We start from the raw sequence: 72,089 nt of genomic DNA, 5'->3' as shown, positions 1-72,089 counted from the left end.
ATGAGGTTTTGTGCATGATGCATTTCTGCCATACATGGAGGCCTGACATAGGCCTCAGATTTCTGTAACTGGAATCAAGGTGGTTGTGTGTTACTATGTGGGAAGTGGGAATCAAACCTAGATCCTTCAGAAAAGAGGCCATTTTTCTTTGCCAGCCCAGGGGCACACTTTTGGGCTTATATTGTACATGATTTGCTATTTTGCATTAGAATTTTTAGACAAAGAACAAAAGTTTTCTTTTAATTGTTGTTATTTTTAATATTATTCTTGAGATAGGACAATACCATGTAGTGTAGGCTGGCCCAGAACCCACAGTTTTTCTATCTCCACCTCGTAATTGATGGTGTTGTAGGCCTGTGCTACCAAACTTATCAAGAGAATAAAATCCAAGCAGAAATTCAATGATAAGTCTTCTCATTTTAATTCATTATTGTTTTCTTACTTCTTTTGTAATAAACTATGAAAGCCATAATGCTTTATGTGTATTGCTTTTGAGTCTGCATTCCCTTTACAGGCTTTAAATGTCAAATGAGTCTTGTGAGGTGAAGATAAAGACACTCCTGGTGCTTCTTCTGCAACTTTTGGTCCCCAGTTTTGTCCCTGTATCCTGTTCAATCATTTTTCTAGGCTTACCTGAAACTCTACCATCCTGCTTTACTGGGACAAACGCTCCATCTCTAACTTCTTAATTGTATCTGAAAATTTGTTTTGGGTGGTTTCCATGGTCATGAAATTCAAAGCTAGATTACAGCCATATTTTGTGATCTATTTTTTTTTTTTTTTTTTGGACCAGCATGTATATAGCAATAGTACATAATCTTTGAGGCAGAAGCAGGTTTGAAAAAAGGGTAATGAAGGATTCATCTACTTTTTTTTTTTAAAGACAGACAGGAGGAAGGAAGGAAGGAAGGAAGGAAGGAGGAAGGGAGGGAGGGGGGAGGAAGGAAAACAAACAACCATGTCAGAATCTTCATAACAAATATGAGCACAATACAAACGAAATGTCAAGTTTTAAGTTTCTTCCAAAAGTAGATGCTCTTGCCAACTCAGCCAGTTTCTAATTTGTTTGGTCAAGGATAAGCAAGTGAGTTCACTACATGATGAAACTGTTTAATATGCACGCAGAGGAGAAGCCTTTGGAAAACACACTATCTGCCAAAATAATATTGAAATTTGAACCTATGAGCATAGCATTATATACACATTTCAATATAAATTAGAACTATGAACTATGAAGGAGTATAGCAACATAGTGCCCTAAATGTGCAAGGCAGATGGTCATTAGTCCCTTAGGTCAATGTCCAAATATATTCTATATGTCATCAAGTAGGACAGTGGGGAGAATATTAGGTATGAATGTATTAGCATAAAAGGTGGAAATAAGATGCAATAAAGGGTCACTGAAGGAAATTAAAAAGTAAAGGAGAGGAAAACAAAGAGAAATGGGGCATGAGAAGGAGGAGGAGGGCTATCAGCAACACCAATTATATTCAGAGACAATTACTATGAAGGAAAAACAAAAGGCATTTATGGACATCTTTATTTATGTTTCTACCATGTATTTGACCCTCATGTATTATTTAGTCCAATTCTTTGGAGTGCCTATGAAATAAACACATTCATACCTATTTTTGTAAATGAGGGCCCTGGAGATAAAGATAAAACATGACTAGTAGATAAAGAATATTAAATTGTTTTTCTGCTTCTAGTTATGGTATTTTATTGTATTACTTCACTTGAATTTAAATTTTCTGGGATAAAATCTCTGATAAACTTCCTTTTCATTAAAAATTACAGATAACTTACAGTGCCTTTCTCAAGTTAACTTCAGGTTTCTTCTAATATCAAAGATAATATGATGAAAGATAAATATGGCACAGAATATATGATGTCAGGAACAATGTTTTCTATCAGCCTAACTCTTGCTTCACACTCAAAATAATAACAAAATCTATTTACCAATTGTTGGGTACTGTCCTAAAAGTTAGGTGTCCAGGGACAAGCTTCTCTGATGATGGTTGAACAAAGCAGGGTAACATTAGAAGTCATCTTAACATTATGGCTTTACTTTATTTTATTCTATTCTATTTTATTTTTAGAGGTGTAGTATTTGGTTTTTTTAAAATTAATTAATTAATTAATATTACATCTCAATTGTTATCCCATTCCTTCTATCTTCCCATTCTTCCCTCCCTCCCACTTTCACCCTATTCCCCTCCCCTATGACTGTGACTGAGGGGGACCTCCTCCCCCGTATATGATCATAGGGTATCAAGTCTCTTCTTGGTAGCCTGCTATCCTTCCCCTGAGTGCCACCGAGCATCCCATGAAGGAGATGTGGTCAAATACGGGGCACCAGAGTTCATGTGAAAGTCAGTCCCCACTCTCCACTCATCTGTGGAGAATGTCCTGTCAATTGGCTACATCTGGGTAGGGGTTCGATGTTTACTGCACGTATTGTCCTTGGTTGGTGCCATAGTTTAAGCAGAACCCCATGTAGTATTTGGTTTTACCCTTGGTCTCTCAGCTATCCAGTCACTGGTTCTTAGTCATCCAAGCAGTGCAAAGTATGAGTTTCTTCTCCTGGAGTAGGCTTTAAATATATTCAGTTATTTGTTGGCTACTCCTATGAGCTTTATGCCCTAGCATATCTGACATGCAGGACAGCACTGTAGATCAAAGGATTTGTCGCTGGATTGATGAGAAGGAACCTGAGGAGTAGAGGAAAGCGAAACAATGCTATTCAGGATGTTATGTGAGGGGGAAATCTGTTTTCAATAAAAGGAGCAAATAAAATAAAACCAGACACTCTAACCTCCAAAACATACAGAGATATAGGATAGATGATAGATAGATAGATAGATAGACAGATAAATGGATGGATAGATGGATAGATGGATAGCAGATAAATAAAACAATAATAAAGTCATGGAAGAAGGAGGGGGAAAGAACGTAAGAGCAAGGGGCTGGGAAAGGTGCTATGAAAGGCTGTCTTATAGATATGGCATGGCTGGAATTCCAGCATCTGCGGTTCTATACAATACTTGCACAAGACCAAGCTGTTAAAGGGGAGGAGCTTCCAAGACCCATTCATAGTGGAGGCACTACTGGCTATTGATAGCCGCTAAGGGAATGGAGTCACTTTCTTGGGAAATGTGATCTATGCCCCAACAGATAGCCTCAGATGTATGTGTGATCAGCTCTAATTGGATCATGTAATAATAAAGATAATGATGATGATGATGATAAAGAACAAAGAGGGACGGGAAGTTTGATGGTAGGTATGGTAGGGGCACCTGGAGGGTAGGACTAGATGGGATACTGGTGGTATGTCTGATCAAAAGCACTGTATATGTGTAAGAAAATCCAGGGTTGTCAAAACATGTAGACTTTCTCAGCAGCTCATGTTAATTTGGAGAAAAAAAGCTTTTGAATATTAAAATTAATAACTGATTAGCGTGATTATGCAGTGAAATGAGTGTGAGTTAAAAGGGATTCTTAAGAACAGGGAGTCATCCTTACTGTTAGAAAACCAACTGTGACTTTCTACAAGACCTGGTATTGTATTGCCATTCAAAGGAAGACTACATATCATTCCTCAGTGACTAGTGGCTCACTAAGCATCAGTGATTAGCACGAGTGAGCTGATGAGTTATAGAGGCTTTCAAGTAACTGGATATGTGTCTTTAGCATCACACATAGCCCTCTTTTGCACACGTACTGGACTACATGTGGTGTACACAACTAGGAATGGGAGTGCACGGGGACAGCTTGCTGAGAAAATGGCTGTGCACACTCTGAGTGACATGACCTTCAGCCAGTGTGATATGTTAAAAAAGATGGCCAGTTGGTGTTGCCTAACAGCTAATACATTATTTCTAATAAAGTAAATGTTGTTGAGGGACGTTGCCAGATAATCTTGGTATTTCATAGACTGCTAATAAAGTGCTTGATCCACTTAGGTTGCAGTTAAATAATTGATTTTATTTGAAGGAGTAAATGTATAATGATGAAGACCATTAATGGTGACATTCAAAAGGCTGTGGCATAAAATTCAGGTGATGGAATGTGTGGTGTGTGTGTGTGTGTGGGTGTGTGTGCGTGTGCGTGTGCGTGTGTGTAGACATATATATTCATATTTATCACATATGTATAATGTATAAGTATATATTATCCACCACAGGCTTATGCGTTGAATGTTTCACCCAATTGACAGTGTTATTTTTTGAAGTGGTGGAAAATTTAAATGCTAGGTTGTAGCTGAAATAGATCATTGAAGGCTATCTCTGATCTCCTCTCTCTCTCTCTCTCTCTCTTCTCTCTCTCTCTCTCTATCATCTCTCTGTCTGTCTGTCTCTAACTCACTCTTGCTCTCTCCTCTGCGTTCTCTAACCCCAGTGAGGTTAATAGCCTATGTCACATGCACATGCTACTGTGATTTTTGCCTCACCATGGGCTGAGAATACACAGATCCAAGAATATTTCATTGAATGTGAGACCATAGCTTCAAATCTTCCAATCTTTAAAATGTTTGTTGTTTGTGTTGTTCTTATTATTATTCCAGTGATGAAAAGTCTGCTACCATGGCAAAGGAAAATATTTATTTCTCTGTATCCTTTTATAAACTAAGTAAGAGTTAATTATATGAAAAGAAATGCAAAAGAGAGCTTAAGTATTAACTTGATATCAACTGATTAATAGCATGAAGGAGATCTAAACTTTGATTTCTTAGGTACATTGAAACATAGTTGAGTCCATTTCACCTTTCCAAAGCATAGCTCAGATATTATTCAGTGATCAGCTAGAGACCTTGTGGTTCTGTGGCTCTGTGCTCTGTGGGCTCTGCGACTCTGTGGCTTTGTGGCTCTGTGGCTATGCTGTCTGATAGGGCATACTGTGAGGCAGGGACTGATCTCCATATCTGTTTTTTGTAAATATGGGTCTTGTGTGGCTGTTAAAACATTAGTCATTAGTATGACTGTACTGATGAATTGAATGTATAGAAACAACAGGGCCCTCTTCTGAAGTTCAGTGTGACCTAGACCTACTATATTGTCCAGGCTAGCCTTGAACTCATGACAATCTTCCTGCCTCAGTCCTCAAGGTACTAAGATTATAGGCATGAGCCACCACATTGAAAAAGTTTAAGCAACTTAAACATAAAAACCTCAGTGACTGACAATGATCCAGGATATGAAGGGTTTAAAAAATAAAAATGTTGAAGTGGACATGTTACTTTATTCTTTACTTATTTGATGTGGAGTTTGAAGAAAACTATCATGTTCTACTGTAATAGATTTCAGGATGAAGAGGAAAAAAAATGTCCTAGGAGACAAAAGAATGTAGATGATAGTTGTGGCAATTCATGATCTTCCCTAAATAAAATCCATATGTAATCACCTTGGATCAGGCAACCTGCTGATCATGTACTTAGCATCTATGACCACGTCATGGGTCTTTCAGCACTGTATTATGCCTTCATCTGGAACAAGAGAATCTTAACACCACAACAGAGTGTTACTGAGTAGTTAAATAGCTGCCTTGCATTAAGTCATTAAGACACAGGAGCCAATTATCTCTTCAAGAAGAAGCTGATTCATTTGAATAAAAGTAACTTGACCTGCTTGACCTGAGTGCCTCATTACCCATAGTGGATTCATTTACAGGAATGTCTGACAAATCAGTGGAGCACAAGCAGGCATGACTGTAAGATAGGCGTGTGAGCCAGTTCCAGGAAAGAGTAAGACAACTGGGTAATTTCACACCATCTCCAAGAGCCCAGATTGAACAATAACTACATTATCTATCAAAAAACATTACTGAAGCTAAGACACTGCTAATCCCTGGAACTACCCAGACTGCTCAAGGCAGAGATGGTGGGGGTGGATGAAGAAATAGCTCTAGGTAAAATTTTGCAACTGTTTACAAGACAAAGAAGGGCTCTATAGAAACTGATTATAAACAGCATATGTTATAAACTCAAAACACATGAAAGAAGAAAGGAAAGTCATATATATTTTCTCAGTGTGGCAGGGTCTGAGTCAAGTTCTGGGGGAAGTTGAATAAGGCCACAAAAAAAAGAGCTTGGCATCCTTCATAGATCATTAAAAATGCCCCCTCACCCCCCAAATAAAAGCATTTGCCTCTTTAATATGGATGAAAGCCTGTAGAATACATTAAATGCTGTGCACACAGATCCACTCCCGTGTCCTGGAAACAGCTATAGCTCCATAATGTAAACTTATGATTGAGTAACAAAGCTCTTCGCCGCTGAACCCCTCAAAACCCGTGGGGATGGTTTCTCAAGCACTTCCTTCTAATGGTTTCAATACACTTTTACTTTTTTAAAAAAGGGTATTGAATATCATTTGTTTTAGAATTAGTCTTCAATAGTTTTTTCCCCATGGGTGTTGGTCTTTTATTGTTATGGAGCAAATTATCCTATACTCAATATCAGTGCACAACTGTGCAGTTGAGAAGCCTGGCACAGTGTGGTTGTTTTTTTTTAACTTTATTCATTTAGTTGTTCACTTTACATTCTAATCATAGTCCCCATCCTCCTCTCTTCCTGGTGCCTCCTACTTCCCTCCTCTCAGGAAAGGGGGGGGGGGCAGCCACTAACCCACCCAGCACTACAAGTCGCATCAGGACTGACATATCGTCTTCCACAGTGGCCTGGCAAGGCCAGCCCCTCCAGGGGGAAGTGACTGAAAAGCATATGCAACAGAGTCCCATCTCAGAAATAGCCCTGTTCCTTACTAGGGGACCCACAAGAAGACCAAGTTGTTCGTTGGATATATTGTGTATGTCTTAAAGATCTAGTCCATGCATGTCCTTGTTTGGTGCATCAGTCTTCACAGTCCCCCCCATGGGCCCAGATTAGTTGGCTCTGTTCATCTTCTTGGAAGCTCCTGCCTCCTCTGGATCCTTCTATCCTTTTGGCAACTTTTCCACAGGCTCTCTACATGCTTTGCTTAATCTTAGGCAGTAAGTCTCAGCATCTGTTTCAATCCTTTGCTGGGTGGGAACCTCTCAGGAGTTAGCTATGCTAGGCTCCTGTCTACCAAGCATAACTGAGTGTCCTTGTTAAGTTTGAGGGGTTGGCTCTCTCCCATGGAAAGTTTCTCAGGTTAGGCCAGCCATTGGTTAGATAGTGCCTCATCTCTCCTCTATCTTTATCGCTGCACATCTTATAGTCAGGGTACATTTTGGGTCTAAGTTTGTAGGCAGGTTGGTGTTCTACCCCCATCCACTAGAGGTCTGTCTAGTTAGAAGGTGTCCTCTTCAGTCTCCACGACACCCATTACTAGGGTCTCAGCTAGAGTAATCCCTATATCCTACCCTGTTGGAAGTCTCCAATTTGTCTCAGAAAAATGCCCCTGGCCACAGTTTCTCTCCTCTCTGTAAGCCCTCTTTCCTCCTGCCCTTGCTCTCCCCACATCTGCTCCTGCCCTTATTTCCTTCCTTTACCCTCGCTCTTATCCTTAGCTGTCCTTCAACATGTTTTGATGCCTATTCTATTTTCCCTTCTGAGTGAAATTCAACCATTCTTCCTTAGGCCTTCCTTGTTAATTAGCTTCTTTGGTTCTTTGAATTGTTGTATAATTATCCTGTACTATATAGCTAATAGCTACTTACAAGTGAGTGCAACCATGTGTGGTCCTTTCAAGGTCTGGGTTAACTCACTCAGGATGGTCTTTTCCAGTGCCATCCATTGCCTGCAAATCTCATGATTTCCCTATTTTTAATAGTTGAGTAGTATTCTAGTGTATAAATGTATCATAGTTTTTTTATCCATATTCAGTTGAGGGACATCTGGATTGTTCCAGTTTCTGGATATAAAAATAAAGCTGCTATGAACAGAGTTGAGCATATGTCCTTATTGTATGGTGGGACATCTTTTAGGTATATGTCCAGGAGTGGTATGGCTGGGTCTTACGGTAGAGATATTCCTAATTTTCTGAGGAAGTGCAAGACTGATTTCCAAAGTGGGTGTACAAGTTTGCACTCTCACCAGTAATGGAGGAGTTTTCTTCTTTCTCTGTATCTTTACCAGTATGTTCTGTCACTTGAGGTTTTTTGTTTGTCTTAGCTATTCGTAGGGGTGTAAGATGGAATCTCAAAGTTGTATTTATTTACATTTCCCTGATGACTAAAGACATTGAGCATTTCTTTAAGTGCTTCTCTGCCTTTCAAGAGTCTGCTGTTGAAAATTCTATTAAACTCTGTATCTTATTTTTGAATTGGATTATTTGGTTTATTACTGTTTAATATTTTAGATTTTTATTTATTTTAGATATTGTCTCTGTCAGATGTAGGATTGGTAAAGATCTTTTCCCAGGCTGTAGGCTGCCATGACAGTGTCCTTTGCATTACACAAGCTTTTCTGTTTCATGAAGTCCTATGTATTAAATGTTGATCTTATAGCCTGAGCTATTGGTTTACCTTCAGGAATTTGTCTCCTGTGTCCATGAGTTCAAGACGATTCTCAATTTCTCTTCTTACAGATTTACTGTTTCTAGCTCTGTGTTGATGTCTTGTATACACTTGGACTTAAGTTTTGTGCAGGATGACAAATATGGATCTAGTTACATTTTCCTACAGGTAGACTTCCAGTTAGACCAGAACCACTTATTGAAGATGTTAGCTTATTTTCATTGTAAGGTTTTGGCTCCTTTGTCAAAAATCAGGTGTCCATGGGTATGTGGGTTACTTCTGCATCTTCAATTTGATCCCATTATATTTATGTCTGTTTTTATGCCAGTACCATGCAGTGCTTATTGCTATTGCTCTGCAGGACAGTGTGAGGTCAGGGATGGTTATACCTTCAGAAGTTTTTGTTTGTTTTTGTTTCATTTTGTTTAGGATTGTTTCTAGCTATTCTGGTTTCTTGTTTGTTTGTTTGTTTTTTCAAATGAAGTTGAGAATTATTCATTCAAGGTCTGTAAAGAATTGTGCTGATATTATTTTTCCTGTTGGGAGTATTTTATTAGCACTTTGATTTATTAAGTTCATACTTTCCAAGGTATAAAATATATGTTTTGACAAACTTTTAAATTAATGTAATTATTGGGGCCATCAGTAAAGATACAGAACATTTCCTTTCCAACAGAAGTCTCCTCCTCTTTGTGGTTGGTCTCCTCACCTGATGCCTGCAGAGCTGATAATCATTGAGCTGATTGCTATTTTCAGGGTTTCTGGTTTACAGAATGAGTGGAATTGTACACTGTGTGGTCTGGTTCCTTTCAGCTAATTCACTTGAGAGTCACCTGCATTTTTATGTGTAACAACAATACATCTTTTTAGATTGGAATAAAGTATTATTTTGGGGAGACAGATCACTGTTTACCCATTAATTACTGGGTGGACATTTTGTGTCCTTCCAGCTATTGATTATTATGGACAAGGATTCTATAGACATTTGTGTGCAGATATTATATAAAGATAATTTTTCATTTTGGAATAAATGTGTAGAGGTGTGACTATGAGTTTCTAGTATGTGTGTGTATCTAATGTTATAAGAAGCTGCCGAGTTCAAACTATTTCACTAACCAAGGACAATACAAGTAGTAAATGTTGAACCCCTACCCTGATCTACCCAATGGACAGGACATTCTCCACAGTTATGTGGAGAGTGGGGACTGACTCTGACATGAACTCTGGTGTCCATATTTGACCACCTCCCCTTGGTGGGGAGGCCTGGTGGCACTCAGAGGAAGAATAAGCAGGCTACCAAGATGAGACTTGATAGCCTATGACTATATAGTGGGGGAGGAGATTCCCCTCAGTCTTAGACCTAGGAAAGGGGAATAGCGTGAAAGCAGGAGGGAGGGAGGAAGGTGAGGATACAAGTGATGGAATAAAACTTGAGTTGTAATCTTAATAAATTAATTAAAAAAAAAAGAAGCTGCTGATCTGTCTAACAGAGCTATTAGCTATTCAACATTCTAGCAGCAGTGTATGTAAACAGTTTTTAAGTGCAACAACAGTCTTTTATTTTTTAACATATACATTTATATTATTACACACATATACAATAAGCTACCTACAGCAAGAAGAGCCGTGACCCAATCAGGAATCATGCAGATATTACATTCCTAGTGTTTTGGCTTTTAGTATTTGGCAGCCTTGAAGAAAACATCATTCCTATCTTGCTGGGCCTAAAATCCTGGATGTAAATCAATCTCCATCACATCTTGTCATTATCAATTTAAAACATGTAACTAGACCTAAAAACAGCTTAACCCCTAAACAACTAAGGTTCATTGTAAAACTAAAGTATCTGGTCTGCAACCTCATCAGAGACTTGAGAAGGAATAAAATTGGTTACATGAGTAAACCGGGAATTCAGGTTAGTAGCTTTCCAAATGAGAAGACAACAGAGACAGTTTGCTACTTGAGCAGTCACCCAAAACTCTCTATAACGTTAGGGCATCATCTTCAGCCTTCTGTCCCAATACATCTGACAGACATATTTTTGAGGCAGAAATCATTGAGCACTTGCTTATCCTGTCTTGGCAGAGTTTGGAAGTCAACTTTACCTGTGTCCAAGCTTGCCTTTTCCTAGGCAGAACTCTGTGGTAGAATTGAGGGCATTTTGCCCAGTGGCTTGTTTGCCACATTTGAAGGCATTTCCATAAGGAGATGCTCATCATCCTCTTTGACGTAGGCTGGGTGTTGCCAGGAGTTAACCTGTCTCATTGTCTATGAATCTTTAAAATAGTAAAAAAACATTTTAAATGCCATGATCTGTATGTCTCTGAGTTTTCGAAGGCCTTATCTATTTTTCCTTATCTTTCTATAGACTCATATCTATCTGTTGTACCTAAGATGTATATTCTTGTGATAAAAATAGACTAGTAATTGATATGACCATGATTTGATAAACTGACAATTAACATGTATAACTTTTTTATCCTAAGCATTCTGCAGTAACACTTTCAAAGTATTGGAAGTAAACCTTGTATTATAATTGAGTTATATGGGTACAATACCTCATATTAGAGTAGAAATATGTATAATGTGTATGAAGAATAATCTTACATTTGAATTCTATACTACTGTATCTAAAATTAAACTTATTTTGTATTTATATACAGAATAATAACCTTGTGAGTGACAATTGGTCCAGCAATCCAGACTGTCCCACACAGGACTCTAATTAAACCTACAATTTCTCAACATTTAGAAACAGGACCACAAATGCTATTCCTAACTTATTTAGCCATTTCCCCAATTTTACTTGGGCCTGTACAAAAGTATAATTTGTCCCAAATATGCAAGAAGAACCCTTAAGAGAATGATACTCCATTTCCTTTAAAGGTGGTTGGCTAGGTTTTTAGTTGCTTTCTTGGACTATACAGGTTTATTTTCAATGGGAGTTGGTTATAAGTTATTATTGGTCTTATTTAGAGAGAAAACAAGATTGAACTCAAGGATGTCTCTCTTTCCCTTTATCTTCTACTCTTAGGTTTGGAGATAGGGGTTGAAATGAAAGAAGGAGGAATATAGAAATATATAGGAAAGGTAGGACAAAATATAGGTTAGTGACTCAGCTCCTCAACTTAATGTCTTAATTGTCACCTACAACATTATTTTTAATTCATTCATATAGAATTCTGTATATAGATGTGCTGCTATTTTGATAGGAATTGCATTGAATCTAGAGATTGCTTTTGGTAAGATAGCAATTGTACTATGTTAATCCTTCCAATCCATGAGCATGGGAGATCTTTCCATCTTCTGAAAGCTCCTTCAAATTTTTTCTTCAGTGGCTTGAAGCTCTTGTCATATAGGTCTTTCACTTGCTTTATTAGAGTTACACCAAGATGTTTTATATTATTTGTGGCTCTTCTGAAGGGTGTTGTTTCCCTAGTTTCTTACTCAGACTGTCATTTGCTATACAGAAAGGCTAGTTGTTGTTGTTATTCAGGTTTTGTTTGTTTGGTTTGGTTGGTTTGGTTTGAGTTTTTTGGTTGTTTGTTTTGCTTTGTGTTTGGTGATGGTTGTGGTGTTTTTGCAAGATTAAAGTCACATCCTTACTCTGGTGCCCCATATTTGACCACCTCCCCTTGGTGGGGAGGCCAGATGGCACTCAAAGAAAGAATAAGGTAGGAGATGAGGGTAGGAAATGTTTGCATGGGTCTGTCCCACCGAGAGGTGTCCTGGTTACTTGAGTAGAGTAGGCTCTTCAGGTGTGATGACAATTTCACTAAAATAGATAAATTAGCAACAATGTAGCCAAATACTTTAAAGAGGATTCTAGAAAGGGCCATTTCTTGAAAGACAGGCATATTTCTGAAGCTCTCCCTGTGTATTTGCTTAGTAGATTTTTTCTTTCTTAACAGATAAAATGCTGTATTTTACATATAATGTCTGAGTGACTCTACCTTGCAGGTTAGTAGGACTTAAGTCAGTAAAAGCTTTATTAGTAGGCAGGTTCTTTCAAGTGTTTGTCATCTGGGTTCTTCCTGAACCTGTGGAATTCAGTTCACAAAGATAGGCATCAGGTTTCATTCCAAGAAGCATGCACTTCCTGTGTTTATAAGTAAACAGTAGGCATTTGAGAAGTTGAGCTCTTTTTCCACTTCTCAAGGAGTGACTTTGAAAAAGATGAATGGATTCCAATGTCAGATAAGGCTGGGAGAGATGGATTGTGTACCCAAGCTGTCTAAGTTGTGCGGTCTGGGAGACTTAACCTTAACGGGTGTTCATTGTTACACAAGTCAAAGGAATCTCACAATGCATTGTCGGTCATCTGAAAACAAGCTCCATCAAGGAAAAAAATTATCCAATTTCAACATTCCCCTTCTAGTCTTATTCATATTTAAAATGGAGTTTTAAGAGCATTATATGTGTGACATGCTGACTTTATTCTTAGCCACTAACCTGGGCTGAACTTTCAGGATCATTCACTGAGCTCTTTTGTTTCACTTAATAAATACTTGATAACAATTTAATACAGAGAACTTTAAGAAGATGAGGATTTTTTTAAAAATAATTTTTGTCACCTGACAAATGGTGACAGTTTGGTTTTTGCCTTTACAGAGAAAATATATGAAGATGATATACACACATATGTATTCGCACATACACATATTCCTATATACACATACGTATCCACAAATACAATAGGTCTTTAATTTCAAGTTTGTTTTTCATGGCTTTAGTTATGTATTGTAACGCAGAACTCAAGAATATTAGTGCAATAGTAAGAAATTAAGATATTTTGAAAGGTAAAAAAGTACTTATCACATTAAAGTTCTATTTCTTGCTAAATCTCACTGTTTCCAAATTTTAAATTACACTGAATTATAGGTGCATGCATAAATCAGAAAACTCATCCAGACTTATCAATGGTTTCAGATTTTCACTGGGATACCTAGAACTTACCACTTGTAAGTGTGTGTGTGTGTGTATGTATGTGTTTGTATGTTCATGCACATATGTGTGTACATGTATATGCTAATATATATGCTTAAACTCTTAATATTATATGTATTTATTTATATGTTAAGTATATACAAATTGTAGATAATTCTCCCTCACTCTTGTACTCAGTCATGTGCCATAGTCTATGCACAATGCTCTCATTAAACCCCTCTGAAAATGCCCATAGATCTTCAGTTATGTTAGTTTACAGCCTTGTGGTAACTTGTTTCCTAAACTTCAATAAAATCATATTGGTCTCTATTAACTTAGGATTTACCAATGATACATCATCTGGGCCTTCAGGAGTAAAAATTCAATAAATTAAAATGAAAAGTGGTCAGTGTGCTAAGCAATAGATTTAGGTGTATAGTTAATCAGCAATAAATCTATACTCACAAATCACTTTACTTGACTTCCATATGACCTTGTTTGCTGCTGCCATTCCTCATGCAGCGTGGACAAGAATATTGGAAATGTTGACTTTTATCATCAGCTTGGAAATTGCTTTGTCTTCATTGAGACTGACATTTTGATTAAAGCAGATCAGATGAAAGAAATACTTGGTTACTGCCACTGACTGTGACATGAGTGACCATTATGGCACAAATAGGACAGAGGCTTCCCACTTCATCATTTTGGTCTCGTAGATGATGGCTACTTCAAAGTATATCATATTTCATATGCTATGTAAATATGGTGTGAAATGGCAAAATATGAAGTATTTTTTTATAAAGATTAATCATCATATCACAACTAAAGAAGGCCAGGTAATATTGATCTGTGATATTAGTGTTTATAGATGCTACAGGTTTTTAGCTTAGAAACCATGAGTTTACTCCTGGAGTAAGGTGATTGATTTTCATAAGGTTCTATGTTGTCCATAATTACATATTAAAATAGTATTCTTTTGGAGAAAAAAAATCTATAAAATCTTAATGCTCTGTACTTAAATTCTTGTGCATCTAAATGTGCCTTACAATAATATTTCCTATACTTTGGGAAAATATTTACCTGTAATCATTCACAAATTCACCAACAATTACAAGTTTACAATGATTTTCTAAAACTTTCCGAAACTTGTAGGGTCTCAGGAACCCTACAAGGAGACCATCAAAGTTGCCAGATCTGGACCCAGGAAACCCTGCACAAACTGCTGCACCAACCAAGGACAAAGCATGCGGAAAACCAAGACCTCTATTCAGATCTAGCCAATGAACAGCGCATTCTCTACAGTTGTGTGGAGAGTGGGGACTGACTCTGAAATGAACTCTGATGCCCCCATTTGACCACTTCCCCTTGGTGGGGAGGCCTGGTGGCACTCAGAGAAAGGGGAAGCAGGCTATCCAGATGAGACCAGATAGACAGTGATCATATGATGGAAGAGGAAGTCCCCTTCTGTCACAGGTCTATGGGAGGAGAATAGGGTGAAAGAGGGAGTGAGGGGGAAACGGGAAGATACAAGTGAGAGGATAACAATTGGGATGTAATAGGAATAAATTATTAGTAAAAAAGGAAAAAGAAAAAAGTTTTAGGAAAAAAACTTGCTTTGACTCTATTTGTAGCAATTACTACTGCTAGCTCGACTTAAATCTTAAATGGTAATAGCTGGAGTAGAAAGACCCACATGGTCATATCTCAGCCTCCTCTTCTTAGGCCACCAGTTCCAATGGAACAATAAATAAGTTGCTAACATGCTTATAAAATAAACTCTTGGATATGTCAACACTAAACATTGCATAAGGACATACAATTTTTAGCTTTTGGTGAAAGAGTTATTAAGATAGTTTCAAAGTTTGTATTTCTTGTTTTCTTTGAAAAACCTCTAGTTACCACAGATGTTGATAAGAAGTCAAATATAAGTGTATTTCCAGCTTTCAGTTTGAATGAAAATAAAATAATTTTACTTTTTAACCTAACAAGCTCTCAGCTAGCAAGAGACATCGGCAATGTAGAGTACCTTTGTCAAGACAGAGAAGGTCAATTTGAAAGCAGCCTTTATGGCAAAATAAGGGGGAGAGATGGCTAAGTGAAAATGCTTGTTCCTTTGTGAAAAATGTTTTCTTGTTGTTATCCTTTCCAGGATCAGAATCTCATGGTTTCAAGTATTTGTGGGAGGTGGGATCATTGATTCCAGAAAAAAAAAATGGACATGTTGTTCATCTATATTTTAAGCATCTGACTTTTATTCGATCCAGGCTGGGGCCATTTTAGGAGCCAATTTAAAAACATGTGCAAAATGGTGAGAAACTATTTTTAGCTCGTAATTATGCAACAAAATTAATTACTCTATGGGGCTTGGAAGAATTGTCCTGTAGGTTTAGAAACAGGAATACTTATAATAAAATGTATTTATTTTGTAGGTTTTTAAAAAAACTAATTAATATATCTTGAAACATTTCTACAAGGTTTAGAGCATGGCTTATAGTGATTGAAGACTGTAATGGAGGGAGGATCTCAACAGCTTCTTTTTCAATGTAGCCCAACTTCCTGTTGCTTAGTCTTGAAAATATTTTTTGCAGATAACTCCTGGGCTATTACCACTGTCCAGCACACACATATTAACAGAGGAACAGCTCAAATGACTCTTACAGAGATGAAGAAACTGGGGCTTATAGTTTTATATTGGCAGTTCCCCTGATGAATAAATCAGACATAAGAACAAGAAGTAAGAGAAAGCAAAGAATAAGTTAGGAATGCTGTTCTGAATGACTGTTTCATATTAAATAGAATCGTAAACTCCAGGCTTGCTGATTTTTTCCAGAATTTCTTTTTATAAATATTTTTCATATTTCATCAAAATCAGTCTCTAGAAAGTGTAGCATTTACACAGTAGAATATTTATTTGATTATTTTATATGCCAATGGGATATAATCTTATTTCATTTTTACTTTATTTTTATATGTAGATGAGAATGCTGAGAAAATGTCCCTGTTTCACTGTGAGCATTGTTTGACTATTTCCCCAATCGATATTTAATTATTCTTCTCTTATGAGTCATTTCATAAAATCATTCTCAAATGCTCTGACAACTTAGGTATCTGTGTGATGAATTTTTTTTTCAGTATATGGCACACCTGTTTCTTCAGGAGGAATGGCAGCTCAATGTTTCAGGGAAACTGATCACTAGTGTCCTGCCTTTATTTTCTCCTGCCCTAGTTAGTGTTTGCATAACCCCTGAGGAAACACAAATGGAACAAGCACCAAAAGGCATCTTGAAACCACCACTGGCTGCTATAAAGTAAGTGAAGGTTGACAGTCTTTTAGCATCCACCCTGCTCTGTGTCCACATCACGACCTTGCAAATACAGAAGATCTATCTCCCTGCCTCTCATACAACTAAGTGTCCATGAATTTCTTCCCTGCCTGCACTGTGATTTTCTCTTCTGAAACAAGCCAACACTTAACACTGCCCTTCTTTAGCTTAGCTGAACTAACTTTTTTTCAGACAAACAAAAGTTCAGGGAGTTCTGCTTGTGTGTGCTAATGTAATAGAAGCAAAGGAAGAGGACACACCCAAATTTTAAGTAAAAAAATATTTGCCAATTTATAGAATTCTCTTTGAATTCATGGTTGACATTTGTATCTGATCATTTTTTAAAACAGAGTATATACCTTAAGTAGAAAAACCATTCAATGTAGGCATTCGGATTGCTGTCAGGGGTTGTCCAGATTGTGTAAATATTCCTTTCACCCACTCAGCTTCTCTACCTTTCAGTCTTAAGTGAGCCACTGGGGGAAAGTGACATTCACCACTGAGTGATCTTTATTCTTTCAGGTTTTTGTTTATTTATCATCCTAAGTTATAAGAATTATATCTTAACTATGAGACCCATGTTCAGGAGATCTGCCACACTTGCCTTAGTCAGGACCATGAAACAATACCTTAAGCTCATTTCATGTGTCATAAAGTTTGTCTGTCTACAAAACAGAAATTTCTTGGAATTAGTAGAAGGATAACTGTGTGCTCGATACTTTCGGCACTCACAAGCAACGTACAAGAACTAACTAAAGAACATTGTAATTGCTGTATTTATAGTTCATCATAAAATATTTTGTTACATCAGATTAGAAGTCATGAGTGTTGAGTAGTCATTGCATGGTTGACACTCTGTAGAGTGTCTTGAAAGGTATAGAGGTATTTATCTTACATACTCTCCTGCAATCTTATAATACAGAAAATACCCTCCCCTAATTTTGTCTATTCTTGCGTACAGAGATACATTTCAGTTGGTACTGTTCTTAATCAATATCTTTATACCCTACCTGATTTTTTCTGGTTTTTCCACATACGTAATCACTGATTTTTCCCACAATTCAACTCTTGAATCTCTCCTTAGGTTCTTACTCCCTTGGCATTGTTAAAAATGTCTTGGGTTCAGTGAGAAAGTTATTTTTTCACAATCTGTTCATGAAACCCAAACCCTCCAAATATTCACAGAAGCAGGTCTGGATATCTATCTATCATCTATCTATCTATCTATCTATATCTATATATCTATATATGTATCTATCTATCATCTATCTATTTATCTATCTATCTATCTATCATCTATCTATATCTATCTATCTATCTATCTATCTATGTATCTATCTATATCTATCTATCTATCTATCTATCTATCTATCTATGTATCTATCATCTATCTATCTATCTACCATCTATCTATTTATGTACTTACTTTAGTGTTTTAATTGCCATTCAAAACAATGAATTTGTTATGGAATTGCACACATAGTGTATCCTTCCTGAGTTTTTTTCCCCCAGAACTCCTTGATGTCTTTGTGGGTCCTTCCTTCCACTGCCAGAACACTTAGTAGTATCAAATGTGCCAGACGTTAGTGTAATTAACTCCTTGGTATAGAGAAACACTAACATATGTAAAGCACTGCATTCAATGCTTACACTACAAAAATTAAAATCTTGAAAAAATAACTGTCTTCATAAAAAGCAAATGCTACTACTCACACAAATATATTTTTATAACCACACTTAGGACAGCTCTCATGATCCGGTTTTGCAGTTTGCCCCTATAAGGCCTTGGAGCGATGAGTACATTTCGCCCCAGTCTATCACAGCCTCACTCCATTTACATTAATTACTTTTTACACATTAGGAACTTGCCCTCACCAAGCAAACTATAAATCTTCAAGGTGATTACGATCATTACTTACTGACTTTATTCTGTTTCTTTTCTCAGTGTTTATTTAATTGTGTCTTTGTGATGTGTTCACCATCAAGAGAAATCTATAAAGTAGCCATGGAATTAAGAATAGTGTTGATAATGTGATCACATATTAAGAAAAAGTTTCCTAAGAGACTACCCAGGAGGGACAAGTGAGAAACAGTGACACTCAATAGGGCTACTTTATTCAAAAAGAGAAAATTTTGAAGTCATTCATTTTTATAACAATTTTACTCACTTTATATGTGTGTGATACATGTACTTCTTGTTTTAAGCTAATTCTAATATCTGATGAGTGTTGAAGTAATAAAGTATCTGGTTAGGTAAAAGCAATGAAAGATCTGTCTCTAGAGACTCAGAACTCCCTTTCAATGAAGTTTTGTCAGAATTCGGCTTTTTAAAAAAATCTGATTAAACTCTGTAAGCTCACTTCTGTGTCCTATTCAAAAGTCAGGAAATATTATATTGTGTCTTATGAATTTGGATAAATCAGAGAATTCACTTTACAAACTCTGTTATGTCTGCCTTACAGTGAGAGTGGAATCAGAGATCATGGCACCTGCCTGTAGATTGAAATGATGCTAACAACCTTTTAATGATACTAAGCATGTTACAGACCATGAGGCAACCTCCTGTAACCAATTATTTAGGTCAAATGTCAATAGCAAAACACTGGGAAATTCTAGATCATCAAGACTATCAATGCTAAGATTCTCTGACCCTCAACTGTTATTGTTTTATAAGATAAAAAAATATATATGTTGAGCAACAAAAGGTGTCATTGTGATGGCAGAGCATCTCAAATTCCAGCCATGACCTAGAGTCTGTGTGTGGCTTGGTCTGCTGCTCTAGCCTTATGTCCTTGGTCTGAGTGTTATGCGTCACTGTCCTATTCCTTCAACATGGCATATGCATTCTCTCCTTGGGGATATTGATACTCTGCCTCACGTCTTCATTCTTTATGTGCTTTTCAAAGAACAGATTTCCTACAATCCAACAGATATTTCATAATCATTGCATTGGACAGGCCCCACCTTAAAGTGCCTCACCTTTAGGAGAAGGTCTCCAATGGGAACATATCAAGTAAATAAAGGATTTGGTTCCTATGCCAAGCACACTGAAAACAAAGAAAATTTAAAGGAAAAAAGCAGACTTGTCGTTATTAAAAAATCATAGACTGTTTTCTTATCCCAGATGGGAAGAAATCTATACATGTTTTCTCTAGAGATAAATTTACATAAAAATTGTCAACGTTGTATTTTTTGAGATATTAATGATTGACAGATTAATACCTCAGATTTATGTTGCTTTGGTTTTATTTAATTTCTCTCTATCTTGAAAATGTGTTTGTGAAGTTCCCCTCTAAGAAGGACATCTCAATTGAAATGTACATATTGAGTCAAAGGTTCATTGTATGGGGTACAGAACAGAGTTCTTTCCAAAAGCTTTTTTAAATAACTAATTTTAAAAAAGATTTTTAAATTTAAATTAAAGCTCTAAAATTGAGCCTGCCTTCCTGACACAGGTATCAATTTGAGCTTTCCTTGGATATAAAACACATTTTAACACTCCCCATGATAATGTTGGAATCTATTAGATTATATTAGCCCTAAAGAAAATGTGGTATATAGATCCCTTTTAGTCAAGGCAATTGTAATAGCTAGAAGGTTAGCCTCACACAGTTGTGGAGATTAGATTAGACCAGCATCCCTCCCAAGTGTAATAAGTGTAGAAATGATTAGGTTTTAGGTATTGATTTCAGAATATTGGGTGGATGATGGATTTGTATCCCACTTTTACAATCCCTCTCACCACGTGGGTCTCCATTTTACATGAAGCACATGAAAAATCGTCAGGGCTTGCTAATGGAGGTCGGAAACTAGCTCATCACATTCCACCATTTATTCCTTAATCCCTCAAACATGCAGTGTATGCCTAAGTGCTGCAAACATCTGGAGTTGCGTAGGATGTTTTAGTAAATACAAATAAACATTGTGGAGATGTGTGACGTGAAATGTTTACTAGTTGTGGAATGGGAGAAGAAACAAAACATCTATGTGACTACGTTGAGGAAAGGCTTTTTTTTATCTGGCCAAGAACTGCTACATCCATGTTTCCAAAATTGTTCAGTATACTCTGCTGGGGCACTTCTCAGGGGAAGCTGGCAGGTGGACCACTGGGGCTCACATTCTTCACTTGGTTTCTGAAAGACTCACATGGACATTGCATAAGTTGTTAAGTGTTGACAATTGTTGCTTGAAAAGAGATGTTCATCTCCCTCTGCCTTTCATTTTTCTCTGACATCTTTAATTCTGATCTCTGCAAGACAGAAAGACAGACAGTCTCAATTCCATGCAAATTTGTGTCTCCGATCCTGGGTGATCTTCTGCTTCAGTTACTACAGCAGAAGTCATCTTCTGCCTCAGTTTCCACTCTGGCAAAGAAACTAAACTCGCAAGAACCCTCATGTCTCCATGCACCCAAATGCTCACTCCAGAGATAAATTGAGCCTGATGTAACCTTCTCCTTTTAGTTTGATTCTGAAACTAAAGTTGTGTCTACAATTTCTGTAAGCCATTTGTAATTGAATCTGTCAAACATTAACCACAAATGCAAGACTTACTGTCCTCAATCTTAAATTCAGAAAGTGTCAGCTGTGCATATACACAGATAGCTATGTGCCTGTCTCATAGCTTCCGATGATGGATAGTGACCAGTGACTCTTCTCATGTTGTCAATCCGTTCCTCTGATCTTTGTCCATTCCAGGTAGCCATGTTCCCATGTCTGAACATCTTTATATGAAGTGTCAGTCATGTTGCAAGCATGGCTGGGAGCATACTACTCTAGTATAGCTTTATCCTGATAGAGCGAGACAGTCTTCTACTGTTTGAGTCATCCAGTTTGTGCTATTGTTTTTGAGCATCCTTAAGTAACTAATGCACATGCATAAAGTCCAAGAGGAAGAGGAGGAGGAGGAAGAAGAAGAAGGAGGAGGAGGAGAGGTAGGAGGAAGAAGAAGAAGAAAAAGAAGAAGAACAAGAACAAGAAGAACAAGAAGAACAAGAGCAAGAAGAAGAAGAAGAAGAACAAGAACAAGAAGAAGAAGAAGAACAAGAGCAAGAAGAACAAGAAGAAGAAGAAAAAGAAGAAGAAGAAGAACAAGAACAAGAACAAGAACAAGAAGAACAAGAAGAAGAACAAGAACAAGAAGAACAAGAAGAAGAAGAACAAGAAGAACAAGAAGAAGAAGACATTACTAGTTGTCTGAGAGTCTAAGCAAAGCACTAGGTGTAGGTGAAATTTGAGTTGAGTGCTGCAGGACAGGTGGTTGGTGGAGGTCATCAGAGGGAAGCAGAGGTGGTCTCTACATAGCTGTACATAAAGTAGGGGCAATGGAGAGAGTTTGGAAAGGTCTTTGTTTATCATTAACTAAGTAGCCTGTGTAACTCCAGCATGGACCCAAAATGTGAGATGTTTTCAGCAAAGCGTATTGCAATTTTCTTTACGAATGAATGAGTTTACATAAGTCTAAAAAAATTTCACCATTGCAAACTTTTGTATATGTTGCATGTGTGCCCATGCAAGAGTGTACATGTGCATCTATTCCCATATGGTTTTTCTTCCTTATTTTAATTTCTTTTTAATATGGAAGTTACTCAACAAGCATGTTTTTGTTTATCTGAAGCTAAGTATATAGTTTCAACATATGGAGTATATTTTGTTCTACTTCAGTTTATCTTAGGAAATCGGGTTTCCTAACTCTTGTTGGCAGTAGATGCAAATGATTTCTTATTTTATATTTTCCCACTTACTTTCTCCCTTCCTTTTTTACTTTCAACTATGTTTTTCTGTCCTTTCTTGTTTTCTGTCTCTTTGCCCTTTCTTTTCTTTCCTTCTTCTCGAGAATGTTATGAAAGTCTTTTCCTGTTAATGAACCAACACACTGAGTGACAGGCTGCAATGGGTCCTTCCTTGGCTTGTAGTTGTTTGCTTAGCCTAGAAAATACACAATATGAAAATAATGTTCATAAACAAATCAGGACTGGTTATTTGTTCTTTTCCTTAGAGCTACCATAGCCCTAGCACTCAAGTGTTTTTACAAGCTGGGTCAAAGCTTTAGCAGCCTTGTTTTACCTTTCCACATCTCAGTGCATTCAGCACTCTGCTTCCTTTACATAGAAGGAGTTTTTAATCCTCAAAGTCTATTGCATCTACACTCCCTTCAAAACACAAGCCCATGTTCCTTCTTCTAACTACATATATTGATCAGCATTTCCTCTGTATTTGCCTGGATCCCCACGCAGTCTTTTATCATTATTTGTTGGGATTTGTGTATTTTTATACTGATTTTATCTGGTAAACTAACTTAAAAAGCATTTCTCCTTTCTCCAAAGCATGGTACCCTATAGAATGGTTAAAATAAGGTGAGCTCCCTCCATAAATTGTCACCAAAAATGCATAATGAAAAGAGATTGCAGGTTTTCATAACTAGGCAGCTCTTTTCAAAATGACACACACACACACACACACACACACACACACACACACCACACACACACACCACAGCTTTGTCAGAAATGGTACCAGAGACAAAACCTGCTGAAAACACAGTGTCAAACATTGAGATCAGACTTTGTCCTTTCTTAATATGCCCATCTATATAGCAGAACCTCTAATGGATGCCAAATGCAATGCAGAGACAATGGCAATGCATTCACACATACTTTTGCAGTGACACTAGACAGAAAGGATCACTGCTCATGCCAACTCTGAAACCTGGAAGTAGTTACACTAAACTGAGATAGTTACTTAGATCAGGGACAATGTAAGCAAGTCATGAAACCCATTGCAATCCTGAGAGGAAGAAGTGCTGCATGTAAGCAATGCGTATGCTGTCTGAGCTCCTGCCTTTTCCTTTGAAGTTCCATCTTAAAGCTCCCAGTGCATTATTTAGGACATTGCAAATGAACTTTGTGTCTATAGGATGAGTAAGCAAGTTAAATGCACACTTGTGAGAATAAATGAAGTCCCACTCTGATAAATAACTGGAATTCAGACCTATCAGATTCACAGAAACAGTTCTGTGATTACCAACGCCACGATTACTGTTTCACCTTCTCAATTATTTCCAGCATCAGTGATCCTGACAATAGCGTTTCCACTTTTATGCATGGCGCTGACTGAGACAATGGTCTCTGTGGATACTTGTGAACTTTAGAACAGCAATATATTATATATGTATATATGTATTACATTATATATGTAAGAAAAATATGACAAGGTGAAACAAACTAAGAAGGCTGTGAGCAGATATAAGGAGATCGAACAGAGAGAAGACTCAGAAATGAGGGGCTAATGAAGAAGCAGAAGGAGAGATGCAGAGGTGGGTCTCAGGGTCTACACACACCCGGAGTCAGCCCTGCCGCAGCCCACACAAACTCTTCCCACGTACTCGCGAAACAAACACTACTTCCCGCTGTCTTCACCTTCCTTGTTAGAAGACTCGCTGAACGCTTTCTCATTCTGTAATGAGTCCAGCTTAATTGCATTTTTCATTGTCCTGTTATGGCGCTGAGCCCTGGGTAAGGCATGCTTGCTCCATATATAGGGCTTTTCTATCTCATTAGAAAGATAGTATGAAAAGGAACTACAGGGGAAAATCTTTACAAAACACCAAAAACTACAGAAACTAGACCCGATAAGTATTTTTAAATTGTCCCTTTGAGAGCAGAATATTTTTCTATAAGAAAACAGCCTCAGAGAGGTTAAAAACTATAGATTATAGGTTACTGATTATCACTAGCAGGGGACTCAATCCCAATTTGTGACCCTTTTCCTTCAAATTTGTAGCTTTTTGCTTTACTTTATTTCTATCTCCACTTTCTTAATTCTCATCCTCAGAAATTAGACAGCTTCTGATGGCATCAACAGTAGAAGAGCTTTGGTTCAGAGCTTATATTTTAATTATAAAAGAAAATGCAATAAATAAATAAATAAAATGTAAAAAAAAAAGAAAAAAGGAAAAGCTTGCTTATTATAGTTACTATTAGTTAAACACTGTGTTTGTTTCAATGTCCATTTGACATTTAACGATGTGAAAAGCAGGTTTATTTTATTGCAAGAATGGAACTTTATTTTTCAGCACCCCACACAGCTGAAATCTGAGATTTTTAAATATTTAAGGAATGCTGCATCTAGTGACAAGTGAACCATGTGTCAACCCATGTGTTCTGCGCTCCACTGTCGGGTACCATAAAATTTCATGCTGCTTATTCTACTGTGTCTGGCTGACAAGAACCAATGCTCTTTATACACAACAGTAAACAACTTTCACGTGCCACATGACAGTGTCTTAACAGCTATGTAGCATCTATTTGGAGGCTCAATTCATAACCAGTTGTCCTCAGCTGTACAGAGTGAAAGGGAATGATTTTGCTGTAGAATGAAACGGCCCTCAAGCCTTGTCATTTCCTTTGCTGGGAAGGTATAGAGAGGCATAATGAGAAAGCTGTCCCAGAGAAAAGGATGGGCAGGAATCCAATGTTAACATTTGTTTTGTTTTTGTTGTCGGATCAAATATTTAATTTACTATCTATACATGAATATAATGTAATTTATTCAAATCTACTTCCATTCACTGCCCTCCGATTCCTCTCTTATCACCCTATCCTTTTCTCCTCCTGACATCATCTCTCTTTCTCTGTATCTCTTTGTTTTGCTCTCTGTGTTACTCTTCCTCCCTATACCCTACACAACTGTTGGACTCTTATAGGCAATCACATCCCCGAAAACACATTTACAGGTTCTTTCATCTTCCTTCTTTTTCAAAGACTCAGTTAATCTCTGCTATCCCATAGAGTTAACTCAATCTGAGATCCTGAGGCTCTTCTATCCCCAGCCAATATGTACACATGGAAAAATTCTAAACATGCACAACGAGAGGGATGAACTTGCCAATCGGGGAGTAATTTCATTAAACAGGGTCAGGGCTGCATAAGTGACGCTAGGTAGCATGTTCCTATCCAGGAGTGACGCTAGGTAGCATGTTCCTATCCAAGAGTGACGCTAGGTAGCATGTTCCTATCCAGGAGTGACGCTAGGTAGCATGTTCCTATCCAGGAGCTAAGCAGACAGACCTCGTGGAACATCATGTCTAGCTTTAGCCATGTGGAAACAGAAGTTGGTCTAAACCCCAATTCATCCCATGAAAAGATTTGGCTTTTACACTAAGACTTTAAAAAATCATTGTGGGGGAAATGTTACGGCCTTTTAAAATACAAAACCAGCAAAATATACAAAACCCTTCACAGAAACATGGTTCTTTCTACTGGCTGGCCTCACTTCCCTTCACATCACAGAGCAGCTATGTGAGTTTAGTTGAAGTACGCCATAGAATATCTCTTTTCTCCTGACTCAATATCCAATTATGTCACTCTAAATCTTAATAAGACATGCCTTTCTTACTCAATGTCAATTTTAAAATTTAAAAAAAGAAGTACATTACAACAAATGTTTGCAAATATTTAGGGAAATGAATATTGTTTTAATTAAAAATTCTTTCATACAAAGAAAATAACCAAAAAGTAACCAGGGAATCTCTATATCTGATAAACAGTTTCAGCAAAGTGGTTGGATACAAAATTAACCAAAAAGTCCAATAGACCTCCTGAGTACAAAAGACCAAAGGGGCTGAGAAATAAATTAAGGAAACACCACCCTTCACAATAGACGCAAAAACATAAAGTATCTAGGTGTAACTCTAACCAAGCAAGATAAAGACTTTGTATGAAAAAAATCCTTCAAGTCCCAATCCAAAATGAAGTACAGAGCTAAACAAGAATTCTCAACAAGAGAACATCGAGTGGCTGAAAAACACCTAAAGAGATGCTCAATGCCCTTTATCACCAGGGAAATGCAAATCAAAATGACTCTGAGATTCCATCTCACACCTGTCAAAATAGCTAAGATCAAAAACTCAAGTGGCTGAACATGCTGGCAAGGATATAGGGAAAAGGGAACACTCCTCCATTGCTGGTGGGAGTGCAAACCTGAACACCCCTTTAGAAATCATTCTGGTGCTTTCTCAGAAAAATGCAAATGGGTGTACCTCCAAGATCCAGCGATACAGCTCCTCCCGGGCATATATGGAAAAGACGCTCTAGCACGAGGACATTTGCCCCACCATGTTCATAGCAGCATTATTCATAGTAGCCAGAAACTAGAAAACAACCCAGTTGTCCCTCAACCAAAAAAATGGATGAATAAACTGGTACAACTGCACAATGGAATACTGTTCATCTATCAAAAAACAAGGACAACATAAGTTTGCAGACAAATAAATGGATCTGGAAAAGACCATCCCGAGTGAAGAAACCCAGACTCAGAAGGACACACATGGTATATAGTCACTTAGAAGTGGATATTCGCTACATAATACAGGATAACCATATTACAATCCACAGACCTAAAGAAACTAAGTAACAAGGAGAACCCTAGGGAGGATGTTTACTTCTCATTCAGGAGGCAAATAGAATAGACACTAGAAGTAGTTGAAGAAAAGAAACAGGATGGGAGCCTATCAAAGATGTTCTCTGAAAGATCCATCCAGCATGGGGATCAAAGCAGATGCTGAAACTCAAAGCCAAACTTGTGGGCAGAGTACAGGGAGTCTTATGGAAGAGTCTGGGAGCAGGGAGGAGGGTCGAAGGGCCCAGAGAAGACAGGAACTCCACAAGAAGACCAACAGGGTTAACAAATCTGGGTCTGGGCTCCAGGCTGGTGGTGGTTGGGGGGTTTGCTGCAGAAACTGATGCACAAACCAAGCACCATGCATGGAACTGACTTAGGCTCCCAGCTCAGATGTAGCGGATAGGCAGCTCTAGTCTCCATGTCTGTCCCCTGGTAAGGACAGATGGGGCTAACTAGGCCATGGCCTCTGTTGCCTGCTCTTTAATCACTTCCCCTGGTGGGACAGCTTTGCCAGGTAACAAAGGAAGAGTATGTAAGCAGTGTTGATGAGACTTGAAAGGCTGAGGTGAGTTGGTAGGGAAGGAGGGCTCCCCCTTTCTGAAGACTACAGGGTAGGGTAGGTGGCTAGAGGGAGTGAGGGTGGAACCAGGAAGAGATGAGGGAGGGACCTACAATCAGGATATAAAGTAAATAAAGTAAAAATATAAATTTAATACATAAATATATAAAATCAAAAGGCTTTGAATACAAAAGAAAATAACCCCCAAAATAAAATAAACTAGCAAGCAAACACACAAAAAGTAAAGGACCTATTTTCCCTGGCCATCGATATCTACACTCCATATCTTGTAGTGAGAACTCCCAAGGGATCCTGTTTACATTTCCTCCAGTGTGTAGTTGACTTTATCCTACACTTCCATTGTGAGCTCAATCCATGTTCTGATCCTAACATTTCTTAGTATAAACTGTTAGGACTTTAATATGAAGTGTCACCCAAAAGCTCATGTATTCAAGACTTGGTCCTTCTGGTGGTCCTCTAGAGAGCAGTTAGATCATCGGAGGTCTGACTCAATCAACAAACTAATCCAGTTTTCATCCTTACCATGTATTATCAACATGACAAGACCTTGAATCGCCTCTGAGACAAGCCTGTAGAGCACATGTAAGGAATTATCTCATTTAGCTCAGGAGATGGCTGTATCTGATTACTTTGGTTGGCTTAATTCAAATGGGAAGACTCACTCTAAAAATTTAGGTAACATCATTCCCTTGGATTTTTATCCAGGGGCACAAAAAGAAGAAAAGTAACTGTGCCCCAGTATTCATAATTAACTTCTTCTTGATCAGAGATACAGTATGGCCAATGACTTCAAGCTCCTGACTCTGACCTTCCTTACCATGCATATAGTTATCATGCACTTGAAACACTAAGCCCGCGCCCCCAAACCCTTAATTCCTTAAGTTATATTAAGTAGATTACTTCATCACAGCAACGGTCAAGTAGCAGAGACACCATCCATCATTCACACTTAATGTTATGGGGTGGTGTGTGTTGGAGACTAGGATGTCTGGCCAGGATGGAGGATGTGGAGAAACATATGTGGGATGGGGTGAAGAGCATATCTTTCTCTGACCCCGTCTTTTCAGTCTCTGTCTCTCAGCTGTCATCATCTGAGAAGTGTCTGCATCATCTGAGGACATCTCAGACCATTTCACCACTGTCGCTGCATGATGTTTTGTAGCTTCAGGGCCAAAGCAATGAGCCAGAGTTCTGAACCACTATGTCTAAGTGAAACTCCACACTTCATACAGTTTCCCTCAAGTGTTTATTACAGTGACAAAAAGCCTGAGTAGAAAACAATCAAGCAAGAAAAGATATATTTTCCAGAGCACTCAAAACTAGTTTCTGCTTAGTCCATTTTAGCACAGTTGCCTTGATACTGTTACTCTCTAAGTGAGAACTTTCAGGCTCAGAGAAGTGTACCTAAGGCTACATAGCTTGCAAAATGAAGAGTTTTGGAGGCCAGGATATTTCAATATATGTTTCAGCACTGTCACTTACCTAAATAGCTTTCTTTGAACTTTTTCTGTTAAATTGAATCTATAGAAATTAAGGTAACAACAGTACTACAAGAAAAAAATAAGTGTTGTTCATGGGAAGTATAAATATGTTCATTAAACCCCATTACGTATGCCTTGTCCTACTAATGGGATATAGAGTCTGTCCTATGTTGTGTGGAAAACATTAATATGTTTTCTTATACATAGAATATCTAAAGCAAAAGTGCTGAAGGCAGAGGGTTCTCCCATTTTTTTTCTTCTTGTCTCAGTTAGATGATAGAATAGGTGATAAAATTAATTTTTCAAGGCAATTAAAAAGGAAGCCATGTGACCTTGTGAACCCCGTGGACAAGAAATTCTCATTGAAATTAAATGATAGCAGAAATATACAAAGAATACTGAGGAGCTTTGATCCTTTTATGACTTTTGTGACTGATGAGTGCGTGGAGATCACAGCTAGTGGGCAATAGAGCAACTCAAAATGGTGGTCATCCATGGAAAGAGCATCATCATGTTAGAAGCCTTGGGAAGCATCTAAGCAATGGCTGTTCAGAAAAGGACTCCACATAGCTTCCCAAAGGGCCTGTTTGTCTATGGTGTGGAATCCAGGCATATATATTTCAATATGAAACTTCTTGCTAAATAAACTTTTGTTGTTGTTAGGTATTTTTGTATTTATTATCTATTTATCTATATATCTACTTAATCTCTTTACAGCCTGATCACCCGTCCCTCTCCTCCTTTTAGTCCCCCTTTCACACCCCCACTGCTGCCCTCTCTCCTTCTTCTCAGAGAAGAGGAGGACTCCAAGGTGTACCAACCTACCTTGGCACCTTAAGTCTCAGGAGGACTAAGCGAATCCTCTCCCACTGAGGCCAGACAAGGCAGCCCAGCTAGGGAAAGGAATACGAGGCAGGCAACAGAGTTAGAGACAGGTCATACTCACATTGTGAGGGGACCCACAAGATGACTAAGCTGCACATTTGTTTACATATGCATAGGAGGCATACGTCCAGCCTACACATGTCTTTAGTTGGTGGGTCAGTCGTTGTGAGTCCCCATGGGCCCAAGTTAGTTTACTCTGTATGTCTTCTTTGGTATCCTTGACCCCTCAGGCTCTCTCTAGTATTCCTCCCTCTTTACCACAGAACTCCCTGAGCTCAGCCTATGTTTGGCTGTGGGTCCTTGTATCTGTTTCCATCAGCTTCTGGACAAAGCCTTTCAGAAGACAGTCATGCTAGGCTCTTGTCTGTCCACTCACCCCCCAGCTTCATCTACTTCACATGTCTTCCTCTTCTGAGTGAGAATCATGCCTCCTCATTTGGGCCCTGCTTGGCCTCTTTGGATCTATGGATTGTAGCGTGGTTATGGATAATATCTATTTATAAGAGAGCACATGCCATGCATGTAATTTTAGGTCTGGTACCTCACTCAGGATGACCTTTTCTAGTGCCATTCATTTGCCTGCAAATTTCATCCTGTCCTTGCTTTTAATAACTAAGTAGTATTCCATTATGCAGGAGTATGTCAGTTTCTTATTGATTCTTCAGTTGATGGATATCTAGGTTGTTTCCAGTTTCTGGCTATTATGAATAAAGCTGATATAAACATAGTTGAGCAAGTGTCCCTGTGATATGGTTATGGTGGAGTGTCTTTTGGGTATATGCCTAGAAGTAGTATAGCTGTGTCTGAGGAAACAACACCCTTCACAATAGCCAAAAATAATATAAAATATATTGGGGTAACTCTAACCAAGCAAGTGAAAGACTTACATGACAAGACCCTTAAGTCTCTGAAGATAGAGGCTGAAGAAGATATTAGAAGATAGAAAGATCACCCATGCTCATGGACCAGTAGGATTAACATAGTAAAAATGGCCATCTTACCAAAAGCAATCTCCAGATTCAATGCAATTCCCATCAAAATCACAGCACAATTCTTTATAGACCTTGAAAGAGAAAGCACCAATTTCATAGAGAAAAATAAAAACCCAGGATAGCTACAATCTAAATTCTATAATGAATTGTTTTGCTCAATGAACTCAAAGTTAGAGTTTCTGTAGTCTTTTTTCTTTGGTGATAAGTTTTTAACTACTACCTATAAAAGAAATTATGAAAACTAATCTGAAAAAATTTTAATTATTTTTAAAGAAATGTACCTAGTGGCAGAACCCATCCTGTTTTGGGTAGTACCATATCTGGACAGGTGGGCCTGGGTTGTGTAAGAGCTGACAGAGTACAAGTGAGTAAGCAGTATTCTTCTGTGATTTCTGCTTCAAGCTCCTGCCTTGAATTCCTACATCGACTTCTCTCAAACATGAATTGTGACTTGGAAGTGTAAAATGGAATGATCCCAGCCCCTACCCCAGAAAAAAATGTATCTATTCATGACAACTTACTGCTTAAACTATTCTGATTCTTACCAATGAACTTGGAACTAATATTTATGATTTATATAATGTAGCTCTATGGGTTCCTAAAATGTAATGTCTCCATACCCCATAAGACTATCATAGAACTTGTGTATGCCCAACCTCATCTTAACCTTAGTCTTTAACACTTCAACACTGTAAATTATTTCTACACAAATCTTTTTCCATTGAAATATTTTTCTTCAATTATCATACCATTAATGGTCCCTTAAACCTCAAGTTTCAGTTAAAACATGACTTTTCAGGTTAGTCTTCCACGATCACACAGCTTAAGGTTCTGCACATATTCTCTCTGGCATTAAAAGTGCACGATGATGAACAATGAAGCACATGATACCTTCCCTTTGACTTCAGATAAGACTTATAGATATGATAGTATAGAAATGTCATCATAAAAGCATGCTTGTTGCAAATATAACTGAGGCTCATAGCCATTAGACTGGAAAATAGTCCCACATCAATTGTTCTGGCAGCCCCTGACCTCATCAAGTGAGTGCTTTGAAAGCAGATTCTGCAAACCTAGAGTAATTTCAGGTGACTTCTTCATTCCACCCTTTTGAGACCTTTACCAGAAACCAATTAACTAATACCAGACTTAAGATTCCAGGAAAAGAGAGTTGGAAAATACAGGCTGCTTTTTGTTGTTCATTTTTGTAATATTTGTCAGTCAAATGGAGAAAATGAACATACCTACAGACATTCTCATTGTTCAACCTACATAATTTTATTTCCATCATAACTTATAATTCTTTCAAATAATCTTAATATTTTATTTGTTTTGTTTATTTCATCTTCTAATGTGAGACTATTTGTTCCACTAAAGTGGAGACTATGCTTATCACTCAGCAAGGATGATTCTGGATACTCTCTCTATCTGACAGACTGTTTCTATTTTTCTGTTATAAAGAGACTCCAATAAACACAGTGTCACATTGAGGGTTCTTGGAGTGACAAAGTCATTTCTCTTTTGGTATTCGTCAGTGTCCTAACTATGAGGAAACAATAAGAGTCTTCACAATGAAAGAATGTTGAAGCAAATATTTCCCATTGAAACCAGAGGAATGCAGCTGTTATTTTTCAAATAATACAATTGTTTTTTTGAAAGCCACACAATATTGCAATGCAAAATGTTATTTTGTATAATAAAAAATTTCTTTTGGACTTTACCCACTTATGTTATTGTGTCCACATGTGGTCATGATGCCAGAGAATTCCTCCCTTGAGTGCTTCATGCCCAAATGATGCTCATAATCGGGCTTCCAAGAGATCTGGTATATGAAGTCTTGCTTTTGTTATCTCACAAAGGTAATCAGATACTGCTTGTGCCAGGGGGAGAGAGTGCTCCACAATTAGCTTTCGTGAAAAACTTGAATGTTATCTGTTGCTTGCTCTTTTCTTTCTTTGACTGAAATGGCAAGGTATAAGTTACCATTGAGATAAAAGATTTTGTTGGGTACTCTTTCTTTGTTTCAAGGGTGCACTCTGTATCAGTTATTGTCTGGGCAACATCTTGGAACTAAACAAAATAAAATTACATTTGATAACTTGACAATTAATTAATTGGAGCTTGTGCTAATCCTATTCTTTTTGTAACTGTTAGTAACTATAGGTGTCATATGGAACTTTACCTTCTAATCTGAGGTCTTTGTTTACTAGGTCATGTTTAATAAAAATTCTGCCTTCTGCCAATCAAACCAATGATATGTTTTGATAAAATCGAATGAATTGATCTCAATATTTCTATCTAGAAATATTAGGATACTTTTGTATAACTTAAAAGATTATAGTCATTATATAATCCAGTGCAGTATGTCTTCCACTAATCTTCATTGGTTCTTCAAAGTGTGTCCTTTGTATTTTCTGTTTTCTTGAGATAGATTGACTTGATGCTGGAACAACAATGGAGACACTATATTAAATACTTGTGCAGTTTGTCTTTGGAAAATATTAGCAGAACTTGTTAAGTAGCAAAGCATTTAAAGTGTAGTTTTTGTATTCTTATTTTGGATCTTAGCCAAGTGATAATGAAAGCAGAGTATGTTTAGATAGAAATTTCAAATACGTACAAAATCTGTATTAGGAAATGTTCTGATAGTGGAAATAAATACAAAACAGAGAACTATCCAATACTTGTGGCTATGAAGACCCAATACTGCTCGGGTGTTTGTTCCTTCTAACAATATATATTTCTATTCAACCCAATCAAAATATCAATAGGTTATTTTTTCTGATATTAACAAAGTAGTTATAAAGGGTTTTAAGATCAGGAAAAGAATCACACTAGCCAACAAAATATGATAATGTGACAAAGCTGGAAGACTAAACCTACCTCACTTCATGACTGAATGTAAAACTACAGTAGTCAGCAGTGTAACAGTGATTAATGAATACTCAAATAATAACAAAACAGAAGACAGAGTCCTGATATCTACCCACATATATATATCCAATGAACTTTATCACTTAACCAAAGGCTATTAATGGCAAAAATAACAATAATCTCAATAGTGATAAAAATAACTGTATTCATATGGCTTTAAATGAACCTGAAGTCCTCACTCTATTTTAACCATTAACTCAAAATGGATCATTGACCTACCTCTAGAGTTCAAAACTTTAAAATTGATAGAAGATATAAAAAATTACTGCATGGCCTTGGCAGATGATACATTTCTAGATATAACAAAGATTTTATCCATGACAAAAACTGTTAACAGACTTGTTAAATTTTACTATGTTTTTTCTTTTCTATTGAATGAGCACTGTAAAAAGGACAGCCTTGATTTCTAGAAAACATTTGAAAAGGGCATTTTTATATCTAAATGAATGTCTTTGCAAAATATGCAAGCAAATTTGTAAAACACAACAAAAATGAAATAGACAATTTAATTAAAATTATACAAGAATATTTTTTTAACAATATTTCACTAAATGAGACATAATGATGTCAAAACTTGGAGAAATGCCCATTTTGTGTGTAATCAGACATGCAAGTTAAGACAACATCTGCTGCCTACATATACACCTACTAGAATGGCCCAAATTCAGAACCCTGACAACAAATGGCGTCAAGGATGTGGGAAACAGGGCTAGTGAGAGTAGAACAAGCATTGCAGCGTCACTGCAGGGTGGTTCTCCGAATTCTATCCAATGCTAACCGCTCCATTACTATGCAATCTTTAAACCATCTTCTTTAATGTATTCCCAAAGTACTTGGAAGTTTAGTCCCACAAAAATCTTGCAAACAAATGTTTATAAAAAGCTTTATTCAATTTTTCAAAACGGGAGCTGAAGAAACAGGTTAGCACTGAAGAGCACTTGTGGCTCTCGCAGAGCACCAGAATTAGGTTGCTAGAGACCACATCATGTGACTCACCACCCATCATCCTATCTCCTAGAAATCTAATCCTCTGTTAGGCCTCCGTGAGGGCATATTCACACAGAGACTGACACCATACACATAAACAATAAACGTAAAAATAATGACAAATCTCTAAAGTATAGAATCCCTTAAAATGCTCTTTGGTGAATAAATAAATTGCGTGATATCCAATCAACAATTTTTCACTTTGTGCCAGAAAAAAAATGAGTTAGTTCAAATGTCTGTAACTATGTTGTCCTAATTGTTTATATTTTATCACTGTCTTCAATCCCAGTATATATTCCTATGCTACAAAAGTGTACTCTGCTCACAGGTTATAACTTAGTCATTGTACCCAGAAGATGACAACCGAACCTTTGGGACAGAAGACTATTACAGAAAGAGCAACTGAGACACTGAGTCTAGAGTAGGTATTATAAAAATCTTTCACCGTACTATAATATTTACTTTATAAAAATATTTAGGGAATTCTGATGATTTACAAGAGCAATTGAAGACAAGAGAAGGACATGTTTATGCAACAGAACATAACAAGTATCAAAAGCAGTTATTAATACATACATGATTCCACTTAAAATATCTCATAGCAAGATAAAATAACTTTCAAAATTGGGAATGATAATATATAATCTTATCTAGTCTTATAATTAATTGCTAAATTAAAGAGATAAATTATTCATAAGCAATTTCAAAACATGTTGTTTGTTAAAAAACTATATTAAATTTGGAGCTATAAAACTTGTAATACAAGACTATTTTTAGAAATTCCATATTTTCACATTTTTAGTTTTGGTCATCTGTGAGAACTTGATGTAGTACTTATTAATAGTCATTTTGAGAGAATTTGTAAAAGCCTAAGACATGGGCCTTTACATGCTGGTGGAAGGGCTATATTGAATATATTAATGTCTTCATATTCATCTTAATTACATATGGGACCATTTCATGGATCAGGCCCTGGAGCACATGAACAGGAAGAGGATGCTGAGTGTACACCTTTGTCTCTTTATGTTTCCTGACTGTGACTATGATGGATTGTTCCCTGAGTTGAGAGCTAATATATACCATTTCTTTCTTCAGTGCTTTTGTCAGAGTACTCTTGTCCCAGAAACAGGAAAAAGAAGCAAAAATCTTTGTTACATTTAAGTAAAGTCTTCCCTTAAACACAGAAATACTGTATGGTTGATTTCATTGGCAAGATAATATAAAAAGCACATGTGGATGTACTTCATAAACAAAATGGTTCCTCTTGGCCTTCACTTGGTGTTAATTCCATCTTAATCTTTAGTCAAATTTCATCCCCAGGGGCCAAGATATGTAACACCAATTGTTAGTATCTGCCATTTCTTACTCTAAATTTATTCTTAATAGTTCTGGATAAGTTTAACCTTAAACTTGGACTTAAATGTGAGGATTAAAAAACAGAAGCAACATATAGGATACTTATTTGGCTAACAATGTCATAAATCCCAGTCTATCATGATGGGGAAAAACATAATGGGCAATTGAATTCACATTAACCACAGGGCAGGAAGCAAGAGAGAGAAAGCAAGTGACCATAGTTATACTGGAAGATGCTCAAACCTATCATCTAAAGTTTGCATAAGGTTTCAAAATGAATGCCACCACCTGAGGACAAAACAAACATCAGATGGTGAATGTATAAGTTGTAGTTCATGCTCAAACTTTAGCACCTAGAAAAAGCAACTGGCTAAGGAAGATGATTCCCTTACACAAGCATGGACTCATGTTCAGCAGACAGTTTCCTGGTCTTCTGACATGATTGTGTTAGGATTTTAATTCAGCTTCAAGTTTTTATGAAGGTGTTATTTCAAAAACAGCCGGATATCCTTGATAGATTTTCTGATTATAGACATTAATTTTTCATAATGACCCTTTGTTACTTCTCCAAAAGCATTTCTGATAGGAGAGGAAAAGGAAACCTTTAGAGGAAAGGAGAAACTTAAATAAGAAAGGAGTTAAGGCTTTCAGAATGTGAACTTAGACTTCAAATAAGAATTTTGTGGAAAGAAGATATTTAAATCAGATAACACTCACTATAGTCATAGATTCAGGACTATTTAAATCACTGATTATGATCACTTCTATGGGTATATACTACTTTTCTCATTGCTGTAGGAAAAAAAAAAACACTCGGCAAAAGCAACAAATGCAGAAAGTGTTTATTTTGGCTAACAGTGGCAAGGAAGCCATGTTGGAAGATGGCTGCTTGCATTGCATCTCCTTTCAGAAAGCAAAGAGAGAATTCTGGTACTCAGCTGGCTTAATTCATTAATTTATTAATTATATGTTAATCAGTCCTATACTCCAGCCAGTGAAATGCTATGCCTCCTTTTTAAGCAAATCTTCCCACTTCAATTAATTTAAGCTGGAAAATCCCTCATAGACATAAACAGAAGATTGTCTCCTGAGTGAATCTAAGTCTAGTCAAGTTGACAGTCAATATTACCAAGTTAGATCAATAAGAATGAAAAATCTCTAGGTCATTAAAATGAATGATGATAAATACCATACTTTCTTCAATTGCAGATATCAACTTAAGTAATACGAATTTGCAATTAACAAATTGTTTACTGATCTTGCACTCTCAGTTTCACCAAAAATCCAGGAATTAATTTTGTGAGGATTAAGTGCTTTTGGCAGATAATTTATTTGAATTCTGTAATTATTTTATATATCTGAGAATGATATTATTTATTTGCATTTTACTATATTAATAAACATCTACTTTTCTTCTAGGCACTATTACTATTATATGTACATTTATGAGACAAGCACAATAGGAGGTTTTAGAAAATATTTTTGATTGATGTTCAAATGGCTGACAACCCTCATAAAGCTTACATTATTATTGCCTGTGTAACAGGTGTAACACATTTTGTTATTTTTGTGTGACACATTTTTCCATGAGCTCTAACACTTGACAATATCATATATTAGATTTTTCAAATTGACAGAGACATAAAGAAACATTGTAGCAACCCCACATGGAAGAAGTGATACTGAATATAGAGCAGAAAGTAACAACTCATTGATTATCTAGATGTACTAAGTATTAATTGTTCACAAGATCAGTAGGGACTTTCTTCTGACACTTCTTTGCATTCTTTAAACAAACAAGCAAACCAAAACCCAACACTTTTTCTTGAGATTTCTGCTCAGTTTTCCTGACCAGAGAAAATGTATTTGAATCTCCTGACTGTATCTGATACCTGATTTTTATATGGAAACACATAGAACAGATTCCAGGAAGAATCTCTTCAGTGTCATTTTTCATGTTTGCAATGTAATATGTAAATACCTTATTTCTTATGCAATCTCTACCATTTTCCATTTTCAAACAGAGCAAGGCACAGGCAGATGTTTATCACTCTGGAGCCAAATGCAAATTTTTAACTCATAACAAATTCTCAATGAATATTTATTGGAAAAGTAATAAATAACATGACATTTGAAAATGACTTATTGGAACTATCTAAAACCACTTATAGTTTCCAGAACAATGCCTCTGACTTTGTGTGTCAAGTTCATGGCCTTAAGAGACTTTGCAGTCTTTAGTTTATTCCCAAGCGCAATTTTTCTTGGCTTTTTATGCACATATCACAAAATAAGCATATGTATGCAGGAGAGAAAGAGAAAAAAATCATTAAGAAGCAGAGGTTTACAAAATTGTAAAAGAAGGAAGGGAATTCACAAAAGATAGAACAAACAAATCCCTAATGAAATCATGTTTTAAGGCATTGAAATGTAAAATGTAGGGATGATCTGGGTAATAGCCATTTTCACCCACACAAGAACCTGCATAATTTTGATAGAAGTGTGACTTTACGACATTTCTAAGCAGAAAAATCATAGCAACACATACGGACATCTATTTTATTTATAGCCAGTGATTCATGGTCATTCTCTGATGTGAAACACATGATAGCTATGTAAGATTAGTATAGTTATCAACTCAATGTCAAGATATTACAACAAGATAAACAATGACACATGTAGTCCTTAGAATATAAGCAAGTATATTTGCTAAAATATGTACATTTATTGATTCGTTTTAACATTTACAAAGTTATTATAATGTGACTTAATTCCTGTTTCCCTAAAGAAGTCACTGAGTCTAATAAAATGAATTTAGATTAATATCTCACAAATGTTTAGTCTGCTACCATAAATTTTCTCTTTATTCAATTTCCACTTGCAGAGAAATGGAAAACTGTCTATGGGAGAGACAATCTCCAAGAATCTAAAAATATATCAAGTCCAGAAGCCTTATGTCAGCTTATGGAGCAGAAAAAAACCTTTTCACACCTCACCTACCATTGAATTTCAGTCCATATTTCTGACAGAAAAATGCTTAACATCTAACATAAATGACCACTGTCTGAACCCAGGATATTACATGTTGCTCTAACAAATACACCACCCATGAAATAACTTCTATGTAGTATACTGGGATTTTTCAATATGTTATGCTAAAGCAAGCAGAACTGAACAATAGCCCCAAAGGGACAGAAAAACATTCATAAGAAACATCATGTCTTGTCATAATGACAGCAGAGGAAAGACTTCGTTTCTCTGAGAGTTAACTATACATTCGGCTGTGGGAAGTGGATATCGGGATGTATTATTTCAGGTTTATGTATTTTAAGTTGGCATCAGTTCTATCCTTGGATAATTTCAAATCAAGATCCTGAGACTAATGTTGTAAACAACAGTGTTTGGATTTACAGTGAGTATATTGTCACACAACCAAAGAGTTCATGTAAGCAATTTATTTTTTCCATGTAGTTAAAATAAACAGGATGCCAAAACATAATGAGAAGCTACTGCACAGTTTCATGAGAACTTGACATACTCAACATCTATAAAACCAGCCCCTTGTGTCCCTGTAGGCAGATGTACAGTCAAAGCCAAATTTTAATCAGAAGGTTGCTTCATAGACATGAAATCAGATGCAGGGCGTTTGGTGATTCACATGCCAAACAGTGCAGCTCCCAACTTGGTGTTCTTGCCAATGAGAGTAAATTTGCTATAGTAGAGCTTTGCCTAAGATTAATGTCACAGTGGTAAGCCATCTTTCCTAAATCTGAAGTAGCTTATGGTGAGGACCAGAAAAACAATCTCAAACACTAGATAAAGGCTAAAGGTTCTCCTCTGCTTCTACAGTTTGATAGCACTCCTTGTTTCTGTTTTCTCTTCTCTTTAGCAGTTTTCTGTCTTCTGATCCACTATATCTATATCTGTTACTTCATTATTTTGAACTAATATGTCATGTTTTTGCTCTAGTCAGAACAAACCTTGGCCTGTTGCTTAGTCCTCAAAGGGAAATCTTGATTCAATAATGTCTTCATTTTGAAGGATAATAATAAAAGGTCTCAGAACCTAACAGTAGAGGAGACATTTCCAGATATTAATTTTTAAAAAAGAGACTTGTTATTATTTCCTGGTAATTATTTTTACCAAGTCTTAATCAAAATGTCTGTGTCATATTGTAAATTTTAACTGACTTAAGGAAGTAGCTAGTTATTACTCATCATTTTTTTACTCTCTTTAAATAGAACAGTTTCTCCCAAAGAGAGTGTCAATATATTTTTAAATAATTGACACCATAACAATTAATGAAAATATAAGTTAAAATTGTATTAAACTATTCATGTTCATAGCCCCTAACTAGAAGCTAATTTTGTCTTCACTCACCTGATATCAATATGTTTTAGTCAACACATGTGACTTATACACATCACTGTAACATTCCTGTCACGATAATAAAATAAATGACATTATTCATCAATAGTGTCATTTTGACACAATAGTATTGATACACATAAAGATTCACAGAGACTGTTGCAGTGTACACAGGACCTGCATACAGTTAAGTCAGATGGAGTCCCAAAGCTGAGAGATGGGAGTGAACACAGGGTCTCAACCATGTTGAGCTATTTGAAATTAAGACCCACCAGTCAACTGTTTCTTCCAATGGACTCTCACTGAGTATTCCAACAACATTCCAGTACAGGCCCATGTATAGTAGTAGTTGACCAACATAGAACAAACTCAATAGGTTGATTTTTTTGTTTATTTGCTTCATGTTTATTAATTTGTTAAACTATACACTTCATGGAGGCAAGATTGGAAACATTCTTGATTTTTTTTTTCCCTAAAAGGAAGAAACAAATCAGTGTGGAGCCCATTATTTACCCACCTAAATGTTCTGTGAATGAGTCAAGGAATTTCAGAATTTCAGAGACTTTCTCAGAAACAATATTTAATCATTTCATGAACTGTATGGAAAAGCCAATAAAGATATAGAACATTGTTATATCAGTGCTTAATGTTTTATTGGCTAAATTACTTCCATAGTTGTTTAGGAATATAAATTTAAACTATGGGTGGCTTTGATTTTTCAAAAAATTATTATACTGGGTCATGACATTTAATTTTAGGAAAATAATATAAGAGAAAACTAATTTTCATTAGTCTTCCAGTCTTTTGAGAACCAACTCTTAGAATGCCTGGAATAAGACAAAGAATTCTAGACAGCGAGGGATTTTATTAAATCGATCAAAGTAGAAAACAGCCAAAAAAAAAAAAAAAAAAAAAAAACCTGGGAACTTCAGTGGGAGACCCTAAGCACAGATTTGCTGTCAAATGAGAAATAAGAGAAGGGACACTGAGTTAGTACTTGCCTTATACTTACATGGTTGTCCATAAGTAAGAGAGAGAGAATGAGATTTTTACACAGCTGAGACCCTAGATGTATCCACATGCATTCTTTTGGTTGACCACTGCTCAGATCTTTCATCCGTTGTGACCAACTGGGTATTGTGAAATTATGTCCTTTTAGGCAGTGGCCCTGGCAGACCTGTGCTGCCCCTCTGATCTCTGCTTCCTAGGTAGCAGTGACAAAGAATACTAACGGCAGTAAAATCCATGAAAGGAGCACTTGCCCTTAGATGTTCCTTAATATACACTATGTACTGAAGCTCTCACAGAAAACCTATAAAAAGCTAGGACTACCCATAGTTTGCAGATGAAAAGGCAAAACAAAAACAAAGAGGTGTAATAAGCCTATTCCCAGAGTAAGCAATTAGTCTCGTAACTCATACTGAGTTCTCTGGCAGCTATACTTCCTGTTCAAGAAACCCTGAAGGTGAAGATTAAATATGGACATGATGAATGAATTCCTCTTGACAACACCTGGGTTTGCATAACGTCCAGCAGCAGCTCTGTTTAGATCAGTGTTTAAGCAACTGAACTACACTTTTACTGACCAAAGAACGCTTCATCACAAATAACTGTAGGGTCAAAATACAATTTACTGACAACACTTCTCTCATTTTCTTGGTCTTAGCATTGCAATTTATAAATAACTAAATGATTTATAAATAAATAGTACTAAATTGAAGCATTAAATTAATACTAAAATATTTTGGTGCATATACTCATCTTGTCCAGTCAAAGATGTTTCTTTAAACCTTCTATCTAAGAAAGATTTCAAGATATAAGAGGCAGGGAAATCACCAAATCAATCTTTCTTCCAGATGTTTGGGCTTGGAGACAGCCAGTTCTTTCTGCCAGCTGGACTGCAGTTAGGTTGGGGAAAGGATAATTTCTACCATGAAACTTGAGTAAGTCATCACTGTAGCCTTCAAGACAAAATACGAGAGAGATCTAATCCCAAAGCTTTAAGGAGAGAAAAGTGCTTCTGTTAATGGAAGCTATGGGATACAAAAGGTCTGGTTTCTGAAAGCATAATTTCTTACAAGCACTATACAGCTCTAACATTGTGATGGTTTGAGGTGTGCAGGATGTACAGAACAATTAAAGCTGACACTTTGCTCGTTGTGTGAGCAGAAGTAAGACATCTGCAAATCTTCCTTCATGCTATTCTAAGAATGGCCTCTAATTATAAGTCACAGAGAATCTGTGATCAGCGTGAAGCCTTGTCTATGCATAAACCTTCGTATCTCAGCCAGTCTCAGAGCTAGTCCCATGTAGTGAGATTAGCAATGTTAGTTACCTGCTTGTTCTGCAGTTTTAATTCTTTATATTCCAACTGAAGCCCCCTCCCTTATCCCCTCCTAGTCGAATCCCCTCCCTCATTCCCTTTCCCTCCCTCCCTTAGTCCTGAGCAAGGGGAGCACTCCTCCTCTAATGTTTGACCTCTGTTTATCTGATGTCCTCTGTACTACTTGTAACCTCTTCCTCTGTGGCCTGGCAGACTACCCAGCCAGGGTAGAAATGAACAACATTAGGAGGCTTGAATCCATGTCAGAAGTAGTCCCTACTCCACATATTGTGGGACCTACATGGAGACTGTGCTGCCTATCTACTACATATGAGCAGGAGATCTAGGTCCATGTCCCACATGGACTTTGGTTGGCTCATCAGTCTCTGTATTGTAATTTGGCTAACCTGAATTAAGTGGCTAACATGTGCTTATGACTGAGAATATGCCATGTGTATCTGTCTGGGTCTGAGTTACCTCACTCAGGATGATTGTCTCTGGTTACCTCCATTTGCCTGCAAATTTCAAGATTTCCTTGTTTTTAATAGCTGGGTAGTATTCCATAGATGAGATATGATAGATATTAATCTCTATTCAGAAATTTAGACACAACAAGATAGGAAGGATGTTTACTTCAAGTTTGTCAAATACTAATAGCCAAATCAGTATGAATGTTTCCTGATTGTCTCTTGGTTCTGCCTGCTATATGTAGTTTATTTAACCCATGTGTAATAATATAAATGTATATGTTAAAAAAAGAAACATAATAAAAAGGTCTTGTTTCTTACAAGAGATTCTGAATGCTTGATCAATGAAACATGGTGCCTCTATAGCCATCAATAGGAAATTATTATTTTAATACTTTAATGTGTACAATGTAAGTCTCTATATACTTTCTGGAATACTATTGCTTATCCAAACCAGAACAACCTAGCTTAGTTTACTTGGGTTGCCATTCTTAAAGCTTTTTTTTTAAGCTGAAGATACAAAGCATGTAACAAATATAGCACGGAACTCAGTTCCTCCATATTTCACATGGTTCATAGTTTTATTCACATTAGATAGTTATATTCTTGTTTTGTGCAACAAAACACCAGAGAAAAGCATGTAAAAGAAGAACAATTCGCTCATGGCTTCAGCTTTCAATCTATGACAACTGCAGTGAGGCAATAAATCATGAATTGTGGGTATGACAAAGCAGAGTTGCTCACCTCAGTGAGGCCTGGAAGCAGAGAGAAGCAGAAGGAAAGCCCAACTTTCTAGTGCTTCCTTCAAAAGTATGACCTCAAAGTTCTACTTCCTCTAACTGTGGTTCATAGTCCTCACCTTACAAAAATTCATAGGATGAATCTCTGAGTAGACTGACCTACTGATGAAATCAGAGTCTTCACAGTCCTATGATGATGTCTCACTGATTGGGTACCGCAGATAGGGACCAGGCTTTTAACAAATAAACATTTCAGAGGGACACTTCAGAGCAACCATAACAGAGTTGTAGTCCTTGACCAACCTTTGTAAATCTCAGACAAGTTGCTGGGAACTTTAGTCCTAAGCTGGCTATTAGCCTAAGCCTGAGGCAGTTTTTCCCAATCACAGATTCCTTTTAATACCTTCCATCTGCTTGGATTCCTATCTCTTGGTCTAGGTTTCCATGCCCTGAATGACATTCTCTAGGCATGTACATTGGCCCCTCCCCCAACTCATAATGAATACTTTCAATTACCATTATGCCAGTGCCTTTTTCATTTGAGGTTATGCTGGACTAAATTGACTTCCACCTAGGCCTGATGTCTATCTTGCACACAGCTCTCATAGACACTTTCTGTTTACCTCGTTCTATTTCATCACAGGACCTTGAGCAGACAGATTACATACAGGACCCCATAAATCTTAACTGCTGAATATGCAGACAGATATTGCACTCTGGTCAATGTGTGTGTGTGTGTGTGTGTGTGTGTGTGTGTGTGTGTGTGTGTTTGCACAATCCCACATGCCAAGAGTACCGCTGGCACAATCTCCTGCAGCAACAGTTCTTCTTCTTGGAAATAATCACAAGCAGACGTATTATATTTTGCAACACCCTGGGAACCCACTTGAATTAATCTGTGAGCATGAGGAAGATATCAAGTATCAGCCCTAGAAACAATTTTTGCTAGGAAAAAAAAAAAAAACCACCTCTGTTTTTACCTTCATCACAGCAGTCTCTGTCCCCATATTTAAGAAGAAAAAAAGTAAAGCCTTGTGTTGTATAATATATTTAGGTGTTTCCTTTTTATATATCTCTCCAAATTGTGAAGATCAATGAGAAACAGCAGTGCTTACTCTATAGTCTGCATGAATAACAGGACATGTTGTCAAGGCAAATTTCTAACCCTGTTTTTAAGACCATCAATCTCAGAACTTTGGGATACCTTCCTCCAACTTCCAGAGATCCCTTACTCCATGCTCAGATCACAGCCACCAGCCCTTTCCTGTGTTATTTCTAAATACCGATTAAGTTACACTTAAAATACATGCTTAGAAGGATGATGCAAGCCACACAGTAAATTATAATGTTTCATCATTCACATATCATTGGAAAATATTATTGGCTTTGCAGATAATGTTGGAAAAAAAATTGTGTTATTTTCCTTCACCTGCACTACAAAAGAAATAACAGAAAAATCATTATATATCTATCCTTAAAAACGGAGTACAGGTAGTTTCTTTCTTTGTTCACTGAGATCGCACAGTTGTACCGAACATCTCTGAAGGAAGAGGTACTGTTGGGCTTGGCTAGTGTTCCATGTATTCAGATGCTGAATACTGACACCCAAGATTGGCGGTCCAGACAAGTGCATTCTCACGCACACTGAATGACGGTGTGTAATCTTTGCTCCCTTATCGCTGATTGGCTAATAAAGAAAGGCTGGAGCCTATAGCTGGGCAGAATTGAGGTAGGCGGAGCTTCGGTTCAGAAGTTGGAGGTCTCAGATAGGGACCACGAAGCCAGGAGAAGCAGGAGAGGAGAGGCAAGGAAGAAGATAGAGAAAGAGGATGTGGCTTGATGGAGCAGACCCTCCCCAGGCGGGATGACTTATTGGCAAGTAGCTTGAGAAATGCAGGTGGAAGTTATACAGACTAGCTTAGAAAAATTGTACCCACAAAATTATTGTTCTAAAGCTGTCTTAATAAGTCGACATAGGTTTCTGTCTCAATTATTTGAAGGGATGGGTTAGCCAGATCATACAATAGCCCTTTGGAGTATAACAAATAATTCACAACAGGGTACTGTCACGGGACCTGGAAGTACAGGGTAATTAACAGCAGGGCTCATACATACAGCTCGAAGTGTAGTAGAAAAAGCTGAATATGCTTTTTAGTAGATTTAAGTGTGCTTTAGCAAGAAAAAAAAAATGCCACTCTACTATTGGAACCAGAAAAAGCCTTTTAGATCCAAACATTACATAAATAAGAACTACAGGGAAAAATATGTATTTTCTTAGTCAAAGTTTTAGGTTGAAAGAAAGATTTAAATGTGAACCCAAGAAGAATGCTCTGTGGCTGGCTTGGAAGCCAAACAAGGAATCACAAATATCATTTGGAGATTTTTCTACTTAGTCTAACAGATAAAAAAGAAAAAAAAAGAAAAAAAAAAAGAAAAAAAAAGAAAGAAAGAAAGAAAAAAAGATTTAAGGCGTGCAAATGAGAAAGACTTCCTGAAATCTGCCTGATACCCAACACGTGAATCCTGGGCTGAAGTGTTTGAAATCGTTTATCTGAGACTCAGTATCAGGAATCAAGTTGAAGACAGAGAAGGGAGAGTATGTCAAATGTAGGTGCTACAACCACCTGGTCTAAGTGCAATTTGACTTCAGAAACTCCAGGAGAGTGTCCCACCAGGCAGGCTCTTCTGCCTGCGCTCTGTTCTTCATCTACTCTACCTCCCACCCTAAAAGGAAATATCAGGCTTTACTCTCTGCAGCCTGTGTCTTGACGCTCCAGAGCGTCTCGACAGATGGTGAACCGAAAAGCAAATTTAGCTTGGATAGGGAACCACGTACAGGCAAGCTCTTAGGTGGGCCGATTTGATAGAACCGGGATCATTTTTCTTCTCAGAAAATGTAAACCAGCCTATTCTGTCTGGGAGGCACCAATGGAGACCCCCCTGGAAGGTGCCATGGATTTTAAGTCATTAGGATTTTGCTCCTTGTCATCTCCTTCAGTGAGGCTGCCTCCGTGGTAAATCGGAAACATGCCCGGATCACATCAGCCATGATGGAGCCCAAGCTGCCTGCCGAGAGGCCAGGCTTTTTTCAAAGCTGGGGGCATCCTAAATGAGTTTCCTTTGAATGCCTATGGGGTTGGGAGAGCAAACAGTGTGCTTCTTATTCGTCCTTCCTGGAAACTGAAGCATGAGAGAAACAAGCCCTACCTTCCAAGGCTTCCATCTCTTCTTTTTGCGGTTCAAGATTGCAAATGACATCCTGGTGTGGGATGCATTAAGAGCCTCTGTGTCCCCATATCAGCCAGAGGCCTGCTCAGTGTGCACCCTGGCAGTTCTCATTATGAGGAATAATAGGCAACATGTTTTCTTGAGATTTGTTATCTTTTCTCACTCGGCCCCAGCCAACCAACGTGTCTCCTGGGCATTTTCTGGGCCTTGCGTTGGTACAATAATATGGAAGGCAAGATAGTGGAATGGCATTTGTTACAGAATTCCCAGCTGCAAGCCTCACATCTGCTGGGTAGTCTGTGGCTTTCTTTGAACATAATTAAATACAGTCATCAATCTTCCCTCAGCCTTCCCCCAAAGACCCCATTAGAAAACCAACAGAGTCTAACATGAAACCTATGTGGGAAAACACTGGACAATGGGAAATACGTCAGTCTCGCTTTACGTATCTGTCTCTGCTGAAGGAAAAAAAAATCATTATTTTCTTGTCTCTGCAACTCTGTCCTTCCGACCTTTCTCCTTCCTCCCTTCTGTACTCCCTCCATCCCTCCCTCCTTCCCTTCCTTCTCTTTTCCCATTATTGGCGGTAGAATGCTTACTAAATGGCTCTAGAAAACAATGAAGGAATCTCCCTGCTGTTTCCCCCTTTTTTTTGCTTCCTTTCTCACCCTCACCCACTCTCCCATTTTATGCATGCTTATCCTAGTACCTATATAATAAAACAAGATAGGACTATTCCTTGATGGATTTTAAGCCATCATTTAAATATACCCAGAAAACACAGAAGCATGCATGCTTTATAGGAAAAACATGTTGAGTTTGGGTTAGATGTGCCTGGGTGTAATGCTCCTCGCTCCTGCCAAAGTTCCAGATAATTTTCCATTGGCCTCTCTGTTTACCTATAAAATGGTGACTGCAACTTTTCATCACAAGATTACATAATAAATAATGCAGGTAGCCCCTAGCATATAGGTCAACATATTATAATGTTACCTTCTTTCTCCATCTGGGCACTGATATCCAAACATTTCTAACACTTCTCAATAGTACTACTACTTGAGACAAAGCATTTGGTTGATGAGCACTTGGTGAAGGCCAAAGCAATGGCCATGTGAATCAACACACTTCTTTTTCTTCCTTTCTATATTTCTCTCTCTTTGTAGGTTTAGGATGTAGTATTAGTGCCACATGATAGTGCAGTTTGGTGGTGTAACTGTTAGGATGTCCCCCATGTTCCTACAGGTACCTCCTCACCTTTCCTCAGGACCTGCAAGAAACCCCATATAAATTCATTAGGTAGCAAAGCTAGACTTGGATGCAAGGAACTTCTTCCAAATTCCTTAAAATTTCAGAACTTCACAACTTGGGAAATACATTCAGAGGCTAAAGTGGTACCAATCTGCCAAGAGAAGACAGAGATGGAATGAGAAAGAATGCCCAGGATATATGACACGGGAAGAGGCACCCTGAGCAGATGCTGGCTGAGAAGGAGGTGAGTCTATGGACTTGGTTTTGAAAGCCACTTCCCCTAGATATGTTGATTTCTTGGCAGGCGTGATTGCTGTTAGAAATGGTATTTGGTTTCACATCAATACATTTATTGCAATTAAAATTAATCAAAGCATTTAGGGGATTTTGTGAACCTTGCCTCTTGGCATGAGATCTATGACAATAAGGAAAAGGCAGTTAGGTTGACAGATGGGCCATACCACTAGAAATATTATCCAGAACACAAGATTTTTGGCAGTGAAAATAAAGGTACTCAAGTCTCTTGTTGAAGGACATTCCAATAAAGTGAATCTGAGCTGCCAAGCCTTTATGCAAATCCAAAACACAGGTAAGTTACACAGCCTATTAATTATTGAGCTGGAAAACATGGATTTAAAATAATCTATATAAGTATTATTATTATTATTATTATTATTATTATTGAATTTACTTTAATATGAAATTATGCTGCTAGTTATCTATTTCTAACACATGGACTCAAACTTAACACACTGACAAGACAAACTTATCAACTCACAGTTTTCGTCATGAGGAGCCTGTGTACAGCTGCCCCAGGATTTCTTGCAAGGCTGGCATCAGGGTTTCATCTGGGAGGTGTTCTCATCTGCAGAGTTGACTGTAGAAAAATCGGTCCCCAGGTGCACACATGTTGTTATGTGGCTAATTTCCCTCACCTATTGCTGGCTGTAAACTAAAGCATCTTTTTTTCAGTCAGTGCATACTGCCTATAGTTTGTTGACATATGAAAGTTTGCAGAATGGCTTTTAAATGTGTTGAGCTACCCAGTAGTGCCTCTAGGGGCTTTTGGCTTGTAATATGGAGTTGTACATACTGTGACATAATCAGTCTATCTCCTTAGCCACACGGTATCAATTAGAAAGCCGATCACTGTCCTCTCCCACAATCAAAGAGAAGCAAATTCACTGAACTATGAACAAATTAGCTGTATGCAGTAACAACAGACTGCCAAGATTGGCTTTAATATTTTCTAATCAATTTATTTTTCTATTCACTTTATATCCTGATTGTAGCCACTTCCCTCTCTCCTCCTGGTTTCACCTTTCCTCCCTCTTCCCCTTGTTGCCTCTACTCTTCAGAAAAGGAGAGCCTCCTCTACCAACCTACCACACCTCATCAAGTCTCATCAGGACTTAGTGCATGCACCCTCTTCCCCTGTGGCCTGATGAGGCACCAGCAGGGCAAAGTGATTAAAAAGAAAAAAAAAAACAGGCAACAGAGTCCATATCAGAGACAGCCCCTGTTCACTTTCCTGGGGGATCCACACGAAGGGAGAGCTGCCCATCAATCAACTCCATCTGTGTGGGGGGCCATAGTCCAGGCCATGTATGGTCCTCAGTTGGTGCTTCAGTCTCCACAAGTCCCTCTGGCCCTAGGTTAGTTGGCTCTGTCAGTCGTCTTGTGAGCTTCTGTTCCCTCCAGGTCCTTCTATCCCTCCCTCAAGTTTTCCAAAAGACTCCCTACGCTTAGCCTAATGTTTGGCTGTGAGTCTCAGCATCTGTTTTGAGGCTTTATTATTTTTAATGTGAGTCCTTCCATCGATATTTATTTGATTGTATTTTCAGTCAAAACTTTTTTTCATTTAATTGTTTTCTTCTAATTTTATCAATTATTTTAGAAAAATAATTATGACATCAGAATATTGATATATAGGTTGAAAACATTCTCACTTAATGTACTTGTCATTTAATTTTGTATTTGTGTTTGTTTTACAGCAAAACATTTCAAATTAAACATTTGTGAAACTAAATATTTCCTTTAAAGATTTTGATAGTTGTCTTTCCTGATTGACAGAAAAACAAAATATTCATGCACTAAAATGGAAGAAGGAAATGTTTTTGTTCATTAGTCAGTAATGATAACAATCAAACTAACCACATCAAACATAATTTAAATAAACATGCATCAGTATGTATAATACAGAGCTTCATGTTTCACATAGGTATGGCATTTCATAATTATTGGGTGAATAATTCCCAGTGTCATTTATGCTGTACTCACAGACGATAATACAAGTACATGGCTCAGTTATAAAAATGTACTAATACAAATTCAACCATTCTCTGATTCTTAATCCAGAGTTTGAATATGTTTAGTAGATTTATGGCATGTTCAAGTGATATCTCCATTTCTGTGAAATATTATAAAGCCTTGAGGAATATTTAGAGTGATTCAACCATGTATTTCAGAAGACAAAGTGAGGGCTCCTATCACTACCGCCAGTAGCATCTGTGGCTATGAGAACCATGTGTTCAATACTGGGACATATTTTCACAGCCCAGGTAATCACTTTCATGCTTGATTTTATTGATAATTTTGTATTTTTTCCTTGAATGAAGTCTGCCAAGGAAGTATACCTTTACCCATCAAACTATGTATTCTCTGATGAGCAGGTCACATGTAAAGAATACACTTTTAGTACAGATAATTTAATATATTTCTTTATACATGATTAGTTTACCAAATTGTGTTCTCATGAAGAGTGAATTATTTTATCTTCAAATTTTACTTACATAAGTAAAATAGCTTATCTTCTAGGCTATAGAAAGAGAAAAAAAATCCCTGTTGTTTTTCTCAGAATGTGGCAGAAACCATGATGGTAATTAATTTTTTTTAATCACTAATTGACAAGGTTAATCCCATCTCAGACTAAAAGACTACTAGAAACCAGTTATCATTGTCCACTGTGACTGTTGTCCATGGTTTTGCAGTTGGAAGGTACCAAGTCTCAAAATGCGCTTTAGATTATTCTTCACACGTTTCGTAGAGCTGTTGTTATATTTCTCTCTGCCATAAAGGAGAGTGAGAAGCTTGCTGTGATATGCCTAGGAAATAAGCAGCAAGTGAGGAGTCATTGGCCAGAGTCTTGACAGACGAGGTATATACTCCAAAGACATGCAAATAGTGCTCCATTAATGGCGATGCATTGTAACTCGTTCACTTCTTGCCACAGAGGCAAAAGAGAAAGGTAAGATCAGAGTAACAAAGTAACAACAGAGAAGAAGCCAGTAGAGACTCTAGACTATCTTTTCATGTTGTACATGAATTGAGAATGACTCTAAACTGAAATGTTTAACCAAGAAACTATATTTATATATAGGCACATACATTTTCTCAATAGCTTTTAGAATCAAGACAAGACGTAGGACAAAGTGCTTCGTTTGACACTAACAAATTGACAGTGAGTTTCGTTCATTCATTTATTCATTCTTTAATTGATTGAATCACTAAAATAAATCTTTCTGAGTAGCAGCTCTGTAATACATCACAAGCCAGACCCTCTGCATATAGGAGAGATATGTTCATAAAGAGCTCACAGACTTTTTTTTTGAGATTGTTCATATTTTCTTTTGCTGTGAACAAAAACCATCATTGGCTCATTCTGAGCTGCCCTTCCTTACATTATTAAAATATTTACAGGTAACGTATTAAGTTTTTCACAAGCATGCAGTCTGAATCCTGCATCCCTGTAACAGGCTTATCTTTTAGATTCTTCTTGCCAAAAGAAATGGATATAAACCTCAAGTGGCCATTCTTATTCAATCGTAAAACACAGAAGTTATTGGTTTTTTTTAATTTTTAAAAATTTTTTTTATTAATTTATTCTTGTTACATCTCAATGGTTATCCCATCCTTTGTATCCTCCCAATCTTCCCTCTCTCCCATTTTTCCATTATTCCCCTCCCCTATGACTGTTCCTGAGGGGGATTATCTCCCCCTGTATATGCTCATAGGGTATCAAGTCTCTTCTTTGCAACCTGCTGTCCTTCCTCTGAGTGCCACCAGGTCTCGCCCTCCAGGGGACATGGTCAAATGTGAGGCACCAGAGTACATGAGAAAGTCGTATCCCACTCTCCACTCACAGAAGTTATTGTTAAGAGATGAAAACGCATTGCAAGCGGAAGGAAGAAGAGGCCTACAGCAGGATACAAGCCACTGCAAGCCCCTGCTGTTAAGCAGCCGGCAGGAGGCATGGTGCGAAGACTGTAGAAACTAGAGAAGTACCCCTGAAACAGTGAATCCTAAACAAAACCCCAGTTTAAAAACAAACAAACAAACTGAAAGTTGAACCTTGAGTAAGCTCCACCTGAAGGACTGAGACGTCTACGCTGTCTTCGCTGTATAGTCTAATCCATGGGAAGAGTTGTTTTGCCACCCCAAAGCAAAGGAGACATGAATGTAGTAGGATATTCAGAAGGGAAGAAATGCAAAGGCTTGTATTCTTAGGCCTGAGAAATTGGAAGACAGCAAAAGAGTGCCAAGGCAAGAGTACACAGCATCAGGGTACACAGCAGTTCTTGCCCAGAGTCCATACACAGCATAAGGATCTGGAGCCATAAACAGTCTTATGGATGCCTTAGTAACATATTCCATGATCCGAGACAACAATTTACATTATGAACACCGAATGAATCATAAACAAAATTTAAGAGTACTCTAGCATCAAATGGGAGCAGGTACAGAGACTTACAGCCAGACATTATGCAGAGAGGGAGTATAAATTGGAGGGATCCGTTGTTTTCCTCCTCGTAGGAATCACAGGGGATGGAGGTCACCAGGAGAATATGTCTTACTGACTCATCTAAGTAGGGTTCACATGGGTTCTCAGAGATTAAAACAACAAGCACAGGGCCTGCATGGGTCTGGACCAGGTCCTCTGCATATGGTTATGTCTGTTGGCTTGGTGTTTTTGTGGGACTCCTAACAGTGGAAGTGGGTGTGTCTCTGACTCTTTGGCCTGCTCCTAAGACTCTTTTTCTCTTACTTGGTTGCATTGTCCAGCCTCAATAACTTATTTTGTCTTTTGGAGGCCCGATCTTTTCTGAAGAGGACCCTGAAGGAAAGTGGATCTGGATGATAGGAGTGGTTGGGGTAGCTACAAGGATGGAAGGAGGGGAAACTGTACTTGGTAGGAGAGAAGAATCTATTTTCAATTAAAAACAAGAAGAAAATGGGACATAATAGAAAATTTCTGGGAAAATCAGAATTCAGAATGTCAATAAAATAGGTTTATGTGTATATATATCCATATACACATACATGTTTACATATACATATATAAAATTATAAGGGAAGCATAGTAAATAAAGTTCTATATATTCATTTTTTTAAAGTAATAAAGCAGGAAGCACATAGGGACCTTACAAACTACTTTATAAATCAACAAAGACTAAGAAAAACAATTTAAATAATGAGTTTCTTAGACTGTCATGAATGGTTCTTGGTTACTGAATACCTTGAGAAGTAATTAGCAAATCATATATGATAGCATCAAAGGACAAATGATACACGTGGCAGTTTTCCACTGACATAATCACACAAGCAGTGACAAAAGTAAACTATCATTACAGTGGTATGTGTAGAACATTATGCCATTTCATACTCATTATGAAGAACTAATTGGTATCATATTTCTGATAAAGATCTCACTTCAGAGAAGGGATGTCACCTGTACACACTTTCTGCTTTGGCAGGCCAGATAGATTAGGAAAGGAAGCTGAACTGGAGATAAAAAGGTGCCAACCCTCCAAACAGGCTGTCAGATTCTTCCTCACACATCTCCTTTGTGGTGGGCTCAGGTGACGAACAACCATTCTGTTTCTTAATTAGGTAGGATAGAGACAATATAACTAATCTCATATGAATGCATGTGTGTGTGTGTGTGTGTGTGTGTGTGTGTGTGTGTGTGTGTGTTTATGAGACCTTAAGAAAATAAAGACTGAATTAGATTATTAATTGAGAGGAAAATAGGAAAGTTTTTAGGACCGGCATAGGGGAAAGAAAAACATTAAGGGGCCTTTGCAGAAGAGTCAGTCACATGGCTCCCCCGTATGCTATTTCCACAGAAGGGCTGTGGTAGCCGCTACTTGAGAATGACCTGGTCTCAGGGCACTGATGTCCAAGAACAGAAAACGAAATTTGCTTGGAGTATTTCCTTTCCTGTTGTCTTTCATCTCCGAGAAAGAAACAACTTGGGAAATGCTCAAACAGCTAGCATTAATTTCCTTACTGTACGTCATTGATTTTTGTTTTATCTTAGCATTTTCAAGTTGGTTAAAGAGCACATGGGCATACCACTGCTCTAAGTATGGTAGAACTTGAGATGTATGTTCTTATCCTAGCGTCTCCAAAAGCAAAGCTCAAGGAAATGGAAAAGGAACACATTAGTAGACGTTTGGAGGCAGGTCACAAGTTCAGCCAATGTACATAAAGAAAAAAAAAAAAAAACGAAAGCAAGAAAGATGAGACAACTCATTGAGTTGCAGGTTGCCCTGCTGGCCAACAACTGTGAATCTGTGTGTGGTTGCAAAGATTTTTCCCCATTCTTGACTAAATCTAGCAAGGAAAAACATGAGGATGCTTAGGAGAGATGCTTCCTAGCACATAGTAATTTATCCAATGCCTCTACACGCAACACAGCCTCTCACAGAAACAAATGGAAATGAAAAAGAAGGGGGAGGCATATGCCTAACTCATTCTAATCTCAAGTCCACATTGGTTGGGGTTTACCCTAGGAAATGGGAATCTTTTAAACCAACAAGGTATGCCCTCTAAGCCCTCAGGGGCCAATTAAGGATGCAGAGAGCCACATTCCCACAGCATTCCCTCAGATACCTAAGTTTAGGGTACAGGAACAAAGGTGGTCATAGGAAACTAGGAGACGTGTAGTGGCATGGAAAAAAAATGAGACAGTCAAATAACAAAACCTTTGTGTTGAGTTATGTAGATTATTTGAGTTACCACGTCAATTGTCCTTCAAAATACCTGCCATTATTCTACAGCATGGGAATGCTTTATTAGATATACGATTTTTTTTCCTGAGTGAACAAACACCTTATTTAACTAACTCCATTGAAATCACAGATGGAACCACAATCAATATTGTACTTTGTTGTCTCCTGAAGGCCTGAGGGGTTGAGAGATTAGCAAAAGACTGCACTGTCTGTGCCAAGATGGTATTAAGACTTCAGTTGACATTTATTTATGTTCCTCTTCCCTCTCTCCCAGATCCTTCTTGTTCTTAGGAAGCTCTTTGGGGTCACCACATTCTGAAAGAAAGTGATCAAAGAGCTGGGAACACTTCCTTGTGTCTTACGTGAACCATCAATAGACTCTTCTTTCATTCTCTCAGTCTTTTTCTGTACATGGATTCTCGCCATGGATTCTCTTTGTTAATAAAAGTGTATTCTTGTCTGAGATAACATTATAATGGACAATGTAGTAATTAATAAACATTTAATAAGAAGATTCTGTATTTGAAGTATGCCCTTAATTCTCTAAAAGCAAATATGGCTGGGTAGTTAGCATCATCATGCTGATGGCTTCATCCTTGCAAGGATACTGTAGGATCTGCTGTTTCCTAATTAGTAACTAGTGACTGTCTGTAGTGAAGCAGTTTAAAGTCATATGGTCATGTGGGAAATGCATTAGACATGTTCAAATCCTATATCAAGTACACTTCTACATTACAAGGGGTTTTCTACTGAGCACACTTGACGTAAGGACTTAGTAGATCAGCACTAGGTCATGATGAATAGCTTGGGTCACATAGTCGTAGTCACTCAACAGTTCATGATCAGTATCTAGTGGCGTATCAGCAGCCATGGTTCAAATGGACAGTTATCACCTACCACTGAAGGCATCTTTCTGTTCTGAACACTGTAAGTCTGCCATGAGACTTTCTAGTTAGCACTTTCTAGAAAGTTCTCTTAATACCTTTATCTACCTTCTAGGTCATATTTTTCAAGAGATACAGTAGCTAGTAATTAAATAGCTCCCAGTGTTACCCAATAAAGTAATCAAACTGTATTTCTGTGTTTCTTTTAAACTGTAAAATGCCCTATTGGATGTAGAATGCAGGGTACACATACTCATTTTATGGAGGAAATTACTAGATGCCTAGACCAATAAACTACTAAAAACTCCATGTATATTCTATCTCCGTAGTTTTCAGGTAATTCTTTGTTTTAATGATGACTATTTGTTTTGAGGTACTGGTGCAGTGGTATAAATAAAACAGAATAAAGAAAAAAATGACAGGCCATATAAAAGGCAGATATTTTACTGGATTTTGGTTACTCATGTGACTCACTTAAAACACGATGTTGTTGATATGAATGGACTGCTTTGACTTCCTCAAATCAGGAGTTAATGCTATGCTGGAATATCATCAACCTCTCTTTAAACCAAACTTACAAAATATAGTATGTAATACAGCAAATAAAATGTTGTTTCTTCTATGTTGTGAAGTTTTCCCTGTCATTGGGTGTAATTATATTGTTACTATTTACTGCTGATAAGGTGAATGAGGAATATGTTTACTGTAATAGAACGATATAGAAATAGAGACATAACGCCTGGCTCTGTGGCGCAATGGATAGCGCATTGGACTTCTATGATACGACTTTCTCACATACTCTGGTGCCTCACATTTGACCATGTCCCCTGGAGGGGGAGACCTGGTGGCACTCAGAGGAAGGACAGCAAGTAGCCAAGAAGAGACTTGATACCCTATGAGAATATATAGGGGGACGTAATCCCCCTCAGGAACAGTCATAGGGGAGGGGAATAATGGGAAAATGGGGGGGGAGGAATGGGAGGATACAAGGGATGGGATAAACATTGAGATGTAACAAGAATAAAAAAAAAAAAAGAAATAGGGACATAATGTCTATACTTCAGTGACAGGTTAACATATATTATAGATAAAAGATGATGCTGAAGTTCTATAAATTTCTCATTTTTCATCATTAGCTCATTGACCATACTGGTCATGACAGAAAAGTATTAGAATAGATTTTAAAATTCAGATAATATATGATATGCAAAAACTGTAACTTAGTTAATATGTTCTTATGCTGTTTCCTCTCATTGTCTCTGCCTATCTTTTATCTTTATATTAGTATATATACAAAATCCAGCTCTTGTTTATAAGGATGTTGCTTTGGTGTATATAACATACATGTAAGGCATTGCTCATCTCAAAAATGTGTATACTCCCAAACACAGGAGTCAATTGGCCCATCAGGATTCTGGGTAGAGGCAAAGCCATCAAGTAGAAAACTAGTTTTGTAATACTAAGCTGTTTACAAACCACAGGCAAAAGAGCAGACAAACAATGACAGGCTTAAATATACAATTAAATGGTTACTTTTCTAAGAAACAAGCCATGTTAAATATGGGTGGGATTCATGGAATCATGTGAGATTATGATGCAAAATGGCATGGTGGAGAGTAAAATCAGTACATATATATTAATATTCCTCAATGTAGTTATCATTGTTTCCAGCAATGCCTTAAGTAACACCGAGTTTAAAAAATTGGTCCATGAAGGCAGGAAGACAAGCATTTTAGAGATAGATAAATTGCTCTGCCTCCCTTCGCTAAGGATTGGCTGGTCTCCCAAATCTAGATAAAGTTTATTCTACTAGAGAGATAAGTACTCTTTGATGTGGTGTATGGAGCAGTGGAATTCAGGAGCCAACTTGTAGTTCTTTCTTTGCTCTTTATGAATAGATAGATATCTCTCAGAGAAACAACAATAGCCTTTTAGAAAAATTTATCTCAAAAAGGCAGTAAGGATATTTGTTTTGGAATCTAGCCTTTTATGACAGAAATAATTATTTCAGCAAATATAATGTTGTAAAATTCCAGGAAGCCATATAAAATACATCAGTCAATGGGTAATGAAAGATGAGTCTTTTTTTTTTCCCCTTTATGTATACCAGACTTGGAAAGATACATACTGGTGGGGTCCAAAGATTGTAAGTTATAGTAAAAAATCTGATATAAAATTGTGAAACCATGATGACACAATATGTCCATTGCATTTTTAAAAAAAATCAACAAAACACTTCTGTAATTTCATCCAATATTACCACAAGGGGCTATTATTCTCACTTACAGAAAGTGAACAAAGACTCATGTGTATAAATTACTTGCCAAAATCCGTTCTTATAATAAGAACCAATGCAAACATCCACCCTTTCTGGTTCCAGATTCAATGACTTTCAACAGTTGTTTCTGTGGTAGTAGTGTTTGATTGTAAGAGGTGATACCAAATTTTAGAAAAGAATGTAGGATCCACATTTACTTAATATTCTTTTAGATTCTAGCAAATAATACATGCATCAAAAATATTTGCTTGTGGAATAATAGAAAATATGTGTTATATACTATTAAAAATAATCATACAAAGAAGCCTATAAGTCCAAACATTGGCTCTAACCCTAGAAGCTCCATGAATCCTAAGGTAAATGAGTTATCTATCTAATTTTGTCACAGTCCATTACATCCTGTCAACTATTAAAAGAAACCATAACTAAAATGGCTCCTTTCAAATGCCCTTTTTTATCTGGAATAAACCTTGTATATGTCTATACTGCATAAGCCATGATGGTTTAGAGAAGAAGGGAGAGGGGGAATTTGTCACTGCTCAGCACAGGGTTTCAGTGTTGCTTCCACACTTTTGTGTCCCCAATAAAACCCATGCAGAGCTAAGGCACTGACACTCTGGATGCCAGGGAGCCTGTCTGATATCTGAAAGAGATCAGCCAGAAGTAGGATAGAGGATTGGCAATATTTTCAGGAATTTGGGCTGTCTCCAGTGCCTGGAGTTGTGATATTGAATAAAAAAGAGCTAATGACCATGTAGAAGATAAGAGAGCTTTTGGGCTCTAGACAAAACCAAATATCAAGGGAGACAAATATTTTGTGAAAAATTTCAAAGAAAGAAAGAAAGAAAAAGAAGAAGAAGAAGAAGAAGAAGAAGAAGAAGAAGAAGAAGAAGAAGAAGAAGAAGAAGAAGAAGAAGAAGAAGCTTTGCAGATACACCACTAACAGAATTTCAGAAACCAGTGTTACTCCAGCCTTTGCTATGGCATAAAATCACTGAGACTTGGTTCTTCCTTTTCAAGTCTTTTTTATCATTTTATCCCCCTTTATACATCTATTTGACTGAATTGACATATGTAGATCTTAACTATAAGAGTACACAAAATAATAGTTTTTAACAGCTTCTATTAATATTTTCTAAGATAAAGAGTGTAAATTCCACACTTGTGAATTCTATTCTCAAGGTCACTTAGACAATTTGTTACAGAACTAAAAATAAAAAATACTTGAACAGGATGGGTATTATATTATTATACATCAAAAGCAAAAAGTGTTCCATACACTATTCATCTGTGATCTTATTATCATTCTTGTTCTGAAAATTACAGAGGGGAAAAGGTACCTAAATGACAATACATTGAAAAGACAAGTCCTTATCGCAAGATGACAGACAGATGATAGATACAAGGAAAGATTGAGTCTGAGTTTATTTTCTAGGTAGGAACTGGAGAAAGCACAATTCATTGACTACATGTTAGTGAAACCAATGTGAATATATGTAATTTTATAAAGTAAAATATTATAGATATAATTAATTGCATAGTCCCTTCTCTCCTTAACTGCCCTACCTCTTTCCATTTCTCCCCTCCTTTCTCCCACTCTGTCTTCCTTGCCGCTCTTTCCTTCACACCTACCTCTATCTTTCTACTGTTTGTTTCTCTCCCAAGCCAAGAGTTCCAAAGCATTCCAACAATGGGTTTACTGTAGACCTTTTTATCACCCATGCTGTTGCTGTGATGCTGAATAAATGTGTCTTTTTTTTAATGTGCTGTGCAAAGTAAGTCCACTCTGAGTCATTTTGGTAAACCTCTTCCAACAAAGTAAAGTTAGAATTCCTTAAGGGTGGTGTCAAGTTCCATTAGGAATTTATTTATGGTTACTTGGGTGGAGAATCCATTGTCTTCAAAAACCTTGGTATAGTTTAACTGCAGCTACTGTTGTGACATTAATGAGTTGAACCATTGAAAGGATCATCTAAGCAAGGTCACAATCTGGTTACAACATGGTTGTTGGCACACCACATGAAACATCAAATTTGAACAATGGTATCAGATAAAATAGCAAATGGCAATGAAGCTATCATTCATTCCCATATTATCATTCATCACATGTTATCATGTGTAATCAATAAATGATTTAATTCTCTTGACAAAAAAGAATTATGAATTCAACTTTCTTAGATAATTATCAACTTAAAAAGCAAAAAATACTCATAATTGTATGCCCTGGATAATTGCATCATATTTTTAAACCTGCTTCAATCATGAAGAAACATTTAGGACCTTCTGGATTTTTTATATGGCTTGAGACCATGAAATATTATTTAAAATATCCAAAATTCCACATTATCTATCAAATCGTATCAGTGGTCACACATCCCACGTGTAGCTCTTCTTATCTTATCCCCACAGAACAAGACTTGCTACCAATATCCTCTGAATTTTTATTGCACGTTTTCTTTTACTATTACTCAACATAGGTCAGAGATCTGGAGACAGAAGCTCTGAGATGGAGTTTTGCATGAAGGAATCTTAGTGAGGAAGCTGTCAAGGAGTCAACAGCTCCAGGAGATACTAAGAAAGGAGAACTCAGAAAAGGGAGAGTTCAGTTGCAGCGTTGCGTCTGCTTGACCACAGAGAAGCACACAGAACTGATGGCCTCTGAGTTATGCTGAATTCTTGCAAGTGGGACTGTGCCTTTACTTACATTCATCTGTCCATCAGCTCCTGGATACAGTATCTGTGGTTAGTATATTGTCTTTAGAAGAGGCAAATAATGGTCCTTGATTTAGAGGGGCCAAAGGATGGTCCTGTGATTGGCTGCCATCAACAGTTTGAACATCTGGAAGATGAATGCTTCTGTCCAGACAAACAAATGAAGTAGGGCCAGAAGCATGAGTGGATATGGAGGTGTGCACTATATCAGCTTATGTAGAGTTTGGCATACTATGCCTTGTAGGTCACACCCTACATACCAGAGACTAGAAATCATGTCTTAAATAGTTATTGAATTCCTCCTGGACTAGAAATCATGTCTTAAACAGTTATTGAATTCCTCCTGGCTGTTATTTCATCTATAAGAAGCACTCAGCAATTTACACTATTGGATTCATTTCATCTTCTTTTATAGAAGTTCCCTGTAGAGACACATTAATGAGGTGATCTATACATATGTGATCTCTGTTCTCTATAGAAGTGAGAAACACCTTGATAATTGTATTTGGTCCCTGATATAATTAATCTAAAAGATGCAATAAAGAAATCCAGTCCCAGGACATTCATCGTAATTGTCTAAAAAATAAAACTAAACACTCAATTAACCCAATACAACTACGAGCACTAATAGGATGATACTAGGTCAAAGGTTAATAACCTTTGCATACTTCACCATTCTCCAAAACTCCTGTTTCTAGTGCTTTCTGGTTCAGCTCTACTTGCTGAGTTCTTAGACTTCTTTCTGGTGCAAAATGACAGCCAAAGAAGCAGAACTTTGAACTAAGATTTTAAAAACCTTGGGCTCACTGCCCAGGACTCATGGTATGGTAAAAACTGAATCATCTTCCAAGAATCTCTTAAACAACTACTCTGAGAAAGATGTCCTGAGATGCAATTCCTAAAATCAATTTCATGAGGCTTGCCACACTCATCAAATCAGGGGAAATCATAAAGAAGACATATGAAACAAAGTCTCTTGAAACTCTCACTTGCATGACAACAGTTTTATATTGTGCCACACCCTAAATCTTAGCTTTAGCAGAGAAAGTCACATGTGATGAAGCCTATTTCCAGGAAAACTTGGCAGATTTCCTGCTGCCTGGGGGAGGTGTGTATTTGACTCTGTTCACATTATATCCTTATATAGATATGGCTTCACATCCTAGAAGGGATTCCCCTTCACTGCCAGGTTTAAGGATCCCAGAAGACTGTAGCTAAAGTCTAAAGTAGGGCCTGGTTTTAACATCTGCAAAACTGAATCTACTGCATTCTGACTTTTATTACTTTTCTTCCCTTTGGATTTTTGATGAATGAGAACACACACACACACACACACACACACACACACACACACACCCTTTTGTACACATCAACACTTGTACTCTGGCTTTACTCACTAAGCTCTTAAAGATCTATAATGTTAGCTGGCAGGCCTGCTGCCTTTAATGTGGCTTTTGCTATGTCAAAAGCTGTCAATGGTTTCCAACCACTGTAATATCAAATCCATAGTTTAGACTTCCTGGCTTTCCACAAACTAATTTAAACGCTATTAAACACAGTTTTCTATGTTTCCTTGCCATGATACTTAAGATACCATAAAAAAGTCAGATAAATTATTCTATGGGAACGATATACCATTATTCCCAAGTTTGTCAATATGGAAAACTTGTTCCCTTCCAAAACATGGCCCCTAACATTCAGTTATGGTGCCCCAAACCAGGAAATGCTAATTAGAGGAACCAAAGTCTGAACCTTGTGAATGAAAACCAAGGAAACAAAAGGTCTCTACAATGAAAAAAATTAAGACCCTGAAGGAAAAAATGAAAAAGAAGCTACAAGATACAACATTCTCCAGTATTCATGGATCAAAGAAACTAATTATATGTAAAAAGCCATCCTCTCAAAAGCCATATACAGTGTCAATGCAATCACAATCAAATCCCCAGAGTATTTACCAAGGACATATAGAAGGTAATCTCAAGTTTATGTGGAGGCACAAAAGACCAATGACGATTTAAATGATTAATGCTGACCAAACCACCATTCCAAGTTATCCAATAGTAATAAAATATAGCCTGGTTCTGGCACACAAAAAAGACATGAATGTCGTTGGAATAGAATAGAGGTCCCAGATATAAGTATAAACAGCAGTATGTGATTTTTTTAAATAAAGACACCAAATATAGGAAAAAATAAATAAGGCAAATACAGCATCGTCAACAAATGTTGCTGAATTAAATGAAATACAAAATGCAAAAATAAAGAAAGTAGATACTTATCTCTCATGGTTACAAAACTCAACTTCAAATTAATTAAGACCCCGGCATATGATCTAATGCCCAGAGACTGCTAGAAGAAAGAGTAAGGAGTATATGTCAACATATATGCCTCAGTAAGGGCTTAAAGAATAATGGTCAAGTAGGACAAAATAATGAGAAAAACAATGGCAAATATAATCACATAAACCTGAAAAGCTTCTGGGCAACAAGGAGACTGACAGTAAAGTGTAAAACCATCTCACAGAGTGGGGAAAAAACCTTCACCAAATGTAAATCTAGGGACGATTTAACAATGTCTGGAATATAAAAAGAAAATTTAAAGCTCTAAGCATCAGGACAATGAGCAACTCAATTCAGTTGTGGGCTATGGAAGTGAACAAGTTCTCTCAAAAAAAAAAAAAAAAAAAAAAAAAAAAAAAAAAAAAAAAAAAAAGAAATACAAATGCCCAGTAAACAGAAATAAGGAAGGGGCTAGGGAACTGGGGAAATGAGGAGGCCATATCACCAAATGAAGGCCATATAAAAAGATCACATGGAGTTCCTTCTGTATTTTGGATATTAGCCTTTTGTTGTATTAGTGTTGATGAAGATCTTTTCCCAATCTGTAGGCTGCTGTTTTGTTCTATTGATGGTGAACTTTGGCCTTACAGAAGCTTTTCAGTTTCCTGAAGTCACATTCATTGATGATCTTAGAGCCTGAGCTGTCAGGAAGTTCTCCCTTATCTCTTCTCTAAATAACCATGTGCTCTGCCACAAAGTTTGCCTGCAAGTCTCAGAATCTGCTTCAATCCCCTGCTGGGTGGAGTCTTTCAGGTGACCTCTGCGGTAGGTTACCATACTCTTCCCTTTCTGGGGCATAAGTATTTCTAAATATAACCAGCTCAGTTTGTATGAAGTTACCTCTATGTATGATTTGGGCCTGATCATTTGGTATTGGATAACTGGTTGGTGTGCTCTTCCTGGGGAAACTGTATCTCTGCTTTCCCCATCCCTTAGTTGCCTGTAGTTTGTTGTGTTTGGTTGAAGCCTTGCAGACTTACCCACTTCTACTTCGGCGTGTTTTTTGGGGTTTTCTTGTTCAACTCATGTTTGAGTAGTTATGCTGGTGAGACTTTTTAAAGCTTTTATTTTATTTGTGTATTTATTGGGGAGTATTGCCTGCCAAGCCACTTAAGTAGAGGTCAAATGGCAAATTGCCATATCTCTCTGGCCAACATGTGGATCCCAGGGACCAAAATAAGATTCCTAGGCTTGGGAATGTCACTTTTTCCTGCTGAGCTATCTGAAAGGCCAACCTTAATATAAAATTCTAGTTAAAAAAGAAAGAAAGAAAGAAAAAATCAGTAAAACCCAGAAATTTTAATTAATCATTGACTTATCAAAAGCTAAAGGCACAAAATATCTGTATCCAAAATTAAAAATAATATTGACACATATCTAACACACTAAAAATGCATAATAATAAGAGAAGAAATTACTATAATGCATATTGAGTTGAAATTAAAATTAAGTAGCCAAACTTAATAATATTGATGAACTCAGATTATAAAAGTCATGTAGGGTCCAAATATTTTTATGTGTTTATTGGAAAATTCCATCAAATATTTATGAAATGCCCAATCTTAAGTTTTTCTAAAGAATAGAAAAGTAATAAACTCTTGTCAATATTTTTATGGGCCCAATATGACCTTAATATAAAAACCACTCAGGAACAAAAGATAAATTACTGATAATGACAAGATGTAATGGAGATTGATTTACATTCAGAATTTTAGATGCACCAAGATAGGAAAGATGTTTTACTCAAGGCTGTCAAATACAAATAGCCAAAACACTAAGAATGTAATGTTTATATAACTCCTGATTGTGTCATGGTTCTTCTTGCTATACATAGTTTATTGTATATACATTTAATAATATAAATGTATATGTACAAAATAAAAATGTTTTAAAAATCTCATGAAAATATATGCAACAAAATCTAAACAGTATACAGAAAGCAAATCCAGAAATAAACTTACTATTGATGATCATATTTAGTTGGTTTCAAGAATGAATTATAACTTAACATTTGGAAATAGATCACAAATTAACAAATATTGAAAAAGAAAAATAATATAATTATGTCATAAAAGTTATGCATAAAATTTATCATCAGTAATAAAATCCATAATAAAATGAAAATATCGACAATTTTATATAATAGTGACTACACCAAAAGTGAAATATGGGAAATTAATTTTCTTGTGATACCATGTATGTTTAATTATTTTGAAACAATTACACCTAAAATTGTATTAAGCTACTTGAAATAAGGAACTTTCAAACTATATGAATAATTTTAATTTAGACATGAGACATTTCAAAGAATACTACAAATACAAACTGAGTGCAATATTTAAGTGCTTGTATATTGTGTATATTAAAAAGAAACACATAATATTCAATTATATTTCTATCTGCTAGCAAGTAATAGACAAAGCTGGATATAAAAAATATTTTATTATTAAATATTTAACAAAAGTATCTAACTTTATATTTAATTTAACAAATGTCATCTTTGTTGTGAAATGATAATGATTTTGGAACAATATTTAAATACTCTAATGGAAATATATAGCAGGTAAACTCTAGAAGATTTACTATTTTAAAATATCAATTCTTCTTAAATTTGTCTACAAAACCTGATCATAGACTTACAGAATGCTGGAGATAGATCCTAAACATTGTTACAGATATCCAAAAGTCTGAAAATAGGAAAGAAATGTAGAAAATATAGTGTTGCAATTATGTACTAATCTCTAAATTTAAAACAACAAATTAATTTAAAACCATGATTTTTCCACAATTATAAGTAATATTGCAAAAAATATATACCTAGAAATAGACTCAGAATTTTTGTTAATTTACCAAAAGAGCCACAGTTGTGGTATAGGAAAAGAGAAGTAATCCTGACATGTGACCTAAGATTAATTGTATAAAATTTACATAATTATCTAACACTTTTCACACAGCATACACAGAACTAATTAAGAGCATGTACAATTCTAATCTAAGTACAAAGCTTGTGACAGAAAACATAGAACTCTTGTGTCTCTGTTAAAGATTTTTAAAAGCCCAACTGCACATATACATTACTAGTAGCAACAAAATCAAATTCAGGTGAATTAGATTTGACTAAAATTATTTTCCTTATATATCAAGATGTATGCTATTCAAACATCGAAGGGAGGAAAATGTGGGTATTTCAATCAGGTATTGACAGGGAATTTGCATCAGTGTGTACAAATAACTTCTTTCTTTTTTAAAATGTGTTGATTTTACATCTCAATCATAGCCCCTTACTCATTTCCTCCCTGTCTCCCCTCCCTCCCTTATTCCCCGTTACAAATAATTTTTATAAATTATCATGAAAATACAAGAAGCATAATTCACACAAGTGTCAAAAGATGAGCATTTCACAAATAAGGTTTTCCAAGAGAGCAAAAAGCATGAGAAAAGGCATTGACAATATGTACCATTAGCAAAATGCTAGTTAACATAACACCAAGTTACTACACTCAACTATAAGCATTTCTCAGAGTATTTTGCCTGGCAATGTTAACTGTTAGAGAAAAAGCCACAGACTCACTCCTGTGATGTTAGTGTGACTACAAGCTATTACAGCTTCTTTGGAAATTGTGTGGCCATACCAAGCCTAAATCTTAGCTTTAGCAGAGAAAGTCACATGTGATGAAGCCTATTTCCAGGAAATATTTCTGCGGTCCAGGCCTTGAAACTCTAACTCAACTCGGCAAGCTAAGTGTGAGATTTGGGACCTGAGACCCTCGTTGGCCTCAGCAATAACTGGACTAAGTGCATGGATTAGGCCCCGAGACCCGTTTGGGTTCAGAGACCCGTTTGGGTCCAGAGATGTGAACTGGACTCAGTGTGTGTGCGGTGTGACACTAACCTGGACTCTGTGAGCAGTTGGGGCCCCAAAACTCTACCAGGAAAAACAGCAGCTCCAGGACTAAGGAAATCTCGGGGAGACGGGGAGTAGAGTTGTCATCAGACCCCCTCCGCCTGACCTGCTTCAATTCCTGGAGAGCTCTGATGCCACAAGGGGACCCAGAAGGCTGTGGACACTTTGGCCTGACCCAATACACATTCTGAGACCAGGATGATTACAGGACCCAGAGTACAGGGAGCTGGGAATCACTGGCTGTGAGAACCCAAACTACAAGGCTGGCCTCCTGCCGTCTGGACCGTGAAGGCATCAGAGCTTCACCCTCGGGAAATTGTGAGAAAATGGGGTAAATCTATTCCTCAGACTCCCTCCAACCAACTCCAGAAGCTACCTCCCAAGAACAGAGATGGCAAGACTAAAGGACAGTGTAAAATCATACACAAAAAACCCAAAACAGTATGGCATCTCCAGATCCCACCTATCCAAAGAAAGCAACCGAGAGAACTCAAACACAATGGAAATACAAAAAAATGACCTCACATCTTTAGTAATGAGGATGATAATGGAGGAAACAAATAAAATTTATAATATCAAATGCAGGAAAATGCAGCCAAACAGGTGGAAGACATAAAAGAGGCCTATAGGGAAGCACTGGAAATAGTTCAGGAAAAGAAACAACCAGATGAAGGAAATCAATAAAACTGTTCAAGTCTGAAGGCCTATAAAGAGGCAATGGAAGAAAACTCAGGAATATACAAACAGTCAGATGAAAGAAATCAATAAAACAGTTCAAGCTCTGAAGATGAAAATGGATTCAATGATAAACACACAGACAGAAGAAAAACGGGAATGTGAGAGCTCAGAGAGGAAAGCAAGCAACACAGAGACGAGCTTTCCTAACAGAATCCAAGAGATGGAGGAAAAAATTTCAGGTCTAGAAGACAAAATTGTAGATCTTGAAGCAACCATTAAAGAAAACGCTGAATCTGGAAAAATCCTGACACAAAACATCTAAGAAATCAAGGACAACCATGAAAAGAAGAAATCTGAAGATAATAGGCATTGAGGAAAGAGAAGATGCGAGACTTCAAGGCCCAGAAAATGTTCTCAACAGAATCATAGAAGAGAATTTCCCCAATCTAAAGATAGAGATGCCTATAAACATACAAGAGGCTACAGAACACCAAATAGAATAGACCAGAAAAGAAATATTAACAAAGCTTAAACCACACTATAATAATGGAAGACTTCAACACCTCACTCTCACTGGATAGGTCACAGAAACAGAAACTAAGCCGAGAAATGACATCATTAACCAATGCCATGAATCAAATGGATCTAAAAGATATCTATAAAACCTTTCATCCAAACAAAAAGGAATATACCTTCTTCTCTGCACCCCATGGAATCTTCTCCAAAATTGATCACATAGTAGGTCACAAAGCAAGCCTCAACAAGAGGATTGAAATAATACCTTATATCCTATCAGACCACCATGATCTTAGGCTGCACTTCAACAACAACAGAAATAACAAAAAAGCCTACACGTACGTGGAAACTAAACAACTCTCTTCTTAATGACACCTGGGTCAGGGAAGAAATAAAGAAATTGAAGACCTCCTGAAATTCAATGAAAATGAAGGAACAACATACCCAAATTTGTGGTATACACTGAAAGCAATGCTAAGAGGAAAATTTATAGCACTATGTGCCTTTATAAAGAAATTGGAAACATCCCACTAAGCAACTTAATGAAACAGCTGAGAGACCTACCAAAAAAAAAAAAAAAAAAAAGAAAGAAAGAAAAAAGAAACAGAAACACCCAAGAGGAGTAGACATCTGGAAATAATAAACTCAGGGCTGAAATTAATAATTTAGAAACAAAGAAAACAGTCCAAAGAATCAATAAATCCAAGAGCTGGTTCTTTGATAAAATCACTAAGATAGACAAACCTTAGCTCAACTAACTAAAGGGCAGAGAGACAGTATCCAAATCAACAAACCAGAAATGAAAAGGGAGACCTAGCAACAGACACTGAGGAAATACAAAGAATCATAACATGCTACTTTGAAGCCATAAATATAACGGAAATGTATGATTTTTCTTGAATCGATTCCACTTGCCAAAATTGAATGAAAGCAGATAAACAAGCTAATAGTCCCATACCACGAGAGAAATAAAGCAGTCATTGACCGTCCCCCAACCAAAAAATGCCCAGGGCCAGATAGTTTCAGAGGAGAATTTCGACCAGACCCTCAAGGATATGTTAACACTGATACTCTTCAAGCTACTCCAAAAGATAGAAATGGATGGAACATTACCAATTCATCCTATGAGCCATAGTCACATTGATACCTAAACCTCACAAAGACTCAACAAAGAAAGAGAATATCAGATCAATTTCTCTTATGACATTAATGCAAAAACACTCAACAAAATACTCGCAAAATAATACAAGAAAACATCAAAGATATCATTCACCATGGACCAGACAGGCTTCATTACAGGCAAGCAGGGATGGTTTAACATATGGAAATCCATCAATGTAATCCACCTATAAACAAACTGAAAATAAAAAACCACATGATCAAGCTCCTTAGATGCAGAGAAAGCATTTGATAAATCAAAACCCATTCAGATGTCAGAAGTTTTGGAGAGATCAGGGATACCAAGGCACATAACCTCAACACAATAAAGGCTATATACAGCAAGCAATAGCCAAAATCAAATTAAATGGTGAGATACTCAAGGAAATTCTTCTAAAATCGGGAACAAGGCAAGGCTGCCCCTCTATCCATAGCTCTTCAATATAGTACTCGAAGTTCTAGCCAGAGCAATATGACAACAAAAAGAAATCAAGGGTATCTAAATGGGAAAGGAGGAAGTCAAATTATCCCTATTTGCAGATGATATGATAGTGTACATAAGTGGCCCTCAAAATTCCACCAGAGAGCTCCTACAGCTGATAAACACCTTCAGCAAATTGGCTGGATACAAAATTAACTAAAAAAAGTCAGTAGCCTTCCTATATACAAATGACAATCATGCAGAGGAAGATATTAGGGAAACTACACCTTTCACATTAGCCACAAACAATGTAAAATGTTTAGGAGTTACTCTAACCAAGCAAATGAAGGATTTGTTTGAAAAAAATTTCAAAACTCTGAAAATAGAGATTGAAGATGATATCAGAAGATGGAATGATCTTTCTTGCTCATGGATCGGGAGAATTAACATAGTAAAACGGCCATCTTACCAAAAGCAATCTACAGATTCAATGCAATCCTCATCAAAATACATGCATAATTTTTTAAAAGACATTGAAATGTCAAATCTGAACTTCATATGGAAAAACAAAAAACACAAAATAGCTAAAACAGTCTTGTACAATAAAAGATCCTCTGGAGGAATCTCCATACCTGATCTCAAACTGTACTATAAAGCAACAGTAATTAAGGCAGCATTGTACTGGCAAAGCAATAGACTGGTTGATCAGTGGAATCAAATTGAAGACCCAGATATGAATCCACATACATATGGTCACTTGATTTTTGACAAAGAAGCCAAATCTATTCAATGGAAAAAGGATAACATATTCAACAAATAGTGCTGGTCTAACTGGATGTCTACATGTAAAAAAATGCGACTGGACCCATATTTGTCACCATGCACAAAACTCAAATCCAAGTTAATCAAAGACCTCAACATAAAACCAGAGATGCTAAATCAGTTAGAAGAAATGTGGGGAAGAGCTAGGAACACATTGGCACAGGAGACAACTTCCTGAAGAGAACACTAACAGCCCAGGCCTAAGGTCAACAATTAATAAATGGGACCTCATGAGGCTGAGAAGTTTCTGTAAGGCAGGAGACACTATCAATGAACAAAGTGACAGCCTACAGACTGGGAAAAGGTCTTCACCAACTCTACATCTGACAAAGGTGTAATATCCAAAATATATAAAGAACTCAAGAAATTAAACACAACCAAACCAAATAACCCAATTGAGAAATGGGGCTTGGAACTAAACAGAGAATTCTCAACAGAGGAATATCAAATGGCTGAGAAACACTTAAAGAAATGCTCAACCTCCTTAGTCATCAGGGAAATGCAAATCAAAACAACTCTGAATTTCCCTCTTACACCCATCAGAATGGCTAAAATAAAAAACTCAAGCGACATCACATGCTGGTGAGGATGTGGAGAGAGAGGAACACTCCTTCATTGCTAGTGGGAATGCAAACTAATAGAGCCACTTTGGAAATCTATCTGGTGCTATCTCAGAAAACTGGGAATAGGGCT

The 72,089-nt window shown here is 37.0% G+C and overlaps 1 pseudogene; it reads left to right on the top strand.

Annotated features, from left to right (window-relative positions):
• The first annotated feature begins 27,225 nt into the window (after positions 1–27,225).
• Positions 27,226–29,684, top strand: LOC127201808 (small nuclear ribonucleoprotein G-like; annotated as a pseudogene).
• Positions 29,685–72,089: the final 42,405 nt, after the last annotated feature.

Source organism: Acomys russatus, chromosome 17 (assembly GCF_903995435.1).
Source record: "Acomys russatus chromosome 17, mAcoRus1.1, whole genome shotgun sequence".
Taxonomy (NCBI): domain Eukaryota; kingdom Metazoa; phylum Chordata; class Mammalia; order Rodentia; family Muridae; genus Acomys; species Acomys russatus.
The sequence above is the reverse complement of the archived record's forward strand: the minus strand, read 5'-3'. Positions and strand labels throughout refer to the sequence as shown.